At 45.8% G+C, this 66,226-nt stretch overlaps 4 protein-coding genes across 8 annotated transcripts; 2 read left to right on the top strand and 2 right to left on the bottom strand.

The window, feature by feature from the left end:
* The first annotated feature begins 22,095 nt into the window (after nucleotides 1–22,095).
* On the top strand, nucleotides 22,096–25,564 carry LOC129859856 (uncharacterized). 2 transcript variants are annotated; one of them, XM_055930036.1, is made up of 4 exons: nucleotides 22,096–22,671; nucleotides 23,533–23,867; nucleotides 24,366–24,528; nucleotides 24,652–25,564. In XM_055930036.1, the coding sequence occupies exons 1-4, from the start codon at nucleotides 22,560–22,562 to the stop codon at nucleotides 24,681–24,683; spliced, it is 642 nt and encodes a 213-aa protein (XP_055786011.1). In that variant the 5' UTR covers nucleotides 22,096–22,559; the 3' UTR covers nucleotides 24,684–25,564. The 2 variants fall into 2 exon arrangements, with proteins under 2 accessions (XP_055786011.1, XP_055786012.1); XM_055930037.1 differs by having other exon boundaries at nucleotides 22,105–22,659; nucleotides 24,652–25,560.
* Nucleotides 25,546–40,271, bottom strand: LOC129859853 (chloride intracellular channel protein 4-like). 3 transcript variants are annotated; one of them, XM_055930033.1, is made up of 6 exons: nucleotides 39,967–40,271; nucleotides 28,767–28,876; nucleotides 28,465–28,590; nucleotides 28,262–28,368; nucleotides 27,864–28,045; nucleotides 25,546–26,551 (listed from the first exon to the last, which is right to left on the bottom strand). In XM_055930033.1, the coding sequence occupies exons 2-6, from the start codon at nucleotides 28,820–28,822 to the stop codon at nucleotides 26,390–26,392; spliced, it is 633 nt and encodes a 210-aa protein (XP_055786008.1). In that variant the 5' UTR covers nucleotides 28,823–28,876; nucleotides 39,967–40,271; the 3' UTR covers nucleotides 25,546–26,389. The 3 variants fall into 3 exon arrangements, with proteins under 3 accessions (XP_055786008.1, XP_055786006.1, XP_055786007.1); XM_055930031.1 differs by lacking the exon at nucleotides 39,967–40,271 and adding an exon at nucleotides 34,494–38,375; XM_055930032.1 differs by lacking the exon at nucleotides 39,967–40,271 and adding an exon at nucleotides 30,066–30,320.
* Nucleotides 39,352–51,709, top strand: LOC129859855 (calcipressin-1-like). Of its 2 annotated transcripts, none has more exons than XM_055930034.1 (4): nucleotides 39,352–39,813; nucleotides 49,105–49,278; nucleotides 49,740–49,899; nucleotides 50,106–51,709. In XM_055930034.1, exons 1-4 carry the CDS (start codon nucleotides 39,691–39,693, stop codon nucleotides 50,294–50,296), a joined length of 648 nt encoding a protein of 215 aa, XP_055786009.1. In that variant the 5' UTR covers nucleotides 39,352–39,690; the 3' UTR covers nucleotides 50,297–51,709. The 2 variants fall into 2 exon arrangements, with proteins under 2 accessions (XP_055786009.1, XP_055786010.1); XM_055930035.1 differs by lacking the exon at nucleotides 39,352–39,813 and adding an exon at nucleotides 43,816–47,795.
* A 13-nt stretch (nucleotides 51,710–51,722) lies between these two features.
* Nucleotides 51,723–54,280, bottom strand: LOC129859857 (small integral membrane protein 11-like). The gene is made up of 3 exons (XM_055930039.1): nucleotides 54,170–54,280; nucleotides 52,800–53,032; nucleotides 51,723–52,638 (listed from the first exon to the last, which is right to left on the bottom strand). Exons 1-2 carry the CDS (start codon nucleotides 54,191–54,193, stop codon nucleotides 52,829–52,831), a joined length of 228 nt encoding a protein of 75 aa, XP_055786014.1. The 5' UTR covers nucleotides 54,194–54,280; the 3' UTR covers nucleotides 51,723–52,638; nucleotides 52,800–52,828.
* Nucleotides 54,281–66,226: the final 11,946 nt, after the last annotated feature.

The following is a 66,226-nucleotide window of genomic DNA, read 5'->3' as shown; positions in this document are numbered from 1 at the left end:
CACTCTCTTTCTCTCTCTACTCATACACTCTCTCTCTCTACTCATACACTCTCTTTCTCTCTCTACTCACTCTCTCTTTCTCTCTCTACTCATACACTCTCTTTCTCTCTCTGCTCATACACTCTTTTTCTCTCTCTACTCACTCTCTCTTTCTCTCTCTACTCACACTCTTTCTCTCTCTACTCATACACTCTCTCTACTCATACACGCTCTTTCTCTCTCTACTCATACACTCTCTTTCTCTCTCTACTCATACACTCTTTTTCTCTCTCTACTCATACTCTCTCTCTCTACTCATACACTCTCTCTCTGTGCTTGGCTCCACTCCTTTTCTCACTCATTCTAACCTAGTCTATGAGAAAAAGAAAACCTAGTCTATGAGAAAAAGAAAACCTAGTCTATGAGAAAAAGATAACCTAGTCTATGAGAAAAAGATAACCTAGTCTATGAGAAAAAGATAACCTAGTCTATGAGAAAAAGATAACCTAGTCTATGAGAAAAAGATAACCTAGTCTATGAGAAAAAGATAACCTAGTCTATGAGAAAAAGATAACCTAGTCTATGAGAAAAAGATAACCTAGTCTATGAGAAAAATAGCATATTCCATGTTACTGTAGGTGCTGAAATGTAACGGGCTTCCTCCTTCTCCTCATCCGAAGAGGAGTAGCAGGGATTTGACCAAAATGCAGCGGGTTGTGAATACATAATAATTTAATAAACAAAAACAGAAGAACACGACGAACACTTGAATAATTACAAAACAAATAAACGAATGTAGACAGACCTGGACACGAACTTACATACAACGTGAAGAACGCATGAACCAGGAAAAACAGACTACATAAAACGAACTAACTAACAAAAACCGGAACAGTCCCGTGTGGCGTAACATACTGACACAGGAGACAATCACCCACAAACAAACAGTGAGAACAACCTACCTTAATATGACTCTCAATTAGAGGAAAACGCAAAACACCTGCCTCTAATTAAGAGCCATACCAGGCAACCCAAAACCAACATAGAAACAGAAAACATAGACTGCCCACCCAAAACTCACGCCCTGACCAATAAACACAACCAAACAACAGAAAACAGGTCAGGAACATGACATGAAAAGGCTCAAATGAACCCACATCACAGAGTACATGTCGAGGTTGATCTGGGTCACATGTTTCTGAATGTTACTCACACAGACAAACTGTAGGCATCCTGACTTTGACCACTAACCCTTGACCTTTAACCCTTGACGCTGTTGCACATCTCAGTGACATCACCGCCCAGACATCCATCTAATCTACACACAACAATGAGCTATTACTACCCCAGAACCTTATCACTAAACTAACTATTACTACCCCAGAACCGTATCACTGAACTAACTATTATTACTCCAGAGCCTTATCACTGAACTAACTATTAGTATCCCAGAACCTTATCACTGAACTAACTATTACTACCCCAGAACCTTATCACTGAACTAACTATTACTACTCCAGAACCTTATCACTGAACTAACTATTAGTATCCCAGAACCTTATCACTGAACTAACTATTATTATCCCAGAACCTTATCACCGAACTAACTATTACTACCCCAGAACCTTATCACTGAACTAACTATTACTACCCCAGAACCTTATCACTGAACTAACTATTACTACCTCAGAACATTATCACAAACTATTACAACCCCAGAACCTTATCACTGAAGTAACTATTATTATCCCAGAACCTTATCACTGAACTAACTATTACTACCCCAGAACCTTATCACTGAACTAACTATTACAACCCCAGAACCTTATCACTGAACTAACTATTACTACCCCAGAACCTTATCACTGAACTAACTATTACTACCCCAGAGCCGTATCACGGAACTAACCTTTACTACCTCAGAACCTTATCACCGAACTAGCTATTGCTACCCCAGAACCTTATCACCGAACTAACTATTGCTACCCCAGAACCGTATCACTGAACTAGCTATTGCTACCCCAGAACCTTATCACTGAAGTAACTATTACTAACCCAGAACCCCACAGTATTATCACAGAGCTCAATGCTATGACACTCTGTACCAGGCCTCTGGCTCTCTGTCTGCCTGCAAAGTCCAACACACAGATAGACACATAGATAGACAACCACATGGACATGAAGTGCACACACAGACATGGACACACATGCTGTCATGCACGTTCACACACTCTTACACACTTAAGGGTGACAGGTAGCCAAGCGGTTAGACAGGTAGCCTAGCGGTTAGACTGGTAGCCTAGCAGTTAGACAGGTAGCCTAGCGGTTCGACAGGTAGCCTAGCGGTTCGACAGGTAGCCTAGCTGTTAGACAGGTAGCCTAGCTGTTAGACAGGTAGCCTAGCGGTTAGACAGGTAGCCTAGCGGCTAAACAGGTAGCCTAGCAGTTAGACAGGTAGCCTAGCAGTTAGACAGGTAACCTAGCTGTTAGAGAGGTAGCCTAGCGGTTAGACAGGTAGCCTAGCGGTTAGACAGGTAGCCTAGCGGTTAGACAGGTAGCCTAGCAGTTAGACGGGTAACCTAACTGTTAGAGAGGTAGCCTAGCGGTTAGACAGGTAGCGTAGCAGTTAGACAGGTAACCTAGCTGTTAGAGAGGTAGTCTAGCTGTTAGAGAGGTAGCCTAGCTGTTAGAGAGGTAGCCTAGCTGTTAGAGAGGTAGCCTAGCGGTTAGAGCGTTGGGCCAAATAACGGAAAGGTTGCTAGTTCAAATCTCTGAGCCGACAAGATGAGAAATCTGTCGATGTGCCCTTGAGCAGGGCACATGACCCTAATTGCTCCAGGGTTGCCGTTGATAATGGCTGACCCTGGCCGTGACCCCACTCTCCCAGGGTGTCTCAAGGAGAGTTGGGATATGCACAAAAGGGGAGAAATGGGAAGCGGTCCCCTGGTGGTTCGTGTTGACCGCTCCGTCTGACCGCAGTGGTCAGTGGGAGATTTATAGCGGCCGCGCATAAGTGTGTGTGGTCAGCTCACAAACGCACACTGGCCACAGACACACACACACCATGGCCACAGACACACACACTGGTCCAACGTTACATCTTTATTAACAGAGAAACATCCCTATTGATCTGGCTCCTCCTGCGCCTCGCGTTACACCAGAGAAATATGTATGGCCAGCGCTAAACGGGTTATATACACACACCCACACACACACACATACACAGACACACAACCACACACACAGAGCGGGCCTGACCTGGTCCGGCATTACACAGGAGAGGTAGAGATATGTATGTGCAGCAGGCAGTAAACAGGTTAAGTCCAGTGGATTAGTATTGAGCTTGGTCTTTATGGTATTATCTATGGGCCGGGCCAGTCAGTGGGTGTCATAACTGTTAGAGCCTAATGGGGTAATGGCCAGCTGGGATGTAGGGAGGAGGGGGAGGGAGCGGGGAGGGCGAGAAGGGGGGAGGAGGAGGGGGGGCTAACTCAAATTGTCTCACAAATATCCCTTCGACATCCACTCATGATAACACAAAAGTCAAGTCATTCTCGTGAATCTAACAGATTGATTTTAAAAGGCATATAGAATCTCCCCTCCCATTCTTAAGTATGTTTTAGCTAACCTGCCTTCTGTCCTGTCCCATCCTTCCTGCTATTGATCAGTCTGATGTCTAATAGCTACTTTATGATTATTACTGTCATACCGTTGGTCTGCCCTGCAGCTAATAACACTACAACTCCAGACTTAGAGTGTGTGTTCATTTATCAGCACTGTGTGTGTGTGTGTGTGTGTGTGTGTGTGTGTGTGTGTGTGTGTGTGTGTGTGTGTGTGTGAGTGTGTGTGTGTGTGTGTGTGTGTGTGTGTGTGTGTGTGTGTGTGTGTGTGTGTGTGTGTGTGTGTGTGTGTGTGTGTGTGTGTGTGGTGTCATCATTCTTCAATGGAGTGTGTGTGGGGCATGTTGTCATTTTTCAGAGGTCTCTAAAGGGAGAATTAATCTCACTTTACTGATGTAAACGACGGGGACAGACGCTCAAGGACTCTGGTGCTTTACAGTAACTTTCTCTCTCTCTCTATCTCTCTCTCTCTCTCTCTCTCTCTCTCTCTCTCTCTCTCTCTCTCTCTCTCTCTCTCTCTCTCTCTCTCTCTCTCTCTCTCTCTCTCTCTGTGTGTGTCACACAAACATGGACACAGAGACGCACAAGCACAAACACACACACCCACGCACACACAGACCTGTATGCATCAATATGGCCTACTACAGTATGTATCAGGTAGGAGTGGGAAAAATCTACGTGGAATCCAATTTGTCTGAGAGAGAGAGAGAGACACACACAGAAAGATAGAGAGAGAAAAAAGGAAGAGAGAGAGAGAGATGGTTATGAGTGACAGTAACTCAGATAGATGGATACAGGAGCTGCACTGTACACATCAATCTCTGCTGGCAGCACTTCAAACCCTGAACCAATCCTGTAAGTCCACAACAATAACCCATCCCATTCAAACTCCCCAGTAAGCGAATATATGTGTGTGTGTGTGTGTGTGTGTGTGTGTGTGTGTGTGTGTGTGTGTGTGTGTGTGTGTGTGTGTGTGTGTGTGTGTGTGTGTGTGTGTGTGTGTGTGTGTGTGTGTGTGTGTGTGTGTGTGTGTGTGTGTGTGTGTGTGTGTTTGACAGGCACCCCATACGTCCAGTACAATAAAGCCTCACATCCACCTTCATTGGGCTGGAGCTAAAATCAACCGGGGCCCTGACACACCGGCCAAATCCAATCACAGGTCAATACTCCGCATGATTGATTGGCTTCCAATCCAATTGCGTATCGTCAGGGGGCAGCTCCCCAGGCCCTGTTAGACATTGGCATTGGCAGGGTGGGGGGTTGGACGGGCGGGTTGGGGGTGTAGAGATGTGGCTGAGGGGGTGGGATAGAGAGGTGGTGGTGTGGGGCAGTGGTTGTCTGCAAGCCTACCAACCCTTGTTTAATTGCCTTGTTAGTGGAGCCGGCTGGTACTGTACTGTACAGGGCTCACTGGGACAGTGACTAAACATTCCTGAGCACTGATCACTAATGAAGTTGAACGTATTTAAGTTGTAGAGGGACTTTTCATTTACAGCCAAATCTCAACATGCTTCATATAGTCACAATTACAGTAGGTAGTCATAAGAAACATAATTTGCCCAGCAACACATTCAGTGTCATGGACATGGTTAAAAAGAGTTATGTGAGAAATAAAATATGGTTTCAATTTTAAAAAAGATTTGAAAGATGGTGACATGAGTCTACAGAGAGAGGACAGTGGCCTCATTGTAATACAGCGTTTATTTCCAGTTATATTCCTTTCTGTCTGTGTGAAACAAACTAACCACAAATCCCTCCGCACTGCCAAGAGGATATCACAGAGAGAGAGAGAGAGATTCACAGGGAGAGAGGGAGAAAGAGAGACAGCACATCCAGAGCAACCCACAGACCACAGTATGGTTGGACTTCAGTTCCATGGCTAATGCGCTGGTTACCAATGATCTGAGAGGTCTGTGAATGTGACTATCAACACTCAGCACAACGCTGCTTACCATACTGTTACGATTCTTAGTGCACAGTTAGACACATGAAAAAGACCTAGCTAAAAGACAGTCAACGGGTTCCTTTAAAATGGGCTATTCTAATGTACCATTGTATGTACCTAATCTGTAGCAACAGGTCAAAGCATCATTAGCTAGCATAAAACCCCAGGCCGTAGAAGAGGTTACGTTCAATGCTCAGAGTATCTACTCGCAAGATGCAATAATATTTAAATCCCCTAGATAGAGAAAGTTATTATTTAAGTCATTTCTCACAAATGTTTTAAGAGCATTCTCTACTGATCAGGTCTTAGAAGTGAGAAGGGTTCAAACTTGGAGTGGAGGGATGAATAACTCTTAACTCTTACCCCGCTCCTCTCCTATCAGTGTGTTCTGTGCAGGCCAGGGCTGTGTTATGGGTCGTAAAGCGGTCCTAAAGATAAGCAGCGGTCCATAGGTTCCTCTGCGGTCCAGAGGTTAGTGATAGCAGGGTAAGACCTAGCTGGCATAGGGAGCAGGTTCAACCATTGTGGTTCTGGCGGAGCTGAAGACAGCATCGGTCCGGTCCGGGACCCAACGGTCTGCTGCTGCCCAGCCAACATAGCCGACCAACAGGAGGCCAGGTAAGCTGTCTTATAAGACCCGATTCAACAGAGTTCACTTGACTTCTTCCTTTTAGCTCATAGTGGAGTAAGGGCCATCCTTCAACCAATAGACAGGCTCAATTACTGAATTACTATTGCAACTGTTACTGTGTTTCAACAGGGATCACATCAGGCGATTCACACAGGATATGTTGGGAAAAAAGAAAGGTACAAGGACAATTCAGAGAAGGGTTCTAGGTCTTAGAAACAGTAGGGTTTTTTGGGGGCTTCCTTTTCTGCCTTTGACTCCCCTCTGAAAAGAACAGGCGTAAACTCCTCACAGACCGACTTCAGACACTATGATTAGAGTACAGTATATTGTTGTAGTAGTGCATTATTGCAGGGCATGTGTCAGACATCCAGACACACAGACAGGCAGAGAGTGAGTGAGTTTAGAGAGTTGCTGGGTGTTAATTGAGGTACTTGATCTGAATCCAATAGTGTCTGATGCTGCGAGCTGACAGACTAAAAGGGTTGTGAAATCAACATCACACACACACACACACACACACACACACACACACACACACACACACACACACACACACACACACACACACACACACACACACACACACACACACACACACACACACACACACACACACACACACACACACACACACACACACACACACACACACACACACACACACACACACTGTAGTTACCCTGCAATTAACAAGCTGTGTCTGGGCAACCCGATACACACTGACTAAGTACAGAGGGAGGAGGGAGTGAATGAAAGAGAGGAAGAGAAGAGGGGACAAGAGAGGTAGGGTAGAGAGTGAGTGGTAAAGGGAGAGAAAGGGGGAAGAAGAGTTGGTAACCTGGTAACCTCTACTTTCTCCTTCCACCTCTTTTTACTTGTCCTCTCACCTCCCCCTGTCCTCTCTCCTCTCTCCCCTGTCCTCTCATCCTCCTCTCTCCCCCTGTCCTCTCTCCTCTCTCCCCCTGTCCTCTTATCCTCCTCTCTCCCCCTGTCCTCTCATCCTCCTCTCTCTCCCTGTCCTCTCTCCTCTCATCCTCCTCTCTCCCCCTGTCCTCTCTCCTCTCATCCTCCTCTCTCCCCCTGTCCTCTCTCCTCTCATCCTCCTCTCTCCCCCTGTCCTCGCATCCTCCTCTCTCCCCCTGTCCTCGCATCCTCCTCTCTCCCCCTGTCCTCTCTCCTCTCATCCTCCTCTCTCCCCTGTCCTCGCATCCTCCTCTCTCCCCCTGTCCTCTCATCCTCCTCTCTCCCCCTGTCCTCTCTCCTCTCATCCTCCTCTCTCCCCCTGTCCTCTCATCCTCCTCTCTCTCCACTGTCCTCTCATCCTCCTCTCTCCCCATGTCCTCTCATCCTCCTCTCTCTCCACTGTCCTCTCATCCTCCTCTCTCTCCACTGTCCTCTCATCCTCCTCTCTCTCCACTGTCCTCTCATCCTCCTCTCTCTCCACTGTTCTCTCATCCTCCTCTCTCCCCATGTCCTCTCATCCTCCTCTCTCCCCCTGTCCTCTCATCCTCCTCTCTCTCCACTGTCCTCTCATCCTCCTCTCTCCCCCTGTCCTCTCATCCTCCTCTCTCTCCACTGTCCTCTCATCCTCCTCTCTCCCCATGTCCTCTCATCCTCCTCTCTCCCCCTGTCCTCTCATCCTCCTCTCTCCCCCTGTCCTCTCATCCTCCTCTCTCCCCCTGTCCTCTCTCCTCTCATCCTCCTCTCTCCCCCTGTCCTTTCTCCTCTCATCCTCCTCTCTCCCCCTGTCCTCTCTCCTCTCATCCTCCTCTCTCCCCGTGTCCTCTCTCCTCTCATCCTCCTCTCTCCCCTCCTCTCTTTCCCTCTTCTCCTCCTCTCTCCCCCTGTCCTCTCTCCTCTCATTCTCCTCTCTCCCCTCCTCTCTTTCCCTCTTCTCCTCCTCTCTCCCCCTGTCCTCTCTCCTCTCATCCTCCTCTCTCCCCGTGTCCTCTCTCCTCTCATCCTCCTCTCTCCCCTCCTCTCTTTCCCTCTTCTCCTCCTCTCTCCCCCTGTCCTCTCTCCTCTCATCCTCCTCTCTCCCCTCCTCTCTTTCCCTCTTCTCCTCCTCTCTCCCCCTGTCCTCTCTCCTCTCATCCTCCTCTCTCCCCTCCTCTCTTTCCCTCTTCTCCTCCTCTCTCCCCCTGTCCTCTCTTTCCCCTCTATTTCCCACTCTCCTCCACTTTCTCCTTTCTATTCATCTCCTCTTTCACCTCCCCTCTCCTCCTCCTCTCCTCCCTCTCCTTAACTCTTGCAGGTGTTATCTCTCTCTCTTAAGCGGAGGCAATTACCCGTCGACCTAATAAATAATTAATCTGATAGGCTCATTAATTATTAATGTTAATTGCTGATTTAGGTTTCCTTCAACACAAAAAGACACAAGGGAGGGGAGAATGCCAACAACTCTAAGGTCAAAGAGTCTCGCTCTCACACACACACACACACACACACACACACACACACACACACACACACACACACACACACACACACACACACACACACACACACACACACACACACACACACACACACACACACACACACACACACACACTCAGGGTTAGGGTTAGATGAAGGTGATAGTGGTAGGGTTCAGGGTTAGGGTTAGATGAAGGGGGTATGGTTCAGGGTTAGGGTTAGATGAAGGGGGTAGGGGTCAGGGTTAGGGTTAGATGAAGGGGGTAGGGTTCAGGGTCAGGGTTAGATGAAGGTGGTAGGGGTCAGGGTTAGGGTTAGATGAAGGGGGTAGGGTTCAGGGTTAGGGTTAGATGAAGGTGGTAAGGGTCAGGGTTAGGGTTAGATGAAGGGGGTAGGGTTCAGGGTCAGGGTTAGATGAAGGGGGTAGGGTTCAGGGTTAGGGTTAGATGAAGGTGGTAGGGTTCAGGGTTAGGGTTAGATGAAGGGGGTAGGGTTCAGGGTCAGGGTTAGATGAAGGTGGTAGGGTTCAGGGTTAGGGTTAGATGAAGGTGGTAGGGGTCAGGGTCAGGGTTAGATGAAGGTGATAGTGGTAGGGTTCAGGGTTAGGGTTAGAGGAAGGGGGTATGGTTCAGGGTTAGGGTTAGATGAAGGGGGTATGGTTCAGGGTTAGGGTTAGATGAAGGTGGTAGTGGTAGGGTTCAGGGTTCATCGTTAGATGAAGGGGGTATGGTTCAGGGTTAGGGTTAGATGAAGGTGGTAGTGGTAGGGTTGAGACTGTTGGGGATATGATGAGTTAAAAGCCTATACCCAAGAATCCATGACAGATTAGCTCATGTACTTAACGTTGATCAATAAACTTGATAGTGTCGAAATGTACAGTGTAATGGATGGGCGTGAGCTGGCACTAACAGATATCTGTGTGTGGTACAATGACACGATTCAGGGACATTAGGAAATGCTTATTGTAAAAACCAATCAATGAAAAGTGAAACCTTTTCATATGGATAGCTGTTCCCTAGCCCAAATCATGATGTCACTGCACTAAGTCTGGACTTTACACTTGAAGCTTTATCTTTGAGTTGTACTTGAAGTTCTATTGAGTCAAGACTCACCAACTGACGTGTTTGTTTGCCTGTCTGTCTGTCTGTCTGTCTGTCTGTCTGTCTGTCTGTCTGTCTGTCTGTCTGTCTGTCTGTCTGTCTGTCTGTATTTCTAGAAAGCCTGGAGGAGATTTTTCTTTAATGGATGAGGGAAGGGACCGTTCTCTCCAGAGGAGTTGCTTGGATGGACAAGACGGAGACATAAAAGTGATTGGAGGGATTAGAGAAAGAGAGTTTCTGATTGGAGAAAGAGATTCTGACCTCCCGCCTTCAGTAACAAGGATTCATCCTGTTGTTGTATTCTGAACTAGCAGGGAATCTCTGTTACTGGGGGTGAGGGTACAGAGAGCTCACACACACGAAGACGCACACACAGACACACACGTGTGTTACTTTACTGCTTACACTTCTCCTGTACTGTGCAATGTATGTACTGTATCTAATTTGATTAAAGATGTGAGAAGATGTTCTTGACTTCTGGGGTCTGTATTACTAACTAGACTATGATTGTGTGAGGAATTGCTTGACTCAGTGTAGAGGTTTTGAAGGGAGACAGTATTGACTCTGTGTAGAGGCTTTTCGGGGAGTCAGTATTGACTCTGTGTAGAGGCTTTTCGGGGAGTCAGTATTGACTCAGTGAAGATGTTTTTCAGGGAGACTGTATTGCAATTTTCCTGTGTGTGTTTTTACATTTCCCTCTGAAATAAATAACTATTGTGTTTATCAACACTGAATCACCACTGACCCCCACAGCCCTTTGTTGGTCTCACCCTGTTGGTTCCAGGACAGGGCCAGAGCATGGGGAGGGTGGAATGAATAATCCTCATGTGGGCGGGTATTTACTTATCTGACACTTTCATCCAGCACACTATGAACCCCCGGGAACCTCTACACAAATGCACACACATGGCACACGGTTCAGTTCCCGTGGTAACGGTCCTAAACTACCCCTCACCCACCCAACACACACACTCACACAAACACACTCAGATCCCGGGAGCAGTCCTGTGAGACCTCACGTTAACTCGCCGGTCGACGTTTGGCCATGACACACCGGCAAGGGTGCGATGCGGCGGAACGACCGGAAAAACAAACATGCCAAAACGATGGGCTGGTGAGGGGTAATCAAACGGAGCAGAGGAATACACACACACACACACACACACACACACACACACACACACACACACACGCACACACACACGCACGCACACACGCACGCACGCACGCACGCACGCACGCACACACACACACACACACACACACACACACACACACACACACACACACACACACACACACACACACACACACACACACATATTTACTTAAAGGTTAAGTAAACAAAAGAAAGTGCTGATATGAATATGAGAGGAGTTGAGAAAGGCTCCAGAGAGACTCTGCAGGTCTGTTAATGATTCCAGCTCTTATTACTGGATGGGAAATATGATATTATGTTCATCTGGTGTGTTTTTACGTCCCTCCGGAGCCCTTTCCCTTAAATTACCTGGATAGCAGTAAACTTCAAGCTGAACACAGCCCTGCTTCCCTAAACTACACCTGCACGCTCAATGCTACTGATGCCTACTACAGGTCTGCCTGGTATCTGGAGAGTCACTGGGAATCTGAAATCACTTACAGGAGGAGAGACAGACAGATAGAGGGAGAGAGAGAGGGGGGAGATGATGGGAGGATGAAGAGAGATAGAGAAAGAGAACGTTTTAATAATAGAAGAAAATAATCATATAATTGTCCCAGGATTGGTCTTCAATGAAGCTTACAGTAAGTTCTAATTGTGTAAAGAAGAAGATTTGGAAACACAAGGACATAACTTACTGTAAATACAAACATGAGAGAGAAAGTTATCTCTTGCAGCCCGATTTTGATTCCTTTGTGGTTGAATTAGGCCAGCGCTGTGTCTCCTCACTCAGACTCTCTCTCAGACCTGGCCGGCTAAAGTGGATTATTTTCTGGAAATGTTTTCTGTTCAGACTCAGGGTCGCTAAAGTTAACCCTTATGAGCGCACGCACACACTTGATTGATCGCACACACACAACACACACTCTTACACACAACACACAACACACACACACCGTCCCATACAGCCATCCATCACCATGGAAACATGGACATCCCTAAACAGATTTCTTCCTGATATCCCATCAGAGAGACAGGGGACGGAGAGAGACAGGGGACGGAGAGAGACAGGGGACGGAGAGAGACAGGGGACGGAGAGAGACAAGGGACGGAGAGAGACAGGGGACGGAGAGAGACAGAAAGAGAGGGATGGGATGGAGAGATAGAGAGAGGGATGAAGTTCACGGTAGGTGACTTCATGCTCGTCAAGGACAGAAGTATAGCGCTGTCTAACCACTAATCCTATTTCAATCACCAACCCTAACCTTACACATGACCCTTAACCCTAATCAGAACACACCTTTACTTTGTCAACAGCTCTAACAATATCGCCACCATTTTCCTCTCTAGCATGGCCGTCTAGTGCCAAGCAGGGCTCTGTATTGTAGGAGAAAATATCATTGGCCAGTATGATGTCTACGGGTATTGTAGGGGAATATATCATTGGCCAGTGTGATGTCTACAGGTATTGTAGGGGAATATATCATTGGCCAGTGTGATGTCTACAGGTATTGTAGAGGAATATATCATTGGCCAGTGTGATGTCTACAGGTATTGTAGGGGAATATATCATTGGCCAGTGTGATGTCTACAGGTATTGTAGGGGAATATATCATTGGCCAGTGTGATGTCGACAGGTATTGTAGGGGAATATATCATTGGCCAATGTGATGTCTACAGGTATTGTAGGGGAATATATCATTGGCCAGTGTGATGTCTATAGGTATTGTAGGGGAATATATCATTGGCCAGTGTGATGTCTATAGGTATTGTAGGGGAATATATCATTGGCCAGTGTGATGTCTATAGGTATTGTAGGGGAATATATCATTGGCCAGTGTGATGTCTACAGGTATTGTAGGGGAATATATCATTGGCCAGTGTGATGTCTACAGGTATTGTATGGGAATATATCATTGGCCAGTGTGATGTCTATAGGTATTGTAGGGGAATATATCATTGGCCAGTGTGATGTCTACAGGTATTGTAGGGGAATATACCATTGGCCAGTGTGATGTCTACAGGTATTGTAGGGGAATATATCATTGGCCAGTGTGATGTCTACAGGTATTGTATGGGAATATATCATTGGCCAGTGTGATGTCTATAGGTATTGTAGGGGAATATATCATTGGCCAGTGTGATGTCTATAGGTATTGTAGGGGAATATATCATTGGCCAGTGTGATGTCTACAGGTATTGTAGGGGAATATATCATTGGCCAGTGTGATGTCTACAGGTATTGTAGGGGAATATATCATTGGCTAGTGTGATGTCTACAGGTATTGTCAGGTGGGTCATCTCTGTTCTGAGCCTGGAGGTAATCACATACTTCCTGGGTATTACTGCTCCTCTCATATCGCCATGGAGATACACTATTAATAGATAGCTGGGAGGAAGCAAGTCTAAGACCTGATCCACTAAGGTCATTTAAGTTCGACATAGCAGATATTTATGACAGTGAGTGCAGTTATTAAAACCAATTAGGCATTTATTGTAAATTCTAATGTATATGTTGCCAGATTGTACATGTTCATCAATGAATTGTCATTTTAGTATGTCTTTGGGAAAATACCATGTATAGCGGTCTGTAAATTGAAGCATAACCGATAGCATTTACAGAGACTGTAGAAGGCCGTCCTGCCTTTGTCTCGTCCATGTGACTGTTGTCCTCTATTGCTCTGTATGAGCCAGACCTCAGTCCACTAAAGCACCCATCAATCAACCATAGAGTCAAGCAGTGGTATTACTGTCCCACCCACAGCATCACTCATACTGTGGGGAGAAGGAAAGAAGGAAAGAGGAGAATAAATGGAGAAAGAGAGAGAGAAAGGGAGAGGGAGAGAGAGAGAAAGAGAGAGAGAGAGAGGGAAGGAGAGAGAGAGAGAGAGCGAGAGAGAGAGAGGAGAAAGGAGAGAGAGAGAGAGAGGAGTTCTGCTAGAGGGGGAAGAGATGGAGAGAAAAAATGGAGAGAAGGGGAGAGTTATAGAGAGAGCGGTAACGAGAAAGGAGAGAGAGGTAAAGTGTGTGGGAGAGAGAGATAGAGAAAATGGGAGAGAGACTGAGAGAAATGGAGAAATAGAGAGAGAGAGACAGAGTGAGAGAAATAGAGAAATAGAGAGAGAATGAGAGAGAGAGACAGAGTGAGAGAAATAGAGAAATAGAGAGAGACAGTGAGAGAAATATATAGAGAGAGAGTGAGAGAAATAGAGAGAGAGAGTGAGAGAAATAGAGAAATAGAGAGAGAATGAGAGAGAGAGAGTGAGAGAAATAGAGAAATAGAGACAGTGAGAGAAATAGAGAGAGATAGAGAGAGAGAGAGAGAGAGAGAAATTGAGAAATAGAGAGAGAATGAGAGAGAGAGACAGAGTGAGAGAAATAGAGAAATAGAGACAGTGAGAGAAATAGAGAGAGATGGAGAGAGAGAGAGAGAGAGAAATGGAGAAATAGAGAGAGAATGAGAGAGAGAGACAGAGTGAGAGAAATAGAGAGAGAGCGAGAGAGAGCGAGAGAGAGGGAGAGAGAGAGAGAGCGAGAGAGAGAGACACACAAAGAGAAAGAGAAAGAGAGAGAGAGAGAGAGTGAGAGAAATAGAGAGAGAGAGACAGAGTGAGATAAATAGAGAGAGAGAGAGAGAGACAGAGAGAGAGAGAGAGAGAGAGAGGGATGTCAGCAGCAGTGCTACAATGTCATTTTTGCAGTAGGACTCTGAGGCGATCGATACACCAGATCTGTCCCACTGTGACATCATCACCCGAGACATCGCCTGTCATTGTCATGGTAACCCGTCTTGCTGTGACCTCTGACCCTGTAGATAATTATGGGATGGAGCAAAGGAAAAGAGGGGTTCTCTTCCCCCTCTATCTCCCTCAATCTCTCTTTCCCTATCCCTCCTGTCACCCTGCTAGAGTACATTACCCATCACCATAGACTGTTTCACTCACATAACTTTTATTTTCTCCCTCTACACTCTTAGATTAAAGGGTTCCAAAAGGGTTCTTCGGCTGTCCCCTTTTTGGGTTCCATGTAGAACCCTCTATGGAAAGGGGTCCTACATAGAACTCAAAAGCGTTTTACCTGGAACCAAAAAGGGTTCTTCAACGGGTTCTCCTATGGGGACAGCCGAAGAACCCTTTTAGGTTCTAGAGTGTTCTCACCCTTTCCCTCCTTCTCTTTCCCACCCACCTGTCCCTCCCTCCCTCCCTCCCTCCCTCCCTCCCTCCCTCCCTCCCTCCCTCCCTCCCTCCCTCCCTCCCTCCCTCCCTCCCTCCCTCCCTCCCTCCAGTGGGGGTGTGTATGTATAATTCATCTGCGTTAATGGGGGAGCAGGAGGAGGGGCGTTGGGTTTCACCCTCCTGACATTCGACACCCCTCCGTGTGATGTTACATACCCTTTAATTACAGCTGCAACTGGAGCCCAGAGCTCAGGTAGCCACTGACCTCGAGAGAAGAGGAGGAGGGGAGAGGAGGGGAGGGGAGGGGAGGAGAGGAGGGGAGGGGAGAAGAGAGGAGGAGGGGAGAGGAGGGGAGGGGAGGAGAGAGGAGGAGGGGAGAGGAGGGGAGGGGAGGAGTGGAGGGGAGGGGAGAAGAGAGGAGGAGGGGAGGATGGGTGAAGTAGGTGGGAACTTGTCAAAGTCAACTCTTTTTGAGGAGATTTGAAGCCTGTGTGTGATATACTTTCATGTTTCATAATGGAACCAGATATAGTTAAACATTTATATATATAGTTAAACAGTTAAACAGTTTCAGCGGAACACATACAAATAGATAAATGTTTGCGTTCCCCAATTTAAGGTCATACAGTTTTCCCCCTTTCAGTATCGATGAGATGGTGAGAGAACAGAAACAGACAACTAGAGAGAGAGAGAGAGAGAGGAGTGGTTCAGTGTGAGAGGATGAACTGAGACAATCTCTTTTCTCTCTCTCCATCTCCTTTTTCCTTTCTTTTCTCTTTTTTACGGGGGTGGGTGATTAAATATTTAGAGTTGTGCGTCGGGGGGCGATGGGGAGAGTGCGAGAATGATTGATGTGCTAGCGGGAATGCAGCAGTTAGCACTAAAAAGCAGGCGACTGTGTTACCCAACCCATCGATGGACCCACCATTAGTGTCTGCTAATAGACAGCGATCACAGGATTGTCCCTTTCCATATCCTTCAGGACACGACACATCTCCAAGCTAACTACATGTCAGGGGAGCCCTCTCCCCACCTATCTATCTATCCTCTCATCTCTCATTCACCTCTCCTCTCTTCTCCTCATCTCTACTCTCTTCATCTCTCCTCTCTATCTCCCCTTCTAACTTTCCTCTCCTCTCTCTATATCTCCTCTCTTCTCGTCTCGATCTATCCTCTCATCTCTTCTCTGCTTCTCAACTTTTCTCTCTCCACTCATCTCTATCTCTTCTCCTATCCTCCAATCTTTTACATTTTCTCTGTCTTCTTTTCACATGCTCTCATTTTCCTCCTGTCGTTTCCTGATAGTTTCCTCCATTATCATGGAGTCTGGTGTCTGGAAGCTAGTTTCCCAGATCGTGTAGCTATATCAGTGGCTGTCTGAAGGCAAGAGGGGCAGGCAGACAGGCCTGGTGTTCCTGGTCGGTTGGCTCCATCCTACACCGTGTCAGAGAAGGCCGGTGGCCTGCGGCTGGGATTCAAACCACACTGGACACACAGACACAGACGCTGTGGTTAGAGGTTTCCAAACCCCTCTGAACCACACTGGCCTCTGGTGAGCCACAGCGTCCGCGGGGTGTAGAGTGACAACTGAACTGCCCTCAGAGCACGGACACACACACACACACACACACACACACACACACACACACACACACACACACACACACACACACACACACACACACACACACACACACACACACAAACACACAAGTTCAGATAATGATACACACATCACTCTCAGACTAAATCGTCCTAAACTGCTTTGCTTTCCATTCCATCACTTTCCATCAGTCTAAAAGCTTTTATCCCTGCAGTATGAACAGCTGATTCTATCACACACACACACACACACACACACACACACACACACACACACACACACACACACACACACACACACACACACACACACACACACACACACACACACACACACACACACACACACACACACACACACACACACACACAATCAAGCAGTCACACACACATGATCATAGAGTAATGTCCATTCAATCACAGCACATAGCCAACACACACATACAGCACACGTGTGTACACACACGCACACGCACAAACATTCAGGTCTTGCCCTTATTGTGTTTCTCAGTCTCTGGTTTCATCCTGACACATGGTAATAGATTCCGCTGTAGGGCTGCGGCGCTGCTAAGTGGGGGAGAACGCTCATGTTTCACTGAAAACAAATCGCTCTTTTCTTTTTCTCTCCTCTCCTTCTCAGCCCTGACCTTCCCTACCTCCCCCTCCTCATCTGTCCATCCTGTCTCTTCCCTTACACTCCTTTATCACTCCCTAGTTCCTCTCTCACCTCGTTCCCTCGGGTCCTCTCTTGTTCCTCTCAGTCATTCACTTCATCCCCTCGTTTTTCCCTCAGTTTCACTATTTCTCTATTTTCCTGTTGGAATCATTCCTCTCATATCACTTTAGAACATGTTACATTCAACACTAATGTAGAAAGAGAGGCTGTACACAGATCTCTGTATCACCTAAAAGTGAAGCTTGACAAAGAAAGTGAGCAAAAGCAATGGTGGAAATGTTGTCAGCTATGCTCACCTTGAAACCAAATGTCCCTATTTGGGTGCTCAAAACAGAGTATGAATCTGTATCTTTCTTTTTTATAAGCCTGCTGAGCTGAAGCCCTAGGCATTATCTTCGGAAGCTAACACAACCCTAAACCCAGTTGCTCTCCAGGGCTGGAGATGAAGCCCCCCACAGTGGAAGCACCTGCTGTTGTCCTGTGGAGGATCAACACTGCCACTCAGTGGCCACAGGGCGTAACAGCAGAGAGAGAGATTCCACTATAAAGTCCCTGTTATGCTCTACCTTACAGCACGATATTCATATCAGGGGCGCAACTTTAGTTTTAGAAGTGTGGGGGCGGGGGGGGGGGGCATGGCATAATATATATATATTGTATCCAGTCGGATAAACACTCCAAGCAGCCTACCCGACCGCTCAGAAGCGCCTGCATGGTCCTAAAGCACACCGTGGCCTCGTTTGTATCGCATTCCAATAAAAAACTGGGGCGGACAAAAATGACATTTCTGAATGTAGGGAGGACATGTCACCCCATCCCCAGTGAAAGTTGCATCCCTGATTCATATGGCAATTGGAATATAATTAAATGGTAAGTGCATAATGGTTACAGAACAATTTGTCATTGAATATCATCAGCATTTTAAGAATCGTTTGGTCTTCTGGTGAAATAGGCGTCAGAGTGAGAGAGAGAGGTGGGCAAATGTTGAGCTAACACATTATTCATGGTAGATTAGTCATTAGTAATTAGAACTGCCTCTGACGACCAACCACAGACAGATTAGATTTGACATTTGATTCCTTTAGCAGAGGCTCTGACCCAGACTGACAAATACAGAGGCTGAGCCAGAGAGGGACAGAAAGCGATGAAGACAGACAGACATAGGGAGAAAGAGAGAGAAAGAAAGACACACAGACGGACGTAGAGACGGACAGAGATAGAAAGAGAGAAAGAGAGACACACAGACAAAGAGAGACAGACAGTCTGGATTTTTAGGACCATCAAGAATGATGAATGGATAGGAAAGGAACACACCGTCCCTCACTCACCACACACACACACACACACACACACACACACACACACACACACACACACACACACACACACACACACACACACACACACACACACACACACACACACACACACACACACACACCCTGTCTCGGTCGAGAGACTCCGTTCAGACAGAGAGACAGAGAGCAGTGAATAGCTTGATGCTATGATGTTTGATGTTTGAATGTTCTCCTCCCAACAACAAGTCTAAACCACAAATCACACACACACACACACACACAAACAAATGCACGCACGCACACATGTGCACACACACACACACACACACACACACACACACACACACACACACACACACACACACACACACACACACACACACACACACACACACACACACACACACACACACAGTGCATTTGGAAAGTATTCAGACCCCTCGACTTTTTCGACATTTTGTTACATTACAGCCTTTTTCTAAAATGGATTAAATAAACGTTCTTCATTAATCGACACACAATATCAAAATCAAATCAAATCAAATTGTATTTGTCACATGCGCCGAATACAACAGGTAGACCTTACAGTGAAATGCTTACTTACAAGCTCTTAACCAACAATGCAGTTTTAAGAACATACCATAAAAACAGTAAGAGATAAGAATAACAAATCATTAAAGAGCAGCAGTAAATAACAATAGCGGGGTTATATACAGGGGGTACCAGTACAGAGTCAATGTGCGGTGTGTCGAGGTAATTGAGGTAATATGTACACATGTAGGTAGAGTTATTAAAGTGACTATGCATAGATAATAACAGAGAGTAGCAGCAGTGTAGAAGGGGCGGGGGGGGGGGGGGGGTCAAAGCAAATAGTCTAGGTAGCCATTTGATTAGCTGTTGAGGAGTCTTATGGCTTGGGGGTAGAAGCTGTTTAGAAGCCTCTTGGACTTAGACTTGGCGCTCCAGTACCGCTTGCCATGCGGTAGCAGAGAGAACAGTCTATGACTTGGGTGGCTGGAGTCTTTGACAATTTTTAGGGCCTTCCTCTGACACCTGGTATAGAGGTCCTGGATGGCAGGAAGCTTGGCCCCGTTGATGTGCTGGGCCGTATGCACTACCCTCTGTAGTGCCTTGCGGTCGGAGGCCGAGCAGTTGCCATACCAGGCAATGATGCAACCCGTCAGGATGCTCTCGTTGGTGCAGCTGTAAAACCTTTCGAGGATCTGAGGACCCATGCCAAATCTTTTCAGTCTCCTGAGGGGGAATAGGTTTTGTTGTGCCCTCTTCACGACTGTCAATACCCCATAATGACAAATGGCAAAAACAGGTTTTTCGAAATTTTAGATAAAAGCTCAGGTGGATCCTGTTTCCATTGATCATCCTTGAGATGTTTCTACAACTTCATTGTAGTCCACCTCTGGTAAATTAAATTCAATGGACATGATTTGGAAAGGCACACACCTGTCTATATAAGGTTCCACAGTTGACAGTGCATGTCAGAGAAAAAACAAAGCCATGAGGTCGAAGCACAGATCTGGGGAAGGGTACCAAAAAATGTCTGCAGCATTGAAGGGCCCCAAGAACACAGTGGCCTCCATCATTCTTGAATGGAAGAAGTTTGGAACCACCGAGACTCTTCCTAGAGCTGGCCGCCCGTCCAAACTGAGCAATAGGGGGAGAAGAGCAACCAAGAACACGATGGTTACTCTTAATAAGCTCCAGATTTCCTCTGTGGAGATGTGAGAACCTTCCAGAAGAACAACCATCTCTACAATACTCCACAAATCAGGTCTTTATGGTAGAGTGGCCAGACGGAAGCCACTCCTCAGTAAAAGGCACATGACAGCCCGCTTGGAGTTTACCAAAAGGCACCAAAAGACTCTCAGACCATGAGAAACAAGATTCTCTGGTCTGATGAAACAAGGATTGAACTGTTTGGCATGAATGCCAAGTGTCACGTCTGGAGGAAACCTGGCACCATCCCTACGGTGAAGCATGGTGGTGGCAGCATCATGCTGTCGGGATGTGTTTCAGCGGCAGGGAGACTAGTCAGGATCAAGGGAGAGATGAACGGAGCAAATACAGAGAGATCCTTGGTGAAAACCTCCTCCAGAGCGCTCAGGACCTCAGACTGGGACGAAGGTTCACATTCCAACAGGACAACGACCCTAAGCACACAGCCAAGACAACGCAAGAGAGGCTTCGGGACAAGTCTCAGATTGTCCTTGAGTGGCCCAGCCAGAGCCCGGACTTGAACCCGATCTAACATCTCTGGAGAGACCTGAAAATAGCTGTGCAACAATGCTCCCCATCCAACCTGACAAAGCTTGAGAGGATCAGCAGAGAAGAACGGGAGAAACTCCCCAAATACAGGTGTGCCAAGCTTGTAGCGTCATACCCAAGAAGACTTGAGGCTGTAATCGCTGCCAAAGGTGAGTAAAGGGTCTGAATACTGCTAAAATGTAAAAAAATAAATAAAATGTATTTGCTTTCTCATTATGGGGTTTTGTGTGTAGATTGAGGGAAATAAAACAATTTAATTAATTTTAGAATAAGGCTGTAACATAACAAAATGTGGAAAAAGTCAAGGGGTCTGAATACTTTCCGAATGCACTGTAAACTCATCAGCCCTGTCACCAGTGTCATCTCGACAATATTCAGTATTCTATTGCCCATGTCTTTCAACTGCTCCTCTCCTCTCTCCCTTGTTCATTTCCTCTCTCCCTTTCTCCTCTCCTCTCTCCTCTCCTCTCCTCTCTTCCTTTCTCCTCTCCCCTCTCCTCTCTCCCTTTCTCCTTTCCTCTCTCAACTCCTCCTCTCCCAACTCCTCCTCTCCTCACCCGTCATTCCAAAACGTCTTTCTGACATCACAGCGAAGGACAATCAGTGTGACCGTCATCTTCCTGTGTGATTAAGCTTAGTGACAGGCAGAAAACCCCTCTTTTATAGATTGAACATGACTCTCTTTGACGGCACCTCCCTTTGACATGTCTCACACAACACTGTCTGTCTGCATCTGATGATTGTGTGTGGGGATGCTGTGTGTGAGTGACTGTTGGTATATGTGTTTATTTGTGCGTGGGGGTCAGTCTGTTGGCCGGAATCAAGCTAACCTCTGCCTTTTGCAAACAAATAGTGTGTAGTATTTTTGAGTGAGTGTGTGACGTTATCAATTCATGTCTATTATTATCAGAGTGTGTGTGTTTCTGTGTCTGCGACGTTTTCATTGTGTGTGTGTGTGTGCATGGTCTGGGCCAACTTTGTGTTGGAGACAGGCTTTTGGCCCTCCTGCGTCAGAGGGTCTTTCTCTGTGGGCCCCTGAGCAAACACATTAAGAAGAATCTTATCACTGCTTATACAGCGACGCGCTGACACACACACACACTCGCAAACACACACAATGGCGAGCCTGACGCCAAACACGCCAAATGTCATCACGCCGCTAAGAAGGAGCGGGCGGGATTGCAAGAAATTAGCAGCCCCCTCATTGGGCAATGGCGAGGTGTTGGTTTGGCCCGTCATGAAGGAACCGTTGGGTTTATAAAGAGAGGATGGGACAGGTCTACGTTAGAAGCGACAAGAGCGAAATTCGCACACGCACCTCTGCACACACACACTCTCGACAAGCCTTCTTCACAGAGGCGCATCGGTGCTGAACGACAAGTGTGTGTACGACAAACGAGTTAGTGAATTCAGAGACAGAAATTAAGAAACAGACTTTGGACAAGAAGACTAACGGACACCCAAACAATTGGCTGAACACTGACCCCCAGGAGACATACAGGTTCTCTCAACGTGCAGCTAAAGAAGACGAGGAGACGACAGAGCTAACTCAGCTCTTTGAGACTAAAACGAGACCTTGTTGGTACCCGAAGACCTGAACTTTAGAACCAGACCGGTACTTGTGGTTGAAGCCCAGAAGCTGTGGTCAGAATTGGTTCAGAAACAGTCAGAAGTTCCGGTAAGAAGGTGCAGTCATGCAGAAAGTATCTGTGGTCCTGTTGGTGGGAGTCCTGACGGTGCTGGTGACTCTGTGGGCTGGAGTGGACACAGCCCCCACCCTGCTGACTGACAGAGGTAAGGAGAGAGGTAAGGAGAGAGGGATGGAGGGATGGGATGGAGACTTGAGGGATTGCGGGAGGATAGAAGATGGGTGAGAGTCGAGGTATAAAGGGAACATGGAGGGAAAATATGATGGAGAGAAAGAATGGAAGGGAATGGAGAGAGTAGGAAGGAATGCTGAGATTGAGTGGCTGAAGGGATGGGATGGAGAAGGTGAAGGAAGAGAAGGATTGAGAGATCACGGTTAAGGATGAAGATGGCTGAATGAAAGTATTCAGGGAGTATAGATGAAGAATGTGTTGCTCACACTCCTCTCTTCCTATAATACTTTCCTCGCCCACACAATGCTGAATTATCCTTTGTACACACACACACAAACAAATGCAAGCAAGCATACACACACACACACACTCAAAGCAGCTCGTGTCCACTCTCCACTTCGACACTAGCTGACATTGGTACTGGGGGATTCCATGGTGTTGCTATGGGACCGCTGTGACGTTCAGAGGGTCTTTAAGGTGGCCACATAACAATACGGCTCAGTTGACACAGTGACCCTCTGAAGACCGTGGACAGACAGAAAGCTGAGAAAGGCTGGGAAATTTGTCTACATCACACAACAGACTGTCTCTGAGCTGAGACTTGGTCTGTCTCTGAGTTGCTGGGGTTTGGTGGAATCAATCAATCACATTTTATTTGTAGGACACTTTCTACGAATAGCAACTCTGGCCTGAACCACCATGGAGCACACAGAGGAGAAAGGTCAATGTGTGATCATCCAGAATCATTATGGGAGGCATTATAGAATGAGGATGGCATTCTGCCAGGTGTTGAATATGACTCTGAGACCACAGAATGTTCATGTGTGTCTGTAATGTCGTCTTTCAGGTGACATAAAGCAAACAGGTCCAGCTACAGGCGACTCAATTGTGCAAGAGAGAACGGAACCGTCAACGGTCAACGCTTCTAAACTGCTGAAGACCATACTGATGACCATCATCCCTGTTGGTCGAGAAAAGACATCCACACCCACCAGCAGTCTGGATAGACGATTGAAGATGGATCCGGTGACGAGCAGTCCAGATAGACGAGCCCAGATCCTGAAGATGCTGTCAGCGCTGGAGGAACTCAGCAGGACGATCAACAGCACTCTGAGCACACGGATGACCATGATGCCCAGAGGGTCAGCAAACGGCAGAAATTCAGGAAAGAAGAAGAAAGTGGTAAATCAATGCTGTTCGTGTTTATGATATTCCTACCTGCCTTGGGATATAATAGTTACTTTCACACCAGGATGTGTTTTAGAAAGTAATAAATCAATGGGAGTGATAGGGGCAACCGTGCAATTTTTCTAAATTCTTTGGCCAAATCAACTCAATATTTTGTTTAATGTTACTTTAAATGTGATTTGGCCATTTTTTTATTTTTTTTTACATTGCACTTTTGCCCCTGTCACCTCCATTGATTGCTAGCTAGCGATTGGCTAAAGCTACCTGATGTTTGTAGTGGCTGTTTAAAGAAAACTTAACCATGGAATACAGTTTCTCTTCGCCCGTAGACTACTTTCAGGGTGCGGAACCATCTACATTAAGTTGTGAAACTGAACTTCTCCTTTATAAAATGTTAAATACTGTAACTACTGTACCTGTGATACATCATTTGAAAGGATCCTCCTGCCTGCTTGGAACTAAAGTGTGACTTCTTCTATTCCTGTACTGAAGGTAGCTGAGGCGGATAGAGTGAAAACCACCACAGTGCCTCCTGTGGATGTTGTAGGTAGCGTCACTGCCTCCCGGCCCAGCACTGACGGCATAGACAGTCTGAGTGGCCGAAACTTTAAGAAGTCCCTCCCACAGCAACCCAAGAAGCCCAGCAACAAGAGAGGTGACTGCAAGGGGTCAAAAGTCAATTAGGAAGTCTTTGTCACTGGTTTCCTGTTTTGTCATGTTTGCTAATATTTGAAGATACTGCTCAACTTCCTAATCTTGTTCTCTTTCTCTCCAACAGTGTGTTTCTGGAAGTACTGCTCCCAAAACTGATCCTCCACAGACCCTGACAAACACCCCTATAAACATCCATGGTACGCTCCCAACCAACATTCCCCCCATCCTACCCCCACCCTGCACCCGGGCACTAGGCAACCAATGCGGCGAGGCATCAGAGGCCCGGCGCCACCACTGACCTTTTCATTGGCTCATGAATAACAGTACTGACCAATCAGGTTGCCCCATCATCGACGTGTGTACTTGTGCCTATGTGCACGAAAGTCTGTTTAACCGTTTATAGTAGAGAAAACGCTGTGTGTGATCTCTAATAAAGATGACCCAAGCATGATAAAACTATAGGACAATAAAGACACGTTTATTTTTCTACAGATCTCTCCCTCTCTCGCTCTCTCAGTTGTTCATTATGGAATGTCCAAAATTACCAAAATGACTGAAACTGTGTGCAGTTGGCTGCTAAAGATGAGGTTGAGGGCAGATGTATTGCTGTTTTTTGAGGGGCTCACAAGATCCTTTGAAAGGGTTCGAGGCATCATCGCAAAGCACAGAGACTATTGTCTTAAACGTTCTGTACACATTGGTTGTATAATGTAATGTTACTGGACTGCTTACATTGGTGGTAGAGATTTACATAAGAGATTTACACACTTCTTGCAAAACTCTAGAATTCCTGGAGAGGATGTGCCCATGGTAACCCATGGTGGCACTGTAAACTACGCTAGTTGATAATAGGGCTTTTAAGTTTCGGGTTCCACAGAAGAGTCAGTTGTACCGTTGCCTTGGTGACTGTGGGTGACTGGGTTGAGGTTGAAAGTTCACCCCATATTCAAAAGTCTGTCAGAAGTTGTCATACATCAAAAGAGACACAAAGCAAGGTGACAAAAATATCAAAGACAAATCACTGTTCTGAAATCAGTTTAATAAAGTCTCCTCTGGTGAGGATTATAAGGCGAGTACACAGGGTTGTGTCAGTATTTGTTTGGTGCATAGAGAGATGCAGTACACACTTCCGCCACAATCAAAATGGCTTCCGATTCAACCTGCATGTTCAGGAAGGCCCAAACAGGTGAGCTTCTCAACAGAAAGCCCCACCCACAATCATGTTATGGTCAATAGAATTCGATATAAATGGTATTAAAGCAAATTTGCTTTTACAAAACGTACAAATAGAAAAGTCAGACCTTGACATCAAAAAGGTTTTTACTATTGATTATTATTCACCCATAGATAGCCAAAATAAGACGGGGGAGAAACTAATGAAAAGTGAATTTATAAAGTATATGTATGTTAATTTTTAGATATAGGTTAATACTGTGGTCAAGGCCAAAGTGTTGCATATTCATATAAGTATGGCATGTCTACCTGTGCTCTGCTATACCACTAAGACACAGAGGTTATAACACTCTAATGAATGCTTATGGCTGCTTTAGGATAGTTTTACAATGTTGCAGTATTAGTAGATAGTACTATACGCTGTTAGTGTTCGTACTCTAGGTTTCTAACAGTGTCTGCGTCTTCAATGACACCATATACCTGTATTATAGTGCACCGCAGAGGGCTTTGGCCAAAAGGACTGGATGTGAAATGGATGCAGACCTCTCTGTCTAGTGGTCTTTCATTCACAGCAGCCGTGACACTACATATGAGTGCCGCGCAACCCAACCTGTGAGTGCACAAAGACACACACACACGCACACAATTTGGGATTGGGCCTTCTCAGTCTCTCCCTCCTCCCCCTCTCGCTATTTGATTCGTTTGGCCACATCTATGTAGGCAAATTCGATTTCGCGCTCAACAGGACAGGTGTTAGTAAACTCTTCCCTCTTGTAGGCGTGGTTCAGATAGCGCCACACCCCCACCATCTCCGCCGGGATCTCAAAGCCACGGTACTTCCTGGCCACCACCTGGGACAGGACCAAGACACAGGCGATGTCATGAAACAGACCAGGAAGTAGCCTAAACATGGGAATCACTTTGAGAGAAACAAATCACAACTCATATGGATCAGTGATAGAGGTCAGTGTTGATGTGAGAATTTAGAGGATATAAGTCATTAAAGTAGTTCCTTTATAATGTGTAGTCTAGGAAGCAAGGTGGGTATTATTGGTATTAGTACCTTTATAATGTGTAGTCTTGGCGGCAGTACCTTTATAATGTGTAGTCTGGGCAGCAGTACCTTTATAATGTGTAGTCTGGGCAGCAGTACCTTTATAATGTGTAGTCTGGGCAGCAGTACCTTTATAATGTGTAGTCTGGGCAGCAGTACCTTTATAATGTGTAGTCTGGGCAGCAGTACCTTTATAATGTGTAGTCTGGGCAGCAGTACCTTTAGAATGTGTAGTCTGGGCAGCAGTACCTTTAGAATGTGTAGTCTGGGCAGCAGTACCTTTAGAATGTGTAGTCTTGGCAGCAGTACCTTTAGAATGTGTAGTCTTGGCAGCAGTACTTTTATAATGTGTAGTCTGGGCAGCAGTACCTTTATAATGTGTAGTCTGGGAGGCAGTACCTTTATAATGTGTAGTCTGGGCAGCAGGCTGGTAGTATTGGTAGTAGTACCTTTATAATGTGTAGTCTGGGCAGCAGTACCTTTATAATGTGTAGTCTTGGCAGCAGTACCTTTATAATGTGTAGTCTGGGCAGCAGTACCTTTATAATGTGTAGTCTGGGCAGCAGTACCTTTATAATGTGTAGTCTGGGCAGCAGTACCTTTATAATGTGTAGTCTGGGCAGCAGGCTGGTAGTATTGGTAGTAGTACCTTTATAATGTGTAGTCTGGGCAGCAGTACCTTTATAATGTGTAGTCTGGGCAGCAGTACCTTTATAATGTGTAGTCTTGGCAGCAGGCTGGTAGTATTGGTAGTAGTACCTTTATAATGTGTAGTCTGGGCAGCAGTACCTTTATAATGTGTAGTCTGGGCAGCAGTACCTTTATAATGTGTAGTCTGGGCAGCAGTACCTTTATAATGTGTAGTCTTGGCAGCAGTACTTTTATAATGTGTAGTCTTGGCAGCAGTACCTTTATAATGTGTAGTCTGGGCAGCAGTACCTTTATAATGTGTAGTCTTGGCAGCAGTACTTTTATAATGTGTAGTCTGGGCAGCAGTACCTTTATAATGTGTAGTCTGGGAGGCAGTACCTTTATAATGTGTAGTCTGGGCAGCAGGCTGGTAGTATTGGTAGTAGTACCTTTATAATGTGTAGTCTTGGAAGCTGTACCTTTATAATGTGTAGTTTGGGCAGCAGGTTGCAGTCTGCCAGTGTGAGGTCAGGTCCATCCAGGAAGCAGCGTGTGGACTCCTGAGGGTCTTCTGTGCTGTTGGCATCGATCTCCTCCGGCAGGGGGGTCCTCAGGAATTCATCCAGCCGCCTCAGAGACTTCAACAGGGCCTTCTCCAGGCCTACCCCCCCCCCCCCCCCCCCCCCCCCACACACACACACACACACACACACGGTATACAGTGAGTGAACACAGACAGACAGAGATGCACACACAGAGACATTGTAATCACAGTCAGAGACACACAGGCTACAGTACAAACACACAGTACACACACACAGTACACACACACATGCACGCACGCACACACAATCACACACACAAACACAAGCCTTACCGTCGTTGGTATCTTTGCGGGGGTTCTTGATGTAGGCAGAGAACTTGGAGAACACATCTATACCTGCAGTGTTTGACTCTGGGTGTTTAGTTGCCAACTTGGGGTACCTGAGAAAGATATATCAGACATCAGGATTGGTCAGTTGAATCCAGGAAGTGGTCGTTTGATTGACAGGCAATAGACAGGAAGTGGTGGGTGTGTACCGTGGTGGCGTAAGTTTTTCCTCAAGGAACTCTTCTATCTTGTTGACGTCGACCTTCACCTCCCCGTTAAATGTGACGAACGGAGGGTTGGTCCCCGGGGCCAGGTCCTGCAGGTCCGCCGGTTTCCTGGGTAACACATTATTACAAGGCTCTTACAGGGCTCCTGTGTCAGGGAACCCACATAAACATCATCCAGCATTAATGGCTGAATGTCTTTAGAAAGTATGTCAAATCCAGTTGATCTTGATATAGAACACAATTGATTGATTGATAGATGTATCGGCCGATGGAATGATCCATACCTTTTGAGGTCGACTGTGGTGACGTTGAAGATAACTCCCTTCAGCCACAGGATCATGAAGAGGCGCTGGGAGAACGGACAGTTCCCGATGCTCTCACCATCACTGCCAGCCTAAGTAGGAGACACACAAAAGGTTCAGTCCAACTCATACACACACAGTTCAAATACATACAGTACATACAACAGGCCCCAATCACAAATGCCCTGGTCATTATTCCCTGTCTGGTCAAACACACTGCCACAACACGTTGAATCGGCCCTGACGATCTCTTGCTACTAAAGGTCCTCAACAAACCTGAGAGATCATCAACAACAATAGCACCACCAGCAGCACCAGCACCAGAAACAACAACAGCACGACCAGCAGCAGCACCACCAGCAGCAACAACAACAACAACAGCAGCAACAACAACAACACCAGCAGCAGCAGCAACAACAGTATCACCAGCAACAGCAGCAACAACAGCACCACCAGCAGCAGCAGCAACAACAGCACCACCAGCAGCAACAACAACAACACCAGCAGCAGCAGCAACAACAGTACCACCAGCAGCAGCAGCAACAACAGCACCACCACCAGCACCAGCAGCAGCAACAACAGTACCACTACCAGCACCAGCAACAACAGTACCACCACCAGCAGCAGCAACAACAGTACCACCAGCAGCAACAATAACAGTATCACCACCAGCAACAACAACAGCACCACCAGCAGCAACAACAACAGTACCACCACCACCAGCAGCAACAACAGTACCACCACCAGAAGCAGCAACAACAGTACCACCACCAGCACCAGCAACAACAGTACCACCACCAGCACCAGCAACAACAGTACCACCACCAGCAGCACCACCAGCAGCACCAGCAGCAGCAACAACAACAGCAACAACAACAGCAACAACAACAGCACCACCACCAGCAACAACAACAGCACCACCACCAGCAACAACAACAGCAACAACAACAGCACCACCACCAGCAACAACAACAGCACCCCCACCAACAACAACAACAACAACAACAACAACAACAGCACCACCACCACCAGCAACAACAACAGCACCAACACCAGCAACAACAACAGCAACAACAACAGCACCACCACCACCAGCAACAACAACAGCACCAACACCAGCAACAACAACAGCAACAACAACAGCACCACCACCAGAAACAACAACAGCAACAACAACAGCACCCCCACCACCAACAACAGCAACAACAACAGCACCAACACCAGCAACAACAACAGCACCAGCAGCATCAAATTCCTCCATACTTCAAGCTCAACTCTTACTTTGACAAACAGCTCGATAGTTGGGAACCCCAGATTTTTGGCTGCTATGTCAAACCAGGCCATGGTGACAACACAAGTCAAGGTATCAGTTTATGGACTCATAACCTAGAGGTCCAAAGACACAACCCGATCCTTAAATCAATCTGCCTCCAATCAGTCAGGTTCTGTCAGCGAAACTCGTGAAAGTTACTGTCTCTGTCTGGGCTGACTGAGACCGGACGGGGTCTGAGGGTTCTGTAGCTGTGGGTGTCCATTGATTGGGGTGGTAAGATCGAGGGGAGGTGGGTTTAGATATGCAGAGCAGGACAGTGAGACGTTTTGCACAGCACACTCCCTCTTTGTTAGCCACACACAGCTAGCATAATAGACACACTGTTTGGGTGTTTTCCCTGTCTGGTGGGGCGTCTTTCGTTTACTTTGATAGATTGTAGTTCTGATGTGTTGAATTCAGCTACAGGTACTGACGCAATGAATTAATAATAGCCCATGCCAAACAGAGAACAGCGTGCAAACTTGTATAGATACGTAATCAGGACCATGTGCCCCTCTACAATAATTTCTTCCTGATGCAAAAGTTTCAGTTTATGATTCCAGTAAAAGTATCTAATTCACTGCCCTAATAACCTACAATGCAGAAACTCAGCCTCTTTTGGTGCACCAGGGTACGTTTTTATCAATCCTCAAACAACAGCAACAATAGGCCCCAACTGACTGACCCAGAGTCTGTGGGTATGGTGTCAGTGTAGGCTGGCGGAACAGTGTGAGGTCTGTTCTGGGGTCAATGTGTGGGAGTTGATGGAATCCTCAGGCCTGTTCTGACCCTGATGGAAAAGGGCAATGTGTTTCTCACACACGCACACACGCACACACACACACACACACATACACTGCTCAAAAAAATAAAGGGAACACATAAACAACACAATGTAACTCCAAGTCAATCACACTTCTGTGAAATCAAACTGTCCAATTAGGAAGCAACACTGATTGACAATAAATTTCACATGCTGTTGTGCAAATGGAATAGACAAAAGGTGGAAATTATAGGCAATTAGCAAGACACCCCCAAAAAAGGAGTGATTCTGCAGGTGGTGACCACAGACCACTTCTCAGTTCCTATGCTTCCTGGCTGATGTTTTGGTCACTTTTGAATGCTGGCGGTGCTCTCACTCTAGTGGTAGCATGAGACGGAGTCTACAACCCACACAAGTGGCTCAGGTAGTGCAGTTCATCCAGGATGGCACATCAATGCGAGCTGTGGCAAAAAGGTTTGCTGTGTCTGTCAGCGTAGTGTCCAGAGCATGGAGGCACTACCAGGAGACAGGCCAGTACATGAGGAGACGTGGAGGAGGCCGTAGGAGGGCAACAACCCAGCAGCAGGACCGCTACCTCCGCCTTTGTGCAAGGAGGTGCACTGCCAGAGCCCTGCAAAATGACCTCCAGCAGGCCGCTAATTGCCTATAATTTCCACCTTTTGTCTATTCCATTTGCACAACAGCATGTGAAATGTATTGTCAATCAGTGTTGCTTTCTAAGTGGACAGTTTGATTTCATAGATGTGTGATGGAGTTACATTGTGTTGTATAAGTGTTCCCTTTATTTTTTTGAGCAGTGTACATATATGCACACACAGACACACACACACTGAAAACGTACTCCTCGTAGGCAACCAACCAAACTGTGCATGCATATCATAGAAGTACCTCATTGGGTAGAAAGTTGTCAACATCATAAAGAGGATTGTTTGATCATGTATATTTCTACTGAGATCATTACAAACCCAACCAACTCTGACTCATCACACTTCAACTCTGACCCCAAAGCTCATGGCAATAGGTGACCAGTCAAGTGTGCTGTGTGACTTTGTTATCATAATGACAACAACAGCGGACCAATAAGTCAAATATCTGCATGTGTGTGGGCAGAGTGGGCCCTGTCACCCCCTCTTGTCCCCAGACACCCCAGTAAAGCTCCATACCAGCAGGCCTGATAATCAGCTTATTCAGCTCAGAGAGAAATAGAGAGAGAGAGAGAGAGGGGGGGGGGGGGGAGAAGGGGAGAGAGAGGGGCGAGAAGAAGAGAGGGAGAGAGAAAGAGAGAGATAGAGAGAGAGAGAGAGGGGCGAGAAGGGGAGAGAGAGAAAGAGAGAGAGTGGAGCGGAGGGGAGAGAGAGAGAGAAAGAGAGAGAGAGAGAGAGAGAGACAGAGAGATAGAGAGAGAGAGGAGGGAGAGAGAGAATGCAAAAATAATTTCCTCCATGTTTTCCTTGAGTCTCTAACTCCGGTGACAGCCACAGTTGGAGCTTGCTCCTGCCTCCCGCCTCCCCTGACCTTGGCCATGGAGCATACCTACAGCATGGAGCATACCTACAGTTGCTCTCACACCAGGAGCAAGACAAAGGCGTCTATTGTATTATGTGAGCAGGCGCCCCGGGAGAACAGGCCAGGATATTAGGACATTTTCCCCCAGGCTTAATCCTTCAGCTGGGCGCCAGGGCACCTTCATCAAACACTGGAATGTGCCTTTGTTGTGTTGGTCACGTCCTGGGCCCATGGCATGCAGCCCTCCAGACCTACAACGCCATAACAATATGACCATTTTTAGCATGAGGTTTTATCTAGGCGACTGACGGTTAGCACACATATTATGTAGCACATATGGGAGTCAAATCCACAACCCTGGGGTTGCTATAGAGAGCCGCACTCCAACCAATTGAGCCAAAGGAGGTACCATGTCAGGTAACTTTTTAATACAGTTTTTTTTTGCATGGCTCAAAGCAATACAGTCGCGGCTAGAATGGAGCGTAATGATGTAGTGCCTCAATGTAGTGCTCTCCACCTAGTTCTCAAAGTACTTTACATTGATAGTGGGCCACAGGTGATGCTACGGCAGCCATTTTGCACCACAACACTACTAGAATACCCCTCACACACACGCACGCATGGGACAATGGGGCCGGCAAGACTGTGTGTGTGTCTGTCTCCATGTAGCTGTGTGTGTGCGTGTGTGTGTGCGTGTGTGCGTCTGTGCGCGTGTGTGTGTGCAATCAGCTAAAGAGGGGTAGAATTACAGTAGGATATCACTCTCTTAATGGGATGAGATAAGGAGATCACAGTGGGATCACAGGCAACCCAGCGACATGACTCCCACATGCCAACACAATCACACACAACCCCAACAAAACACCTCACATGCAATCATAACAATATTACACAACATGCCTCACACCCAAACCGTAAGTATGCTTGATGTTTCCTTAGCAACAGATTTTCAAAATGGCGGTGTGTTTTTGAATAAAGTCCAGCAGGCTAATACTTTACTGGCCAGACACACAGACCCTCTTCTTTCCTTACTACACCACCTCTGACCTGCAGGGCCAAACAGTGTTTATTACGACGTAAATTAAGTTACCTGCTAACTACTCAACAGTATATATTCCAGGCCCAGATCTGAAGCGAAGCCAGTTTCATTATATGTTACCATGTCGCTACACTCTTTGTTAAAGAAGAACAGGCCACAGAAAGTAGGCTAATGATAACAACAACGGCCTCTCCCTCTCAACGACTCCCGACAGGCGGCCATTTCAAGTTGTCAAATCGCATTGCTTTAAACCAGCCAGAGGAGAATAGACCACAACAACAGAACAATGTCTGTGGCTTTGACCGGACAGTGTCTGAGCTAGCCTTTATGACCAACTGAACATGACCAGAGACCAGACACTAATATAATTAGCCACTAAGTAGCTAAGATAAGCTAAAAGGTGGGCTAGGGCTAGTGGCTGGCATGGGTTTTCCTATGATGCTAGCTAGCACGCTACATGTAGCCCCATGTGTAATCTATAGAACAGAATGACAGGAAAGTTCCATTACGAGCTAAGTAGATAATTCTCGAGGATTCCGAAACACTGATTTGATTACCAGATGAGAGAGGGAGGCAGATAGAGAGAGAGAAGGAGGAAGAGAAGGGGTGGGTCTGTATTGTTGTGACATGTGTACAGATACATCTTGTAGCCGTTACCTGAATAGAAGCTACACTTGACTTTAAACACATGCTAAACTATATCCTGCCACAAGTGGAGTTGCCAATACACGGAGACAATGGCAGAGAGATCTATACATCTTAGACCACACCCCTCAGTGTTCTTCAGTCCTGGTCCTGAGCACCCACAGGATGTGCAGGGTAACACACCTGATTCAGGTAATCAGCTGATCGATACAGCCTGTAGCTCTACAGGACCAGGGAGCACTGGGGTCTGTTCAGGAAGATGCAACATAACAGAACTTTCAGATATAAATACACTGTGCACTACACAGTTCTATTGTAGATAGAACACATGTGATTGCCTGTCGTCTAAAAAAGGGAATTGTGTCAGCTTTATTCATCACATGTCTATCTGCAACCCATAATTAACCCTTGGTGCTACTGTACCTTGACATAGAGGGAGATCTCGTACTCCTGGGGGTCCGGACTGTCGCTGTCTTCTCCGTGAGGAGTTGGGCTCTGCAGCCTCACAGACTTCTTTGGCGTCTTCTCCTCCTCCTGCACCTCCTTCTCTTTCTTCACCTCTATCTTCACCTCTGTCCTCTGGTGCATAAACGTGGGCACCTCGTCCATGACCACCACCTTCTTCTTCTTTTTCTTCACCTGCTCCTCTCTCCTCTTCGGGGAAAGTACCTCCTCTTTGAGCACCGACTTCAGCTCCTTTATCCAGTCCTCCCTCCTCTCGGGGGTCTGCGCTTCCTCTGGGGACAACTTCTTAATCCCGTCCTCCTTCCGCTCAGGGGTCTGTGCCTCCTCTGGGGACAACTTCTTAATCCAGTCCTCCCTCCACCCAGGGGTGTGCGCCTCCTCTGGGGCCTCCTTCTTGATCCAGTCATCGCTCCTTCTGCAGGTCTGCGCCTCCTCTGGGGCCGCCTTCTTGTTCCAGTCGTTGCTCCCTCTGCGGGTCTGCGCCTCCTCTGGGGCCGCCTTCTTGTTCCAGTCGTTGCTCCCTCTGCGGGTCTGCGCCTCCTCTGGGGCCGCCTTCTTGTTCCAGTCGTTGCTCCCTCTGCGGGTCTGCGCCTCCTCTGTGTCCGCTTTCTTGTTCCAGTCGTTGCTCCCTCTGCGGGTCTGCGCCTCCTCTGGGGCCGCCTTCTTGTTCCAGTCGTTGCTCCCTCTGCGGGTCTGCACCTCCTCTAGGGCCGCCTTCTTGTTCCAGTCGTTGCTCCCTCTGCGGGTCTGCGCCTCCTCTGGGGCCGCCTTCTTGTTCCAGTCGTTGCTCCCTCTGCGGGTCTGCGCCTCCTCTTGGGCCGCCTTCTTGTTCCAGTCGTTGCTCCCTCTGCGGGTCTGCGCCTCCTCTGGGGCCGCCTTCTTGTTCCAGTCGTTGCTCCCTCTGCGGATCTGCGCCTCCTCTTGGGCCGCCTTCTTGTTCCAGTCGTTGCTCCCTCTGCGGGTCTGCGCCTCCTCTGGGGCCGCCTTCTTGTTCCAGTCATTGCTCCCTCTGCGGGTCTGTGCCTCCTCTAGGGCCGCCTTCTTGTTCCAGTCGTAGCTCCCTCTGCGGGTCTGCGCCTCCTCTGGGGCCGCCTTCTTGTTCCAGTCGTTGCTCCCTCTGCGTGTCTGCGCCTCCTCTGGGGCCGCCTTCTTGTTCCAGTCGTTGCTCCCTCTGCGGGTCTGCGCCTCCTCTGGGGCCGCCTTCTTGTTCCAGTCATTGCTCCCTCTGCGGGTCTGCACCTCTTCTGGAGCCTCCTTCTTGATCCAGTCGTTGCTCCCTCTGCGGGGTGTCACCCTATCTCTTTTTACTGTCACCTCCTCTTTCATTTCTCCTTGTCTCAGCCTTGTGGGAGATAGCAGCATCTCATTCAGCAGTTGTCGTTTCACCTCTTCTGTTCCAGGGAACCCATTCTCTATCCTGGCTTTGCGACCTTTGACCCCTAGCTCCACCTCTTCTTTCTTCTCTTTCCTTCTTTCCTTCGCTGTGTATTCCTTCCCAAACTTTACTGTCTCATCCTTAGTGGCAGGCACTGGCTGTTCTACTCTCTTGCTGCCTCCCTCTAATGCAGATTTAGACTCATCCTCAATGAGATCTTCTGGCTCTTCCGCCATCTCAATCGCTCCCTCTGATTGTGAGTCTCGTTTATCGTCAATGTTTGTCACTGGCTGTTCCTCCAACTCAACCCCTCCCTCTGCTCCTCCCGTCCCTATCTCTGAGACCGGGACCGGATTATCCATCTCTTCAGCCCCTCCCACCTCTGCAGCTCCGGGCTCATCCAGAATGACCTCTCCTGGCTGTACTTTCTCCATGTCTCCTCCATCCTCAAGCTCGAAAGCCTCATCGCCATGCTCTAAATCCTTGTCATCGTTCTCCTGTGTAGGGCCTGCTGAACCCTTGAGTATCTGTACCTGTGACTGAGCTGCAACTTTGTCTTCTTTCTCTTCCCCCTCTTCTCTGGCAGCATTATCAGGCTCCAAAGCCTTTTCCGTCTGTTCCTCCATACCGCCACCTCTTCTCTCTTCCTCTGCTATGTCTACATTATCCTCCTTCTTTTGCTCCTCCTCTAATTTGCTGCCTTCTGTGTCCATCCCCACCACCGCATTATCCCCAACCTGTTGCGGCTCTTCCCTCTCCCCACCACCTCCCTTCACTACCCTATCACTGTCACCCTTTTCCACCTGTAGCTGCTGTTCTGTCTGTTGTAAACCTCCCTCCTCTTTAGAGTCGTTCTCACCCTCCTGACTCTCATTGGGCTGTATCAGTGGCTGTGCCTTGCTCTTGCTCCCTCCCTCTACCTCAACAGGTGGAGTGACAACATCCTGTGGCTGTTGAGCTGTGGTTGCCTGACTCTTGATGACTCCAAGCTCTATGAACTCCTTGGTAACGAACAACGGGGGCTGGTGCTCTGTCGCTTGATGCCCCTCCTCTTTTTTCTCTAAAACTGCTTTAGTTGTCTCTCCCTGTTCCTCTGTAACAGGGCTTTTAACCTCCTCCTCTTTTTTCTCTGTACTCTTCTCACTTCCCTGCTGGTTCTCATCCCTCTCTTCTTGTGAAACCTGTCGATTTTTTGCTAATTTATTGTTACTTTCCTCGCTCTCTCCTTCATTGTCATTGGCTGGCTGATGTTTAGGCTCCTCTTCCTGTCCTCCCTCCTGCCGTGTCTCTCTGACCTCATCACTAGTGGACACAGTTTGACAGTCCTCAGTCACTTGACTCCCGCTTTCATCACTCACTCTCGCCATGCCATCATCATTAGTCACCTGGCTGATGGGCATCTCTGCGTCCTGACCGCCACTCTGCTCTCCCTTCGTTAACTCATCTGTAGTGGATGTGGTTTCTGGCTTTCGACTCTCTGTACACAGCTCTTCTTTACTATCCACCTCATCCTTAGTAGACGGGACTGGCGGTTCTGTTGTCATCAAACCGACATTGTCCTCTGTCTTCTCTGTCTCATCAACAGACAAAATGATTTGTGCCTTTTCTGCCTCTGGAGATGTCTCCAAGGCTTTCCTCTCTACCTCATCATTAATGGACTCAGTTTCAGGTAAACTAGGGGGTGGTGGGCGGAGAGGAGGTTCTCTCTCCTCTATTTCTCTCTCTTTGTCCGCCCCTGCTGACTCCTCTCTCTCAGCAAACTTCTCTTCTTCAACAGCCTCTACAGATTTCTCCTGCTCCTCTTCAATTACAACAACTGGCACAGTCAGCTTCCCCTCCCCTTTCTCTCCCTCTCTCTTTTCCTGTAAACCAACCTCCTCTTCAATCCCCCTCTCCCTCTCCTCTCCCTCCTTTCCTCCGCTCTCGCTAGCTTGCATCGTCACTTCGAAATGATCAGCTGCACCTGCCATCCCAATGTACTCCATGTCCTCGCCCACCTCCTCCCCCAGTTCTAACACCTCCTCTGCTAGTTCTACATCCTCCTCCTCCTCCTCTTCATCTCGTTGTCTCTGTCTGTCCGGGTTGGTACAGGTTCCTATAGGGCTGTGGATGATGGCTCCATTGGAGAGGTCCGGGCTGAGGCCATTAGCTTCAGACTGAGCCATGGTTACTGGAAGACCAACACACACTGGGAAGGAGTGTGTTCAAGGTTCCAACGAGTATGTGTCCAGGAGTTCAAGCCAAGTTTGAGAAAGTTGGATAAGTGTGTGTTTGTAGGTTCCACAGACGCACGCACAGCTTCTAGTTGTCGCTGCCTGGGGCTCCAATCTGTAATTAGTGCCTGTGTACAGTTGGTCAAAGTACAATCTCTTTCTCTCTCTCTCTCTCTCTCTCTCTCTCTCTCTCTCTCTCTCTCTCTCTCTCTCTCTCTCTCTCTCTCTCTCTCTCTCTCTCTCTCTCTCTCTCTCTCCCCCTCCCTCCCTCCCTCCCTCCCTCCCTCCCTCCTTCTCCAAAGGATTAGGCTGAGTTTCAGAAGTTGATCCCCACATGACCAGCCTGCCTCATTTAAATCCGCCCAGAGCCTATATCCCCCCAGCCCAGCCCAGCTCCAGAGCCTATACCCCACAACCATGCCTAGCCACACTTTCCTCAACCCCAAACCATCTTTAACCCCCCCCTCTGACCCCTTTTCAGTTTTCAAGTTCTCCTAACATAACTCATAGGCTAAGCCTCTGCTGAGGTCAGTGAGGATGCCCTGAGTTAGCTTTTCAGTAAACCACAGTTGTCCTAGTACAATCCCTTATCCTCTTTCAGGCTTTAGACAGAGTAGACCTATAAAACCACTGTCTGACAGTCAGAGGTAGACCTACAGGCAGAGGCATTGGGAGGTAAAGGATTGCCTTGTTGACCAAATGTAATTATTCACACAATAATTCACACATTCTGGTACAAAAGGATGAATAACCTTAGTAATTATTTATCTTTTTAATTCCATTCTTCGATCTAAACATATTGATGATGCTTCCATCACACTCTTCAAATAAAGAAGAGTCAAATCATCACTACTGACTGTAGGCCTTACGTTTTTCAACGTTAGAGGGCAGTATTGCTTTGTCTATAATGGTATTAAATATGATAAAATAGCAGGTCATTTACATATAAATAAATAGACTTCACTTCAGTAGACATAAGTATGGCATTTGCAACGAACAGTTCAGGGCAAAATGACGGTGTCCTAAAACTCAACACTGACAGTGACAGCTAATGTGCCATCACCTTCAGAGCGTTCCAGTAATTAGCAATGGGGTAAAGCGCTGCGTAGACATCACTGATCTAAAACAGACTGTATGAGTCAAACTCGCTATCATGTAATCTCTTGGACAATCCCGAATTGCAGTGATCAGTGAAGCTGCGTTGCGACAGTTCTAAACCGGAAAATCGCATCAGCTGTTTTTCGTCCCCTTGACGTCATATCCTTTATTCCATGGGCCACCAGCTCTATACCAGTACTTTCAGTTTTTAGTGTAATATGCATTTTGAATGTAATGTACTGAGAAATATTTCGCCATAAAACAACATAGCTACATTAGTTATTTAACTTTTGCTCATTAATTAATGACGAATCTAAGGAGCTTGCGATGAGATAGTAGCTAAGCGCTTCTGCTAGCTAGCTGAAAGCTAACGTAGGTCCACAGTATATTTAGCTACAGTGACTGCTAGGTCCGAACTGCAAGTTGAAACAACTAACCTGGCGCGACTAGAACAAGTACGGTCCGCAAGATGCAGAAATCAGAGAAGAGCGATGGTGCTGAGGCAACGGTCAATGTGCAGTTTACCGACCTACCCAACGCCCTTATCGCATGCAAAGTAACTGAAGATGTTTTCAATGACCAAACTCTGAAGGTAAGGATGTGTGTTATGGTGGACCAAAGCATTCAACCAAAGCGAGTTTGCATTACATTACAATGGTTCCCTACTAAACAACTTAAACCTATTGTGTGTGTGTGTGTGTGTGTGTGTGTGTGTGTGTGTGTGTGTGTGTGTGTGTGTACTTACTCATGTTCAATCCAAAGATAGTATTACATTCCACTCCTCCAAAGAACTGGCGTCTTTCTAAAGATGAGTCTTAGGCTCCTAGTTGTGTAGCTCCAATCCACCACTCACACCCTCATCACACACATTGAAATGGTTCCCTTCCATCCCCTGCCTGATTCCATAGGGGTTGGAACAGTTCCATCAGCAAGAACATTACTAGATTTTCCCCCATAACAAAGACCAGAATACAGGAAGCTTGGAAAAACGGAGATTCTGTCCTAACTGGGCCAGAATCTCAGAGCTTAGCCATGGACAGATGCACACAGGCAGAGGTCCTAAGAGTGTTTATTTTACTCCTTCCTTTCCTTGTCTTCTTTCCTTCATGACCACTTAGCTAGCCAATAAGTGAAAGTGATATGGCACAAACATGTCTAGTCATCTCTGCTCCTCTCACCGATCTCTTGTCAGGGGTTTTGGCTGAGGAGGCTGTGACCTTTTTGTCAGTCAAATGAAGGCCACTGGAAGTAGACTATGTGATAACACGCTGTAATCAGAACAATGGAAAGTGTGTGTGCTCTAACTAGGCCATATGTCATTCAGGAGATCCTCCTGAACAACAGCAGGGAGAGAATTGGCAAGCAGGGGCCCTATTCAGTCAAAACCGTTTCTGGACTTTGAGGATATAGCCTAAATCATAAAACAAAGATTGGTATCTTTAGTAAAATGCATATCTGGTACACACTCCCATTATCTCAGTCTCTGATAACATCTAGCCTTCCTGAGGTCAGGTGAATGTGTCACAGGGGCTGAGTTTTTGTGTTGGAAATCTGACTAATGTATTTTTCAGTGTACACAACATTCTTCCGCTCTGTGTCGGCTAGTCTTTGATTCAGAGAGAGTTTCCATTGGAGCTGGCAGGAAGGAAGGAACAGGAAGGACAGCAGTCATAAGCAGGAAGAGGTGAGGTTGAAAAGGGGAGAAATTAGAGACTTTGTTCTACGTAGTATTCCCACATCCAAAGACTAGGTCCTATGCCTTGCAATTTGTTTAAAGCAAGTAGAATAAATCCACACACTAGGGCTGTCCCGATTAGAAACATTTATATTGGTTGACCGAAAGTCGTCTGTTCTGCATATAGTTGATTTTATTAAAACAAATAGGGTGTCAATATATCGAGGGGAAAAAACACTAAATAAATTGAGTGATCGGAATCTTTAAACTTATTTTTCCATATAGACACACTCTACTTGTTTTAATAAAGTTAACTATATGCATTGAGCTTGTCTGATGCTTTAATGAAATAAGATGCAGATGACTCAAGAGGGAGCCAGAGATCAAGATAACCAGAAGAAAAAACCTTAACCTGACCCAACCATCCTCCTGAAGTTGCTGGTAATACAAGGAGTCCACAAACTTTCTCATGAGCAATGCTAATTTATCTGACAATTTCTACTGATTTGTGTGCTAGTTATGGTTTTCAAATGCACTTTTTCATGGAACAGTTTAATTTAATTTAGAATAACATCTTCGTATCTCAGAATCATTGTCATGTGGTTAATCAAAATTCTATCCAAATCTAAATACAAATTATACAAACTTAAAATGCAACTTCTAGGGCGTCCCGGGTGGAGCAGTGGTCTAGGGCACTGCATCGCAGTGGTGCACGGTGTTTCCTCCAACACATTGGTGCGGCTGGCTTCCGGGTTGGAGGCGGGCTGTGTTAAGAAGCAGTGCGGCTTGGTTGGGTTGTGCTTGGAAGGACGCGTGGCTTTCGACCTTCGTCTCTCCCAAGCCCGTACGGGAGTTGTAGCGATGAAACAAGATAGTAATTACTAGCGATTGGATACCACGAAAATTGGGGAGAAAAGGGGAAAAAATAAAAATAAATAAATAAATAATGCAACTTCTATTGCCATCGCAACTATGTAAAAATAGCCTACATAAAGCCAACAAATAAAAACATTGCAGCCTGCAGGTAGAAAATATCCTGATAAAATAAAATCCTATAAATCACATTGGCTACCCATGTCCTGTCTGCAACGAACTTGAAACATTGTATTAACTTGGGTCTGGCCCAGCTCACACTAGCAAACTTGCAACATTGTATAAGTGCCAGTGAGCTCAGGACAGACACAGCTGTAGGCTATTTGCGCAATGGATAATAAGTAATCAGGTAGGTCTATTTTATGAAGTTTCCATTGGATAAGAGCATGACATTTTTCCCTTTCACACTGAGTTGTTATCGAAAGGGAGAGAGCTGTAAAGATTTTTTAAATACACTACCGGTCAAAGGTTTTAGAACACCTACTCATTCAAGGGTTGTCTTTTTATTTTTACTGTTTTCTACATTGTAGAATAATTGTGAAGACATCAAAACTATGAAATAACACATATGGAATCATGTAGTAACCAAATCAAAATAGCCACCCATTGCCTTGATGACAGCTTTGCAAACTCTTGGCATTCTCTCAACCAGCTTCAGCTGGAATGCTTTTCCAACAGTCTTGAAGTTCTCACATATGCTGAGGACTTGTTGGCTCCATTTCCTTCACTCTGCGGTCCGACTCATCCCAAACCATCTCAATTGGGTTGATGTCAGGTGATTATGGAGGCCAGGTCATCTGATGCAGCACTACATCACTCTCCTTCTTGGTAAAATAGCCCTTACACAGCCTGGAGGTGTATTGGGTCTTTGTTTTGTTGAAAAACAAATTATAGTTCCACTAAGCCCAAACCAGATGGGATGGCGTATCGCTGCAGAATGCTGTGGTAGCCATGTTGGTTAAGTGTGCCTTGAATTCCTAAATAAATCACAGACAGTGTCACCAGCAAAGCACCCTGGCGGTTGGAACCCAAAATCTCCAATTTGGACTCCAGACCAAAGGACACATTTCCACCGGTCTAATGTCTATTGCTCATGTTTCTTGGCCCAAACAAGTCTCATCTTCTTATTGGTGTCCTTTAGTAGTGGTTCCTTTGCAGCAATTCGACCACGAAGGCCTGATTCACACAGGTCTCCTCTGAACAGTTGAAGTTGAGATGTGTCTGTTAGTTGACCAGCGTTGGACTAGTAACCAACGCTGCAAGATCGAATCCCCGAGCTGACAAGGTAAAAATCCGTTAACCCACCGTTCCTAGGCCGTCATTGAAAATAAGAATTTGTTCTTAACTGACTTGCCTAGTTAAATAAAGGTAAAATAAAATTCAAAATTCAAAAAGAAGCATTTATTTGGGCTGCAATTTCTGAGGCTGGTAACTCTAATGAACTTATCCTCTGCAGCAGAGGTAACTCTGGGTCTTCCTTTCCTGTGACGGTCCTCATGAGAGACAGTTTCATCATAGCGCTTGATGGTTTTTGCGACTGCACTTGAAGAAACTTTAAAAGTTCTTGAAATGTTCCGTATTGGCTGAACTTTGTCTTAAAGTAATGATGGACTGTCGTTTCTCTTTGCTTATTTGAGCTGTTCTTGCTATAATATGGACTTGGTCATTTACCAAATAGGGCTATCTTCTGTATACCCACCCTACCTTGTCACAACACAACGGATTGGCTCAAATGCATTAAGAAAGAAAGAAATTCCACAAATGTACTTTTAAGAAGATACACTTGTTAATTGAAATGCATTCCAGGTGACTACCTCATGAAGCTGGTTGAGAGAATGCCAAGAGTGTGCAAAGCTGTCATCAAGGCAAGGGGTGGATATTTGAAGAATCTCAAATATAAAATAGATTTGTTTGACACTTTTTTGTTTACTACATGATTCTATATGTGTTATTTCATAGTTTTGATGTCTTCACAATTATTCTACAATGTAGAAAATAGTAAAAATAAAGAAAAACCCTTGAATGAGGAGGTGTTCTAAAACTTTTGACCGGTAGTGTATATTGAGGAACTATTGTAATTCTCAATGGATGTAAAAACAGTCTTTGTTTGCTTTCTGTTTTAGGTGAAGTAAACATTATTTGAGAAGCTCCACAGCTCATTAGTGGTGGTGCGTTAAGCCAATCATAAATACAATCAGATCCCCAAATGGGCACATTTATATGCCTACATTTGCACATAGGCCAGGTAGCATATAGGCCTACTTCAGTGCATAATCAGGTGCGCGTCCTTACTCAACATTGACAGGAGCGCTCCAAACAAAGAAGAGAATAACTTGGCCGCGGGCGACCATCAACCAGTCAACTAATTGGGGTCAGCACTACCACACACTGTTGCTTGTGTTTATGAGAACTAAGTGTCAACTCACCATGGGTCTACTACAGACTACTATGGGCCATACAAACAGTACTGTTGTGAGAAACGGCAAACAGAAGTCAATGCTGTATGGAATTTACACATTGTTTGTTTAACCTGGAGGTCCAGCTGGTGTGGTGACATTGGTGAATAGTGTCGGATTCAGCTGAAATGTATTTTCCTACTGATGGCCTCTTCCATGGAAGGGAAGGGGCAGAAACAGTGAGACAGGTGCTCAAACCAGAACAGCTGCTCAAGCCACACACACTCCAACGCTCACTCACTCACTCACTCACTCACTCACTCACTCACAGATCAATGATTGAATAATCAATTGGGCTTAGAAGGAAGTGAAACAGGGTAAAGGTCATAAAAACTTGACTGTTTGGAATAAAAGTGTTTTTCTTTTCACAGGGTCACGTCCTTTAAGGAGCTTTGAGTCAGCTGAGAGATCATGTGATGGAAAATTCCGCTGTGTGCATCAACACTGTGTTCTCCTTTAGGAATGTTTGACAAAGACACACAACGTTTCCATCCTATTCAGATATTCATCTAGTTTTAAGACCCATCCATGCCCTTAATCAGGTAAACTGTCCTGTCCAAATCAAAATGGCTTCCCTCCTGCAGTAAGGGTCACACATTATTACAACAGGTAATTTTAATACAGGTCACCACCAGGGACTGGCCACACACGTGACACCAACAGAGGTTACCTAATGGAAATTGTGACCTGTACTGTCTTACTGTACTCACTGAAGGATTTGCGTGGTAGAGATATTTGATTCACAAAGCCTCAGGCCTGGAGAGAGAACAGAGCAGGTAGTGTGTGTGTTCTTGCACAATAGTACCAGACTGCAGCTGGTAGGCTTAAAGCTACATGATGTAACACATGATGCAAGTCTAAGAAGCGGTATATCTGTTCTATGTGTACTATTTCTATTCTTCCCGTTCTTAAGTTTTGTTTTTGCGGCTTTTACTTTTGTGCACCAGCTTCAAACACCTGAAAATACAATATTTCTGATTATAGAAAATATATTTCACAGCGGTTTAGATGGTACAATGATTCTCTACACTTGTTTTGTCACAAACTGAAATTAGGCGATCAATTCAGAATTTTAGCAAGCAGGAAATGGTGGATAGATTTCTGCATATTGCACCTTTAAGTACTCTGCCTGAGTACAACCTCTGTGCACTTGTCTCTCTCTACGATGTGCTGGGGGGACAGAATCTCTTTGTTGTCTAGTCTTTGATGTAAAGGTGTGCGTGCGTCTGTGCTGTCTGCTTTCTGGTGCTCTTCATAACTATCAGTGACACTTTGGTCTTTCCTGCTGTTTCTACTCAGATCAGACAATGATGGAGTGTTCTAGAATATAAAACCAGTTCTGAGGTTCCACCTGTCACTGTCTGAGGTCATACTCTGCTGTTCTAGGTTCTGTCTTCTAGCCGACTGGCTTGTCAATCACAGCAAACGGCTAGTATGATTTGTTACTCACTACCTTTCATGTAGCAGCAGCTGGAGACGACATCTCAGACAAGAGCTGATGATCTCTGCATGCAGAATACAAGTAGTGTTGTCAAAAAGTGTCAGTCGAGGGTCCAGACACAATACCTCTATACTGCTTGCATGTAGGCCTGTGGGTGTAGTCTTGAGAAAATGGATGTGTAGGCTAGTTTTAAAGTTTGTGGGTGTTGTATGGAAACATGTGCCTCCCTCCTCTTCCTCCCTGCAGAGCAGCTGAGGTTTAATGTGAGTGTTTGTGTTTGTTGTTGTTAACCATCTCCAGACCTCTGTCCCACTGTGTGTGTGTGTGTGTGTGACGGTGTACATGTGTGTTAACCATCTCCAGGCCTTTGTCCTACCCTGTTAGTTAGTCTCACACACACCCACACTATCTCTTTCAGAGCCACTTTGCATAACACTCATTGTGTGTGTGTGTGTGGGGGGGCTCTCAGCCCTGCATTTTTTCCGTCCTCTCTGTTTTGGTTTCATATTCCCATTTTCCATTCCCTCACTGGAACATTTGTTTCTAAGACACACACACACACACACACACACAGATTGTCACTTCACTACTAACACACAAACAAGTGTATACTACATTTAGCACATACATTATAGACACACATGCTGAGCCTTTACTTTAGTCTCTCTCTCATACACTTTTCCTCTCACAGCACCTCAGTGCTATTAATACCACTCTCATAAAAGCTTCTGTGTTATCAAGCCTCCAGCCGCGTACTTTCCATAAGGACCAGTTCTCCTTCATCTCTCTCCTTCCCTTACTCTCCACACAGACCTCTGTTTTTCAGGCTGTCTCTCTCCCTTTCTCTCATGTACTCTGTGCTTCTGCCACCTCTCTCTTTTAGTCCATCTCTCCTTCTCTCTCTCTTTCTCTCTTTCTCTCTCTTTCTCTCTCTCTCGTCTGTGTCTCTCTGTAGTGAAGCTCTCGGGCGTATTTATACCCAGAATGACGTGTGTTTTCCACGACTGACGCTCAGCAGGCCAGAGTCAAGTGCCCCGATAAGCTGATTCAGTGTGTGTGGTTTTATTGTGTCAGAGTCATGGACCCAGTTTCTGATTTGCACATATTTTCCATTCACAACTAAGCAACAGATTTGTCATATGTTTTGTGTGTGTGTGTGTGTGAGAGAACAAGAGAACAAGAGAAGAGGGAAGAGATTAACACTTCAGTCTGCTAAGGATTGATTTTGTTATTTTCCTGTCCTCTGTCTCTCTGTCTGTCTCTCTCTGTCTCACTGCCTCTCTAATTAGTCAGCAAAGGAGAGAGGGAGGGACCATGTCTGAGTGAAGGAGGGAGGGAAGAAAGGAAGGACACACCCCCTGTGTCAGAGGGTTGGCTGGGAGTGAATGAACCATGGAACGAAGGAAGAAAAGGGAGAGAGGGAGGGGCTGTGGTGTACGTCAGTAGTTGTGACTCTCATATAAGTGGCTGCAGAGGCAGAGAGAGCTAGAGACCAGACAGACAGAAAGAAGGCTGTATTATATGAGACTTTTACAAATGCTGGCCATAGTCTTGTTGGAATGTTCTATAGCCTAGACGGAGGACTGTTTTCAGCTGTCGTGTAGCTGCCTGTCTGTCCTACAGACCTCACTGCCAAGGGTGAGAGCTATCGCTAACGTTGCTAACTCTGGATCTGGTCTAGCTGCTCAGTAACTAACTGGTTCCGGCTTGGACATCACTGGACATTTTTTGGGGGTTCTTCATTTGGCCAGGACTGCAGTCTTTTGCAGCTCTCTTAGTGGGGTGTGGACTGTACAAACAGAGAGAGATAGAGAAGAGAAAAGGGGAATTTGAAGAGGGGAATAGAAGAGGAGGAAGTAAGGGAAACGGGAAAAATATTTTTAATTTTTTTTGTTGTGGGAACGAGATCTCCCTCAACCCTCACGCTGGGGAAGGCGGCGCAAACCCCCCACACCTGTCATCTTCATCCCGGCCCCTCCTCACAAACTTTGACCTCCCGCATTATCAGGTGGAAAGGCCTCTGCCTCCCTGCCCTTCCCATCATGCACCTCAAGACCACCAAGTGTAACGCCTTCTGCCTGGTTGCCTCGGTGACCAACCAGGAAGTGTTTGACAGGCCTGAGTCCCGGGTAAGAAGGCTTTATATGTCGCCTCTGATCTGTCTCCTAAAACTGATCCAAGGTCAGATTCTGTAGCCTTTGAGGTCCATTTCTTAGTGGTTGTAATGTTTAAGTAATCTGTTCCTAGATCTGTGCTTGGCTGCAGCTTGTGATCCATTCTCACTGAACTAATCGTTCCAAACTGCTTTAGACCAATGAGATGCAGCGGTCCTCATGGTCTGAGCTGAGCTCCTATCAGACCGCTGTCACACTGGGTCTTTCTTTAGCGACGGACCCCGGCGCTCACCAAGGCCAGGCACGCACACAAGTTGAGCAGGGTTGCCATGACAACCGGGCAGTGTTCCTCATTTTAAGGGGACAGTTTAGTCAAGCATTTTGCAGCAGCTATTTTTAGAAGGGCGGGGGCGGGTAACGTTAGGCCTGAAAGACTGAAGATATGAAACGAGGTTGGTGACAGTGTTTTCAGGAAAGGTAAAAAAAGTCTTCATACACTTGACAAATTTGCCTTTCAAATCACAATGCATTTGACCTTTATAGGGTTTGGTTTTATTGTCATTGTGCCTGGACTGGTCTTGGGTTTTTATTTTTTATCCCTTTTTCTCCCCAATTTCGTGGTATCCAATTGTCCCATCGCCTTGTCCCATCGCTGCAGCTCCTGTACGGACTCAGGAGAGGCGAAGGTCGAGAGCCGTGCTTCCTCCGAAACACGACCCAACCAAGCCGCACTGCTTCTTGACACAATGCCCGCTTAACGCGGAAGCCAGCCACACCGATGTGTCGGAGGAAACACTGTACAACTAGCGACCGTGTCAGTGTGCATGCGCCCGGCCCGCCACAGGAGTCACTAAAGCGCGATGGGACAAGGACATCTCAGCCCGGCCAAACCCTCCCCTAACCCGGGCGACGCCGGGCCAATTGTGCGCCGCCTGATGGGTCCCCCAGTCGCGGCCGGCTGCGGAACAGCCTGGGATCAGACACGGGGCTGTAGTGACGTCTCAAGCATTGCGATGCAGTGCCTTAGACCGCTGAGCCACTCGGGAGCCCCTTGGTTTTAGGCTCTTTTAAAAAAAAACTTCTCTCCCATTGCTGGTTCTCTCCCAGCCACAGTCCCATAACTGTAGTTAATGTTTGTTAGACTATTATTATCTGTGGGATCATAGTGACTGAGCAGTTTTGAGAAACATAGCCTATTTCTGGGTAAACAGACGATAATATATTATGTCATCCCATTACTAATGCTGTGTGGCAACATCACTATCCAACTCACTTGTACTGTACCTTCTCTCTCGCCCTCTCTTTTCTCTCTCTCCTCCTATAGACCAGTTTTGAATCTCTGTTCCGCTCCTTCGACCCGGACGTAAACTTCCAGTTCTTTAAGAGTTTCCGGCGTGTGAGAATCAACTTCAGCGATGCGCTGGCGGCCGCTGAGGCACGGCTCCGACTGCACAAGAGCGACTTCAACGGCAAAGAGATGCGCCTCTACTTCGCACAGGTAGAGACACGACTTCTGTACATCACCCAATGCCCCCATACTTTCAGTAACTTGGATCTTTTGGTAGTGGAAATATGCTATGCATTACAAATAATAGCTCCCGAGTGGCGCAGCGGTCTAAGGCACTGCATCACAGCGCTAAAGGCGTCACTACAGACCCGGGTTCGATCCTGGGCTGTATCGCCGTGATCTGGGGTCCCATAGGGCGGCGCACAATTGGCCCAGCGTTGTCCGGGTTAGAGGAGGGTTTGGCCGGGGGACTTTACAAGTAGGCCGTCATTGTAAATAAGAATTTGTTCTTAACGGACTTGCCTAGTTAAATAAAGGTAAACAAATGATTAAAAAAACGTGTTCATCACTTTGGTTTAGCTAGCAGCAGTGTTGGCACTGATTGATTCCATTGGTCTACATTGAGCCTCTTGTGTCTCGCTTTTCCCCTTCCCCCCCCGTTTGCCCTGCAGTCCGTCCTCATAGGCAGTCCCCGCCTGGAGCCCCCTAAACCAGACAAACAGTTCCTGATCTCCCCCCCAGCTTCGCCACCGGTGGGGTGGCAGCAGGCCCCGGACGCCGTGCCCGTCATCAACTACGACCTTCTCTGTGCCATCTCCAAACTAGGGCCAGGTACAACACACACACACACACACACACACACACACACACACACACACACTACAATGAGGATGGGAACCTAAAATTAGAATTCGTTAAAATTAGAATACATTTTTATTCAACGTGATGGAATTACAGTAGCTGTCCTTTGTATTGCCGTCAGTTTGATTGTGGCCAGTTCTACAGTGTTAACGGTCCTCTCTCCAACTCTAAATTAGGTGAGAAGTACGAGCTGCACACCGGCACCCCCACCACCCCCAGCGTAGTGGTCCACGTGTGTGAGAACGAGCAGGACAGCTCGGGGGGCGAAGACGACACAGATGGAAGCACCAGCAGCAGCAACCGCCCCCCTCGCCCCAAAATCATCCAGACACGGCGTCCGGACATCACCCCCGGCGTCATGCAGTGAGCGGAAGAGAGAGGGGGCGCTCTAACATCCACAAAGCATGTCTCCCACATCTGCCTCTCAGAAGTCAATGACAACCTGGCCCTGGGAGGAAGCTGTTGGGACATGTAATACATCCTCTCTAACACTAGGGGGAGTCGCCTCTCAAAGCCCTGCCTTTTCATGGAGAGAGAGAGAGGAAAAGAGAGCTAGAGACATTCATCTCTTATCATTTCACATTTAATTTCTCTTTCGTCCTCCATTTGGAACAATATTAGACACTTGAGAAAAGGAGAAGTAGACAGAGAATAAAGAGCAAGGGATGTTTTGAATATTTTTGCTGTAAAACATTTTTTTTACTTCCTCATTTGCTTTGGAATTGTTGTATATGTTCGTGGTCAGGCATGGTAGTGTGAGAGAGAGATGTTGTAGTCTTCTCTAGAGAGACACCGGGGGATCAACTTCCTGTGTACTGGATCCATCATTTTCTTGTCTATAAGATGTGTGCGCATGCTGCAGTGGAGGCCGGCTCATAATAATGGCTGAAACGGCGCGAATGGAATGGCGTCAAACTATGTGTTTGATGTATTTGATACCATTCCACCTATTGCGCTCCAGTCATTACCACGAGCCAGTCCCAATTAAGGTGCCGCCAACCTCCTGTGGAAAGCTGCCATCACCAGCTCAGCGATTTACAATGTTTCACTCATCGAGGAGTACAAATTACATTCTATTTGATGACATCACAATAGACCTAATTATTATTCATGAATATTCTAATGCCTAATGGTCTTTACTCCAGGCCTAACATTTGTAAACAGAACACTTCAGAGTTACTTTCTTAGCAAATGAACCTGTCAAGGAGTGAATTCTATGAAAGGTACTTGTTGTTCAATAATATGTCTCCAATAATGACTCATCTGCTTCCATAGCATTGAGATATGTTAATGTATGTTAATACAAGCTCCCCTCCTAGTTCATCCTTCTTTGACAGAACTGGCTGCCATATCACTCTGATCACACGGGGCAGGGATGACCGCCTGCATGGGTCTTCATAGCTTACTGTACATTTTTGCTGCACATCTTCCTGGCCAGTATGGCTTGTCTCACTTGACTTACACCGCTATTTTGGGGCCGACTGGGGGCCATTAGGGCTCTGAACTGCAGTTACTGTAGGAGGGTTGGTTGTGTGCGCTGCTGTCAGAGGGAGGGGGGGGGGGGGGGTTCATAGGTTGTAGTGGGAGGCTTGTGTAGATGCACTGTGAAATGTTTAATGCATGCGCCATCACAGCACATCTGGAATGTTATCCACCCCAGCAGTTTGGAGTTGCATTAGTCATTTAGCTACTTTTGTACTCAACTATTGAGATTCATTATTATACTTTGAATAATAATCTAGTGAGTTATCATGTAATAAAGACTTCACCGCTAAAGTCATGCGAAGTTGTGGTTTGTTTTAATTGTGGTTTATTTTCATCAAATGTTCAACGTAGGCAAGTACTGTCTGGAGCCACTTCACATTCTGGCCATTTGGTGGCACTTTGCTGCCTCCCTATGGTGACAGTTGGATGTGCACCCTTTCAAACTATCACCGTTACAAGTTAAAAAGTTTTCACAGGCACAAAAGTACAGTGAAATGCTTAACTTGTAAGCTCTACCCAACAGTGCAGTGCTCAATATCAAAATAACTAATAATTGTTTAAGAAAAACATCAGAAATAAGAGGAAGCTATATTAACAGGGTCAGTGCCAATACCAAATTTACAATGTGCAGGGAACCGAGCCATGTACAGTAACTAAGCCACTAAGACTTCTCAATAGTCTAATAACACATTTGATTAAGTGCTTTTGTGACTCCTCTCCGATTTTCAAGATAATCAGCAAGTCAAAAAAAAGCTATAAAATCATTCAAATAAGTACCAAAAGTACACTAATCATACAGACAGATGAACCAGGGAAAACAGTCAACATGATAACAGACTTTAGTGCTATAGTGGCTTCCTCATCGGATCAGGACAAATGAAATGCCCCCTAATGTGTAGTCAATAGACTGACAACGTCTCCATCACACCACTGTCTCCAACATTCAGCTCTATACATCAAATGTGACAAAGAAAGGCTGCTCCAACAGAGGTACAAAAACAGTCTTTATTTACAAAACATCTGGTGGCTCTGAAGTTAAAAGTTTGTGTAAAAAAAGAATGACACCCATAGCAATGTCCAGGACCCCAGGCCTCTTCTGGGTAAGTACTGTCCAACAGGAACTATACATTCTCAACACTTCCTCCCCAGACCAGCCAATCAGAGCTCCGCCCCATCCTTGGAGCATGTAGGTCCCCAGTCTGGTCAGGTGACATACTGTAGTTCCTGGGAAGAAAGAGGGGAAATGTTTAACTCAAACTGACCAATAACTACTGTACTTTAAGATATACCCTTTGAAGTAGCTTTGAAACACCCATTGTTATCTCCCAGTCTATATTGCTGACTGATTTCCAAATTGACAAATTTTGTATTGTATTCACTTTCACCTCCTCACACTCTCCCTTGTTCCTCCGGGTCAGTCATCCTTCTTGTTGTCCAGGAGCTCGTTATCCAGGAGCTCCTGCACCTGCTCCGCTATCCTCCTCTGCTCTGCCCTCTGTATCTTCAGCTTGGCCTCTTCCTTCTTAGCCTGATAGATCTTCACTCCAGCGAAGCCCAGGCACAAGACCAGGGTCTTCAATGCCAGGATGTAGAAGAGCAGAGGGACATTGTCCAACGCCTGGAGGGAGGGAGAGAAAGGAGCAGGGTGATGAGAGAGAGACAATGAGGCTATGTGCTGTGTGTTTAGGTCATGAAGGCTGGTAATGTACAGGTTAATTCACTATAGAACAAATCTATAAAATACAAATCAGCCATTCTGTGGAAAACTAGATGGAAAGAAAATGAGTGCTTGTTTGACCAACAAAGTTGGCCTACTTAATATAATCCTCTGTCATGCTCAACTGCACATTGGACCAAGTCACTCTCCACCAGCCCCTCTTACCATCCCTCAAGGAAGGAACACTAGAACAACGGTTCCCAACCTTTTTCGGTTACTGTATAACCAACTGAATTTTGCTTTGCCCGGAGTGCCCACTCGTGCATTTTACCAGTATGCCTATGGGCTCATGAGCCTTCTCAAGTACCCCCTGTGGATTCCCTGGTTGGGAACCACTGCTCTAGAATTCCATAAGGGACCAAAATACTACACCGACCCCCCCTCAAACCCCACACCAAAAAGTCCAAAGACTAGAAATCAGCTGACACCCAAACAGTCACCATAGCTGGCAGGACAGCTGCAACCATCCGTATACTAGGCCTGTCTTCTGTCAGTGACACACACACACACACACACACACACACACACACACACACACACACACACACACACACACACACACCAAGCAGCATGATGCAATCACAGATCTCAAAACAAATTAGCTGATCTTTCTATAATTAGAACCTGTCAGTTCAGTTATTTGTAAAATGAGCTGACTTTTAGATCTGCTTCTCTGCACAGCGCAGCTCAAGACGACCCTCGTGAACTAGACCACATAAACCGTGCTGCGTAGGCTGCAGTATTTATAGCAAGACTATCCTAAAAACGTTTCATATGCGTCACTGTACAAAACACTCATAACAATGTAGCTAACCAACAACAAGAGAATAAAAAATATCTTAAAACGTAACACTGCACTGTCCATGCAAATAGCATAGCAATTATCAAGTCACAACAACATTGGAGAGGATGGGCAGCTTGTCAGACATCAACGACCTCGTAGCGAAATAAGAGACGATTTATAGAACACAATACAACATGGGATGCTCAGCATATGTTAATTGTTACTAATGAATAGAATTAATATATCTGACTTACCTTCCAGTTGATCATGTGGTCCATGTCTGCTGTAAAGTGACGTTGGACGGAACTGTGTTAAGAAAGTGGCTTTGGGTGAAGTTTCCCCTAGCACAGATATATGTGGCACTGCTCCGGGGGGAAGTAAAGTATAATGTATTACTTCTAGGGCGGGGCTTAAGACATTCTACCAATAAGAACGGACACTTTGTTTGATGTACATTATTTGGACCAATCGTCATCTAAGAGTCGTAGAGCAAACCGGTAGGTTAGCCAATGAATGGGTACTGAGAGTTTCACGGGAAACATGTTATGACGAATGGAAAAGAACCGTCTAGAAGTGACTCCAGAGATATTCTTACTTCTTACTAAAAGGTTACAACCTTGTAACGGGGTTTGCTGATCTGATTATTGTTGATAATTCGTTTTACTTGAGACAGGAGACCAAGTGGAGACATAGGACGAGGTGGATCATTTTATAATAAGGCAGGTTTATTCAAGTGTAAAAATATTATGCAAAGCGTGCAGCACGGCTCTTTTCTATCTGATCCGTATGGGGTCGTCAGGAAAAGAGGGAGTTTTCAGAATTGTTCCGTACTATACAGACAACAAGCAAAGTAGGTAGATCTGCGAGTCCGGCCTTCCGATTGGTCGATCTGGGTCTTGGGTAGTCCTGCTTCCGGCCTGGTGTCCACGTTCCATTGGTTCCTGAGAGTTCTTTGTCCTGAGGTCCAACCATGGGTTGGGTGTGTCTGTGGTTATTATGGGGGAGGGGAATCATGTGTGTCTATAGTTGGTGTCTTAAGTCCAGCATATGTCCAAGAGGAATGAGGAGTATGTGTGTTTTTGTATAATATATGGCTTATGTTGAAGTGTAGTTATTGCTAGTTTCCAGTCTCTATTTCAATTTCTTACATTATCCATGTTATTATTGCTGAATCAGATTAAATGTAGACCTACTCCATCACCAATTATGGATTGAACCATTCGAGTTTCACACACTTTGTTGTACTTCTAGCCAACATCTAGCTATAGACACCGCCATACAGTTCAAATTATATAGCCTATTATAAACCAGGTAGTTTGGGACCAGGATGCTGATTGGTGGAAACAACATTTCAGCTGTGTGTATATCAGACAACATACCATGGGTATGACACAAATTGCTTGTTAATTATGTTAGTAACCAGTTTATAATATGAATAAGGCACCTCGGGGGGTTATGGTATAGGCCTATGGCCAATATACACTACCACTGCTAAGGGCTGTGTCCAGGCACTCCACTTCACGTCGTGCATAAGAACAGCGTTTAAGGGGGGTATATATTGGCCAATACCACACACCCCCTCGGGCCTTAATGCTTAAAGGTATGCTGTGTTCTATGGAAAACAATGTTGGCTATTTGAGGTCAAGCTACTATGACAATGCAGTATTGTTCAGTATCCTCTAGAGGGCGATAAATTACCTCTCCATCAGTCTGTTGCGTAGGGCGTTTATACTCCTAGGCCCAGATCTAGAATAAGCTCATGAATCCAAAATCAAAACCTTAACCATCAAGACCAAAACACCAAACTGACCTTAGATAAGTGTCTGGAGGCTGTTAGAGATACTGAAGAAGACACGGGGCATGGAGTGGATCACTTTTGTCAGGGCTGTGATCATTGTTGGTCACCACTCTGACAAAAGTGATCCTCTCCAATGCGCCCCGCCCCGTGTCTTCTTCTTCTACATGCCAGGAAGTAGAAGAGCAGAGGGACATTGTCCAACGCCTGGAGGGAGGGAGAGAAAGGAGCAGGGTGATGAGAGAGAGAGAGAATGAGGCTATGTGCTGTGTGTTTAGGTCTACAAGAAAAAGTTACAGAGCCAACCAAGCCTCATGAATGTTGGTAAATGTACAGGTTAATTCACTATAGAACAAATCTATAAAATATAAATCAGCTATTCTGTGGCAAACTAGATTGAAAGAAAATGAGTGCTTGGTTGATCAGAGTTGGCATTTCAAAGTGTGTTGCATTATGGTTATAAAAAGACTTGCGACGACATGTCGACTGAATTCACTTTACAAAAATCTTTTTTTTAATGAAGTCGCCTTCAAGTTGCTGCAGTTGCTTCTCAGCCATCACCTGCATTTTGGGAAGCGCTATTTGTCAATCAATGTTTTTGTTTGACCCACGCGAACATGGCCAAAGACCTGACTGAAACAGGAACCCACTTTGCCAGGATTCTTTAGCTACAGGGGATACAAATGAAAGTCTCTCTAACCAAGGAATTGTACACATGTTATGTTTGTAATTTATGAGTGTGTGATATGGGTTAGGATTAGAAAAGTTTATTTGGACATTTATTTTAAAAAATTAAATAAACAATAGCAGCTATGTTGACTGCCATATTGACATGAGCCTTGCTGCTGTAAAACCCTTACACTGTTTGACCTTTGGCTGTCGCAGGTGCACCTACCCCCAACTTCCCCCCCGACTTTCGTCTACGGTCGGCTTCGTTAGGCTTAACGCTCGAACACACCAGCTGGAGGACACACACGTGTGTTTTTGCATTTGGAATGGCTGTGTTCGAGAGAATCAAAACCGTAAATTGTGACTGACTGACTGATATACAAATAATAATGAGTGTTATTTCTGATGCAAGGTGATTTGTAGATCAGTCAGTTAGCAGTCGCCTGCAGTCGTTTTGATGCTCTTGAACATGGCCAATGTATCGCCCCCTTTCCACATCTGCACTGATCTGAAAATAACTAGACAGGTGGGAAGAAAAGGAAATGGTATTGTGACCTCTAACCCCTTCCTCCGCCTCCTTCCATCTCTCCCCAGGCCACACCACCCAATGGGCTGACAGGGCACAGAGCCTGCTGGGAGAAACAACAAGGGATTCTGGGAAAAGCAGAGGGAGGGCTTTTCTTCTTAATGAAAACACCACTTGTGTCTGTCTCTTTATACAGTAGAATATCTGAGTATCAAAGAGGCCTTATTTGTTTAAAGATGTTTTTTGTTGTTGAGCGGTTAGATCTGAAAGTGTTTGTTTGCTTTCTAGTCGTCTGAAGAGTGCTGGAGAGAAACACTTCCCTGCTGAGGACACACAGCTGATGGGGGAGGATGGATATCCTCACACGCACACACACGCACACACACACACACACACACACACACACACACACACACACACACACACACACACACACACACACACACACACACACACACACACACACACACACACACACACACACACACACACACACACACACACACACACACACACACACACACACACACAGGGGTAAACCAGGTGTTAACACACCTGGTGTCAAATATGTTCCATGCTGACAGGCAATCCCCCATGACCTGTGCTCAGCTGTAAGGTCAAGGGTAAATAGGTCCACCAGTCATGAGATAGCATCATCGTGGCTCTTGTAAACGTTAAAGAGATTCAGCCAAACATGGCTCCCTACCCAGGATTCCATTCCGCTCCCTACCAGTACTCTAAAGGACTGGTCATTCACTAGCAATGTACTTGGCAACATGATATGCCAGAGACAGAACAGTGATATGACGCCCACTTGGCAGCCAGTTACTTACTCTGACCTACTTTCAGCTAAACCACAAGAGTTTTACTTACTCTGACCCACCTTCAGCTAAACCACAGGAGTGTTATTTACTCTGACATTCCTTCAGCTAAACCACAGGAGTGTTACTTACTCTGACCCACCTTCAGCTAAACCACAGGAGTGTTATTTACTCTGACATTCCTTCAGCTAAACCACAGGAGTGTTACTTACTCTGACCCACCTTCAGCTAAACCACAGGAGTGTTATTTACTCTGACCTACCTTCAGCTAAACCACAGAAGTGTTATTTACTCTGACCTACCTTCAGAGTAAAGCATGTTTTCTTCTTTTGGCTCTATACTCCAAAAGTTTAGATTTGAAATCAAACTTTGACTATGAGGTTAAAACCTCTTTGGATAGGCGTGCCGCTAGTGCCCCACCGTCGAGGTGAAATTTCAGAGCGCGAAATTCAAAATACAAAATTCGTAATATTAAACATTCATGAAAATACAAGTGTCTTACATCGTTTAAAAGCTTAACTTCTTGTTAATCCAGCTGCTTTGTCAGATTTCAAAAAGGCTTTACGGTGAAAGCACACCATGCGATTATCTGAGGACAGCGCACCGCATACAAAAGCATTACAAACATTTTCCAAACAAGCAGAAGCGTCACGAAAGTCAGAAATAGCGATAAAATAAATCACTTACCTTTGAAGATCTTCCTCTGTTTGCAATCACAAGGGTCCCAGCTACATAACAAATTGTCATTTTGTTTGATAAAGTCCTTCTTTATATCCCAAAAAAGTCAGTTTAGTTGGCGCGCTTGACTCAGTAATCCACCGGTTTCCCTCGTTCAAAATGCATACAAATGAATCCCAAAAGTTACCAATAAACTTCGTTTAGAGTGTTTTCTATCCAATACTACCAATTATATGCATATCCCAGCTTCTGGGCCTGAGTAACAGGCAGTTTACTTTGGGCACCTCAGTCATCCAAACTTCCGAAAACTGCCCCCTATCCCTAAGAAGTTTTTAAAGTGTAGACTGTCAGCTTTAATTTGAGGGGATTTTCATCCAAATCGGGTAAACCCACTTTTTGTACAAAGTCCACCAATTTTAGGGGAGCAAAGTATTTGGACAAATTCACTTATATATGTACTAAAGTAGTAAAAAGTAAAGTATTTGGCCCTGTACTCTGTCCTTTTGGGGTAATTTTTATTGTAAATAAGAATATAAAATGTTTCTAAAGACTACCATGATTACGGATAATCCTGAATGAATCGTCAATAATGATGAGTGAAAAAGTTACAGACGCACAAATTTCAAACCACCAAGACGTGCTGACGTCTCACCATTAAATCATGACAGGGGAGGTTAGCATTTTTAGGGGGGGTTTGATATTTGTGCGTCTGTAACTTTCTCACTCACCTAAATAACAAACTGACCTCGTTTAACAGCTGTGTGTGTGTGTGTGTGTGTGTGTGTGTGTGTGTGTGTGTGTGTGTGTGTGTGTGTGTGTGTGTGTGTGTGTGTGTGTGTGTGTGTGTGTGTGTGTCAATAGGCAGTAATGCAATGTATCATAGGACTGGAGATAATTACATTTCTTGCTTGAAGTCACATGGAAATGAAGTGTAAAACAAGCACAAACGTATTTTCGCTGTATGCTACATTGGTTGCATATGGTGGTGAGTGATCATATTTGGAGAGAGGTGAAAAACCATTGATAATGTCTGCACCGCATGATTGAGCATTCATTTAATGTAAAGTTGACCTGTTCTTCACATAAGCTTTGACATTTAAACGTTCAATGTTTTTGTCATCTGTATGGATGGAGTCTCTATATGCAGCAGGAGAATACTGTATGGACCACAGACAATGCTGTAAGCTACATCTGTCACGATCGTGTGGCGGATTGACAGACCAAAATGCAGCAGTTGGAAAATAAGCCATCTTCTTTTATTTAACAACACGAAGATGAACACGACACAAAACACTTTAACAAAACAACAAAACGACCGTGAAGCTACAAACGTTGTGCACATACATACAGGCTACAAACGTTCTACATAGACAATTACCCACAACCAATGAGAGCCTATGGCTACCCTAAATAAGGCTCCCAATCAGAGACAACCGAAATCAGCTGTCTCTAATTGGGAACTCATTCAGGTAACCATAGACTCTCCTAGACAACTAAACATACATAGACAACACTTGAAACATGTACTCCACACAAACCCATATACTATACACAACCCCTTTACCATAAACAACACCCAAAACCAACAAAACATAAACATTCCCCATGTCACCCCCTGACCTAACTAAAATAATAAAGAAAACAAAGAATATTAAGGCCAGGGCGTGACAACATCTGAGAATATGGACCATAGTATCAAAAAGGCTTTACGGTGTAAACTACATCTGAGAATATGGACCATAGTATCTGCCTCTGACAATGCTGTAAGCTACATCTGAGAATATGGACCATAGTATCTGCCTCAGACAATGCTGTAAGCTACATCTGAGAATATGGACCACTGTATCTGCCTCAGACAACGCTGTAAGCTACATCTGAGAATATGGACCACAGTATCTGCCTCAGACAATGCTGTAAGCTACATCTGAGAATATAGACCACTGTATCTGCCTCAGACAACGCTGTAAGCTACATCTGAGAATATGGACCACAGTATCTGCCTCAGACAATGCTGTAAGCTACATCTGAGAATATGGACCACTGTATCTGCCTCAGACAATGCTGTAAGCTACATCTGAGAATATGGACCATCGTATCTGCCTCTGACAATGCTGTAAGCTACATCTGAGAATATGACCCATAGTATCTGCCTCAGACAACGCTGTAAGCTACATCTGAGAATATGGACCATCGTATCTGCCTCTGACAATGCTGTAAGCTACATCTGAGAATATGGACCACAGTATCTGCCTCAGACAATGCTGTAAGCTACATCTGAGAATATGGACCACAGTATCTGCCTCAGACAGTGCTGTAAGCTACATCTGAGAATATGGACCATCGTATCTGCCTCTGACAATGCTGTAAGCTACATCTGAGAATATGGACCACTGTATCTGCCTCAGACAATGCTGTAAGCTACATCTGAGAATATGGACCACTGTATCTGCCTCAGACAACGCTGTAAGCTACATCTGAGAATATGGACCACAGTATCTGCCTCAGACAATGCTGTAAGCTACATCTGAGAATATGGACCACTGTATCTGCCTCAGACAATGCTGTAAACTACATCTGAGAATATGGACCATCGTATCTGCCTCTGACAATGCTGTAAGCTACATCTGAGAATATGGACCACTGTATCTGCCTCAGACAACGCTGTAAACTACATCTGAGAATATGGACCATCGTATCTGCCTCTGACAATGCTGTAAGCTACATCTGAGAATATGGACCACTGTATCTGCCTCAGACAATGCTGTAAGCTACATCTGAGAATATGCCCCATAGTATCTGCCTCAGACAGTGATGTAAGCTACATCTGAGAATATGGACCACCGTATCTGCCTCTGACAATGCTGTAAGCTACATCTGAGAATATGGACCACAGTATCTGCCTCAGACAATGCTGTAAGCTACATCTGAGAATATGGACCACAGTATCTGCCTCTGACAGTGCTGTAAGCTACATCTGAGAATATGGACCATCGTATCTGCCTCTGACAATGCTGTAAGCTACATCTGAGAATATGGACCACTGTATCTGCCTCAGACAATGCTGTAAGCTACATCTGAGAATATGGACCATAGTATCTGCCTCAGACAATGCTGTAAGCTACATCTGAGAATATGGACCACAGTATCTGCCTCAGACAACGCTGTAAGCTACATCTGAGAATATGGACCACAGTATCTGCCTCAGACAATGCTGTAAGCTACATCTGAGAATATGGACCACTGTATCTGCCTCAGACAACGCTGTAAGCTACATCTGAGAATATGGACCACAGTATCTGCCTCAGACAATGCTGTAAGCTACATCTGAGAATATGGACCACTGTATCTGCCTCAGACAATGCTGTAAGCTACATCTGAGAATATGGACCATCGTATCTGCCTCTGACAATGCTGTAAGCTACATCTGAGAATATGGACCATAGTATCTGCCTCAGACAGTGCTGTAAGCTACATCTAAAAATATGGACCATAGTATCTGCCTCAGACAACGCTGTAAGCTACATCTGAGAATATGGACCATAGTATCTGCCTCAGACAATGCTGTAAGCTACATCTGATAATATGTGAATAAAGACTTGAACAAAAGGAGGGCAGGATACGGATGTGTGACATTGGTACTTCGACAACTTGAGTTTTGTCAGTCTCTGGAGCATCATTCTGTTTGAGAGAGAGAGCAAGAGAGAGCGAGCGAGAGTGAGAGAGAGAGAGGAAATAGGGAGAAAAAGAAAGACAGACAGAAAGAAAGAAAGTGAGAGAGATTGGGAGAGAGTGAGAGAGAATTACAGGGGGGACATTCATTGTGATCCACGTTTGGACTCTGAGGCACTAGTTTCCATGGTAACGGCTATTGCGGGGTGTTTGGTTAAGGGTGTTAGGAGGTTGTTCATACAGGGAAGCATGGAGACGTGGTTATTTTACCATAGAAGGACAGGAACAAGGGGATACAATGGAGACCTTTTCCCATAGACATTTCGGGAGTCTTCTTTTATACAGTGCATTCGGAAAGTATTCAGACCCCTTTACTTTTTCCACATTTTGTTACGTTACAGCCTTACTCTAAAATGGATTAAATACAAATAATTCCTCATCAATCTACACACAATACCCCATAATGACAAGGTGAAAACAGGTTTTTAGAAATAAAATAAAAACAGAAATACCTTATTTACATAAGTATTCAGACCCTTTGCTATGAGACTCGAAATTGTGCTCAGCTGCCACCTGTTTCCATTGATCATCCTAGAGATGTTTCTACAACTTGTTTGGAGTCCTCCTCTGGTAAATTCGATTGATTGGACATCATTTGGAAAGGTACACACCAGTCTATATAAGGTCCCACAGTTGACAGTGCATGTCAGAACAGAGCTCAGAGACAGGATTGTTTCGAGTCACAGATCTGGGGAAGGGTACCAAAACATTTCTGCAGCATTGCAGGTCCCCAAGAACACTGTGGCCTCCATCATTCTTAAATGGAAGAAGTTTGGAACCACCAAGACTCTTCCTAGAGCTGGCCATCCGGCCAAAGTGAGCAATCGGGGGAGAAGGGCCTTGGTCAAGGACGTGACCAAGAACCCGATGGTCAATCTGACAGAGCTCCAGAGTTCCTCTGTGGAGATGGGCGAACCTTCCAGAAGGACAATCATCTCTGCAACACTCCACCAATCAGGCCTTTATGGTAGAGTGGCCAGATGGAAGCCACTCCTCAGTAAAAAGCACATGACAGCCCGCTTGGAGTTTGCCAAAAGGCACCTAAAGGACTTTCAGACCATGAGAAACAAGATTTTCCGTTCTGATGAAACCAAGATTGAACTCTTTGCCCTGAAGAGGAAACCTGGCACCATCCCTACGGTAAAGCATGGTGGTGGCAGCATCATGCTGTGGGGGATGTTTTTCAGAGGTAGGGACTGGGAGACTAGTCAGGATTGAGAGAAAGATGAACGGAGCAAAGTGCATAGAGGTCCTTGATGAAAACCTGTTCTAGAGCGCTTAGGACCTCAGACTGGGGCGAAAGTTTACCTTCCAACAGGAAAACAACCATAAGCACACAGCCAAGACAACGCAGGAGTGACTTCGGGACAGGTCTCAAAATGGCCAGAGCCCGGACTTTAACCAGATCGAACATCTCTTGAGAGACCTGAAAATAGCTGTGCAGTGACGCTCCCCATCCAACCTAACAAAGCATGATAGGATCTGCAGAGAAGAATGGGAGAAACTCCCCAAATACAGGTGTGCCAACCTTGTAGCGTCATACCCAAGAAGACTCAAGGCTGTAATTGCTGCCAAAGGTGTTTCAACAAAGTACTGAGTAAAGTGTCTGAATACTTATGTAAATGTCATATTTCCTTTATTTTTCTACATTTGCAAACATTTCTGAAAACCTGTTTTTGCTTTGTCATTATGGGGTATTGTGTGTAGATTGATAAGGGGGAATAAACGATTTCATCCATTCTAGAATAAGGCTGTAACGTAACAAAATGTGGAAAAAGTGAAGGGGTCTGAATCCTTGTATATGAACATTTGTACTTGAGTGCATTTGTGTAGGGGGCTGCATGTGGGTGGATGTACATATGTAACAGTACTCTTCTTGCGTTGTGCACAATCAATCATCGACACGAACTCCAACTTGTAGCACCAGTCATGGAGATTTATTCTGATAGGAACAGCACAAAATTGCACATCATATAATACACGGCTCACCATCCAACTCTGCACTCACGCACTGTACAAAATATACGAACCCCCCCACCAGACACAGTAAGTTGCTAGCTAGTATTAGCTGGAATTCTCTACAACAAAATGCACAACAAATATGCATAAAAAACGCTATATTTTATGTGTGGTGTTCTAATAACATTTACAAACAAATTGATATAAATTGTACATTTAAATCGTCACTTGGGAGTATAAAAATCACTTTTGACGTACAGTGCTTTGCAACCAACAACTTACCGCTGGTTTGGTGCTCATTCACTGGGACGATTCTAACTGAAACATCCCCCCTTGTAAGCAAGCTACGCAAACCAGCCAATAAGATGCCATGTTGAGTAGGTGAAGGCAAGACTAAACTAAAACCAAAAACCCATTGGCTTAACAATAAAGTAGCAAGGGGAATCACCAATATAACCCTGTTACACATATAATATATATCTTACTCTTTCTCCTAAAGCAGTGATATTGATGGATTTGAGCCATCAGTATGTTGGTTGGGTCAATAGTAACCATATACAGACTCAGACACACACACACTGGGCTATTTACATCCATCCCTGAGGCACTGAAGCCTCTGATATTAAAAGAGCAGGTCAAAGGTGACAAAACAACCTCCAACCTCTCCAGGTGAACAGTAATCCAGATGTTTCTGACACTGATGTTCATAACCTTTTGGGATTTCTGTTCACAGGAAAGATGCTTTCACACACACTCACAAACACACACATATACAATGCCTTGTACTTGTTTGTGTTCCATTATTAATATGCCTGCCTTAGATCTCTCATAACTCAATGAGTACCAGTGGGAGAGATAAGGCTGTTGATGCTGTGTGTTATCTTAGTAGTTAGTAGCGTTGTTAGCTGTGTGAGACAACATGCTAGCTTTCATTAGCCACAGTGTATTAGCTGTGCTATAATGACATGGATGTGTCGTTGGTTGGCGTTAGCTGAGGTAGAAGACTGCTCACTAACTAGCGATGTTAGTTACAGTAGGCAGAAGCTTCTGACAGAGCGCAGAGAGGATAGGGATGAAAAAGAGAGGAGACGAATGAAGAGGTACGAAGAAAGGAGAGAGGAGAGGAGTGAAGAGGTACGAAGAAAGAAGAGAGGAGTGGAGAGCGAGAGAGTGAGAGAGAGAGAGAGAGTAGAAGAGAGAGGAGGAGAGGAGAGTTGATTGAGCTCTCTACTCGTCCCCAACATCTGTCGTCCCTCCTCTCTCATCTCCGTGGAAACGCCAAAACCTGCCTCCTCCCTGTGAGGATCCTTTCATCTCTATCACCAGGTGTCTCTCCCACACACTCTTCTTCTAAATATATACACTCATCTTCTTCTTCTATTCTTACAGATGAGAAGGAACAGTGTAGGTGTATATGGGACCAAGAGGATTTGAACCCCAGACTGTTATCCCATTGAGCCAATGACTCAGGGAGCCAACACAGGTGTTTATATCTCAGGTTAGGCTACCCATAGTTCACCCAACCACTCCTTGTTCCTGTCATACAACCCCTGTCAGACTGCTGGTTTTCAGTCGGTTAGGAAAATGTTACTTGCCTCCCTGTTTGTAACCAACACCTCACACATTCAATTCGCATGGTGCCTGCAAGGATGTTCAATTCACATGGTGCCTGCAAGGATGTCCAATTCACATGGTGCCTGCAAGGATGTTCAATTCCCATTGTACCTGCAAGGATGTTCAATTCACATGGTGCCTGCAAGGATGTTCAATTCACATGGTGCCTGCAAGGATGTTCAATTCATATGGCGCCTGCAAGAATGTTCAATTCACATGGTGCCTGCAAGGATGTTCAATTCACATGGCGCCTGCAATGATGTTCAATTCACATGGCGCCTGCAAGGATGTTCAATTCACATGGTACCTGCAAGGACGTTCAATTCACATGGTGCCTGCAAGGATGTTCAATTCACATGGTGCCTGCAAGGATGTTCAATTCACATGGTGCCTGCAAAGATGTTCAATTCACATGGTGCCTGCAAGGATGTTCAATTCACATGGTGCCTGCAAGGATGTTCAATTCACATGGTGCCTGCAAGGATGTTCAATTCACATGGTGCTTGCAAGGATGTTCAAT

Source organism: Salvelinus fontinalis, chromosome 7, assembly GCF_029448725.1.
Source record: "Salvelinus fontinalis isolate EN_2023a chromosome 7, ASM2944872v1, whole genome shotgun sequence".
Lineage (NCBI taxonomy): Eukaryota > Metazoa > Chordata > Actinopteri > Salmoniformes > Salmonidae > Salvelinus > Salvelinus fontinalis.
The sequence above is the reverse complement of the archived record's forward strand: the minus strand, read 5'-3'. Positions and strand labels throughout refer to the sequence as shown.

Excerpts from the sequence above, each read along its gene's own strand:
- LOC129859856 (XM_055930036.1), top strand. The coding sequence starts at position 22,560 with ATGCAGAAAGTATCTGTGGTCCTGTTGGTGGGAGTCCTGACGGTGCTG. Across the intron at positions 23,868-24,365 it reads CAGGAAAGAAGAAGAAAGTG|GTAGCTGAGGCGGATAGAGT; the intron begins GTAAATCAATGC and ends CCTGTACTGAAG. Across the intron at positions 24,529-24,651 it reads GAAGCCCAGCAACAAGAGAG|TGTGTTTCTGGAAGTACTGC; the intron begins GTGACTGCAAGG and ends TCTCTCCAACAG.
- LOC129859853 (XM_055930031.1), bottom strand. The coding sequence starts at position 38,075 with ATGGCTCAGTCTGAAGCTAATGGCCTCAGCCCGGACCTCTCCAATGGA. Across the intron at positions 28,591-28,766 it reads ACCACAGTCGACCTCAAAAG|GAAACCGGCGGACCTGCAGG; the intron begins GTATGGATCATT and ends TGTGTTACCCAG. Across the intron at positions 28,046-28,261 it reads CCGCAAAGATACCAACGACG|GCCTGGAGAAGGCCCTGTTG; the intron begins GTAAGGCTTGTG and ends GGGGGGGGGTAG.
- LOC129859855 (XM_055930034.1), top strand. The coding sequence starts at position 39,691 with ATGCAGAAATCAGAGAAGAGCGATGGTGCTGAGGCAACGGTCAATGTG. Across the intron at positions 39,814-49,104 it reads TCAATGACCAAACTCTGAAG|ACCAGTTTTGAATCTCTGTT; the intron begins GTAAGGATGTGT and ends CTCCTCCTATAG. Across the intron at positions 49,900-50,105 it reads CATCTCCAAACTAGGGCCAG|GTGAGAAGTACGAGCTGCAC; the intron begins GTACAACACACA and ends ACTCTAAATTAG.
- LOC129859857 (XM_055930039.1), bottom strand. The coding sequence starts at position 54,193 with ATGGACCACATGATCAACTGGAAG. Across the intron at positions 53,033-54,169 it reads ACCACATGATCAACTGGAAG|GCGTTGGACAATGTCCCTCT; the intron begins GTAAGTCAGATA and ends CCCTCCCTCCAG.